This window comes from Lethenteron reissneri, chromosome 58, assembly GCF_015708825.2.
Source record: "Lethenteron reissneri isolate LAM-NWPU_2019-01 chromosome 58, ASM1570882v1, whole genome shotgun sequence".
Classification (NCBI taxonomy): Eukaryota; Metazoa; Chordata; class Hyperoartia; order Petromyzontiformes; family Petromyzontidae; genus Lethenteron; species Lethenteron reissneri.
In genome coordinates this window covers 8917994-8990082 of record NC_083836.1, presented here as the reverse complement: position 1 = coordinate 8990082, position 72089 = coordinate 8917994, and the positions used below count along the sequence as shown (strand labels likewise).

Genomic DNA, 72089 nt, shown 5'->3' with positions numbered 1-72089 from the left:
CTGGCCGATGCGCCATCTTTGTTTTATCCACCCGGCGGTCCGCTCGTTGTTGTGAGCATCATTCTTCTGCCCTCCGTTGCTGGACGGCGTCTGCCTACGAACTGTCCAGTTGTGTCCTTCACGAGCCTCCTCCACAGAGGCGATCTTGACACCAGTCGTACCAGTCATTGGTAAGTCGTCCGCTCAATTTTCTCTTGTACCACATAATTCCATCTCTTCTCTAACTGTGCCGCGCCCGTTTAGCCCCCTTTATCTGGCCAAACAATAGCTGTTTGGGCATGTAGTGGCTTGGCATGCATTCTATGTGAGCCAGCCAACACAGCCTTGCCTGTTGGAGAAGCTCACCGATGGGACTCCAGATATTTCTAGGATTTGTGCGTTCCTGACAATCCAGCCTGGTTAAACCGAGGATGGATCAAAGCAGGCCAGCCTGAATGTATACACACACACACAAGCATGGTAAATAAATCACAGTCGATTCATTCACACCTATTGGATGCAACACTCTTAGTGTTCGACTTAGAGATGAGAATCCAAGCAGAGTTGAACGGCATATACAGTGAGGGAAAAAAGTATTTGATCCCCTGCTGATTTTGTACGTTTGCCCACTGACAAAGAAATGATCAGTCTATAATTGTAATGATAGGTTTATTTGAACAGTGAGAGACAGAATAACAACAAAATCTAGAAAAACGCATGTCAAAAATATAAAATGGTTTGCATTTTAATGAGGGAAATAAGTATTTGACCCCTTATCAATCGGAAAGATTTCTGGCTCCCAGGTCTCTTTTATATAGGTAACGAGCTGAGATTAGGAGTACACTCTTAAAGGGAGTGCTCCTAATCTCAGCTTGTTACCTGTATAAAAGACACCTGTTCACAAAAGCAATCAATCAATCAGATTCCAAACTTTCCACCATGGCCAAGACCAAAAAGCTCTCCAAGGATGTCAGGGACAAGATTGTAGACCTACACAAGGCTGGAATGGGCTACAAGACCATCGCCAAGCAGCTTGGTGAGATGGTGACAACAGTTAGTGTGATTAGTCGTAAATGGAAGAAACACAAAAGAACTGTCAATCTCCATCGGCCTGGGGCTCTATGCAAGATCTCACCTCGTGGAGTTGCAATGCTCATGAAAACGGTGAGGAATTAGCCCAGAACTACACGGGAGAATCTTGTCAATGATGTCAAGGCAGCTGGGACCATAGTCACCAAGAAAACAGTTGGTAACACACTACGCCGTGAAGAACTGAAATCCTGCAGCGCCCGCAAGGTCCCCCTGCTCAAGAAAGCACATTCATGCCCGTCTGAAGTTTGCCAATGAACAGCTGAATGTTTCAGAGTAGTAGGTTCAATGAAACTTGGACGACGTCGACGGAGGCATGCTTATTTATTAAACGTTTCACTCAATACAGGTCGAAGTATACAACACTCGAAGGGGTATCGGCCCCTTCACCCGTCTAACAGGGAGATCCCACTATCTCTATCCCGGCTAGCATACTCCCAGGTCCTCCACTACAGAGCGAGGGGAGGCTAGCTGATCCAGCTCTGGCCAAGCTAGGATCACGGCACCCTTAGTCACCAGACTGGCTCTTACAAGAGCGTTGGTTCTGGGCTCTCGGGGCCACGCCACTGGCTTGCCCTGGTCGGTCCTTAGAAGGACAGCGATCCAGGGGAGTCCCAGGGCCTATCTAGCCGGTCTTCCTTCTTCACTGGCTTAAGCTAAACACTGAACCCCGAGCCCACCAGCTCACCACCTTATATAGCAACTCCCCCCCCCCCCCCCCTGAGGGGTGGGGCCGTGGGGGATCACAGCGCCGTTTCAGCCCCCCAGGCTGTGGATGTAAGCATCCTTCTGCGTGCGGGCATAACCACCCCTGGTGTGTTTGTTCGCCCTCCCGTAACACCTCTACATCACCCCCCCCCCCCCCCCCTGTACAGCCCGCAGCCGTCCCGGCTGCAACAAAATTCACAATAAAGATGCATCCCCCCCAAACCCGTGTGTGCCTCGCATAAACAACAACAAGAATAACAATAACAACACTACCGAGAGTGAAAACAATAACCCGATGCACCCCCCCAATAAATACTCCATCCCGTAAGAAACCAACATATGTACAATTTCAAGGTCCCCCACCCCGCGACCCCAGCAAGGGCTGCACGAGAAGCCGACCTCACAAAAGTCTGCGCGTTTTGGCGCGCGTTCTTGCAGCGGGACCGTCACAAGGGGCAGCCCCAGCCGGTCAAGCGGTGGGTGTCAATAGTTCGGGTGCGAGAGTGTCTGGCTTCGCCGACGAGTGACCCCTGACCCCCCCGGGAGGGGTTGGCAGTCGCGAGCACGTCATTCCTGGTGCACCTGGAAGCGGAATAGTCGGTGGCAAGTCAGGCGAATGCAGCGAAGTCGGACTCCGGAAGTCGGTGAACCCCTCACATGTTTGGCCATGTGTGTGTGGAGGAGGAACATGGGGCGCAACGAACGGTTTCAACCGCGAGGGGTGCACGAACCACCGATGCTTCCCCCACCGGATATGTACACATTGTGGCCGCAAGACCTGCACCACTTCCACAGGCCCCTGCCACGGCCGCAACAGCTTGGACGAGGTCGCCAGCGGAACTTGGGGACAGTGCAACCACGCCTTGTCACCCGGTTTCCACTGGAGCACATGTACCCGGCCCAGCTTGAGCCTTTCATTCGCCCTCTGGCGGAGGTCTGAAATTTGGATGGCTGCCTCCTGTGCCTCTATCAATGCGGCGCGGAGATCCGCAGCTGAGTCGCGACAGGCGACTTAGCCTCGCGACCATACATTAGGAAGAAGGGCGAAAATCCGGTCGCTGCATGAGGAGCCATTCTGTAGGCCGCCAAAACCCCCGGAATATGAAGGTCCCAGTCGGTCTGGGATTCAGACACCTGTTGAGACAGCATGGACGTGATAGTCCGATGCAGAGGTTCCACCATCCCGTCAGTTTGCGGATGATATGGGGAGGTACGGATTTTTTTTCGTACCCAGGAGCTCGCACACCTCGTGGAGAAGTTTACCCAAGAAATTTTTCCCCTGGTCGGTCAGCAGCCGCTCTGGAGTACCTTTGTCGAGGACGTAGTTCTGGACAAAGGCCTCCGTGATGGCTGCTGCTGACTGGTTGGTGAGGGGACAGGCCATAGGCCATCGCGTAAAATATTCCACCCCGGTCAATAGGTATTTATTTCCCCTAGGTGTAGCGGGGAATGGGCCCAAAATATCAAGCGCGACGAGTTCACCATGGGGACCTCATTTGCCAGTAAAAATATGATAATTGGTTCTTTACCCTTCTATCTGGCAACAAAACTGACACCTTTGTCAGTTTTGTTGCCAGATAGAAGGGTAAAGAACCAATTAACGCGACGAGTTCGTTAACCCGGGAAACCTTGATAGACTGCAATGGTGGGTTGGACCCCCTTGCTGGTGGCTTCCGTTGCGCACACCGAGTACAAGACCATAAAAGATCATTCACGTCCCTTGTCATGCCCGGCCAAGAAAAATCCAGCTGGAGCATGGCAAGGGTTTTGTGAGTCCCCAGGTGCAGGAGTCGCTCGTGAGCAGCCCACACCACTCTACCCCTCAGTGTGGAAGGCACCACCAGCCGGTGGCGGCGGGATCTCCCGTCCCAATGCATCAAGAGACCCTGGAACAACACCCACGAGTCGACATTTTCCACCCCCCGACCAGATCCCCCGATGCGGCGGCGCAATGTGAGGAGGGAGGTGTCCTCCATTTGGAGGCGCCCCCACTCCGCAACAGACAATCCTAGCAAGGAATCCCTCCCTTCTTGCTCAATAGGACCCGCAATTGAAGGCGCATCAGCGGCGGCCACAAGGACCGAATCAGAGATTACATTCGGAGGTCTGCAACGCCTCGAACCCAGGAGGCAAGCGCAATCAGAGGCGGGTGGAAAACGCGACAGAGCGTCTGCATTCGTGTGGCGAACGCTCTTACGATATGTAGTCTCGAAATCGAAATCTTGGAGAATCTCCAACCATCGGGAAAATTGTCCTGATGGCTGTTGAACCCGCAAGGCGTACTGCAGCGCCGCATGATCTGTGCGGACGGTGAAATGGCGACCGTACAGATATGGGGGATATTGCTGAATGAAGTAAATGATTGCCAATAGTTCCCGACGGGTGACACAGTACCTCTGCTCCGCCGGAGACAACCCCAACTGCCGTATGCCACAACATGCTCTACGCCCCCAACAACCTGGGAAAGCATGCCCCCAATGCCCGTGTTGCTTGCGTCCGTATTGAGCAAGAAGGGTTCCGAAAAGTCGGGATAACCTAATGGCGGAGCCCCCACTAGGGTGTCCTGGAGGGAGTGAAAAGCAGCCTCCTCCTCCTGGCCACAGTGAAACTTGACCCCCTTTGATGTCAAGACATGTAAGGGTTTAGCGATCGTCATGAAATCAGTGACAAACCGTCGGTAATAGGGCGCGAATCCAAAACAAACTCCTGACCTCTCCCACCGAGGTGGGAGTCGGCCAGGAGCTGACACATTGCGTTTTGGCGGGATCTGTGGAAATACCTGACCATCCGACAATGTGGCCCAAATACCACACCGATTCGCAGAGCAAATTACATTTCTGTGGCTTGGATTTCAAATTAGCAGCACGCATTTTGAGGAAAACAGCCCGCAACCTCCGGAGGTGTTCGTCGAATGTTTTACTGAAGACGATAATATCATCTAAGTAAATCAAACAAGAATCCCATTGCAACCCAGCCAGGACCAATTCCATTAATCGCTGGAAAGTTGCCGGCGCTGAGTGGAACCCCATCGGCAAGCGGTTAAATTAGAATAGGCCGTGCGGCGTACGGAAAACCGTTTTTGGTTTAGATTCATCATGCAGAGGTAGTTGCCAGAACACTGACAGTAAATCCAATGTGGAGAAGAACCGCGCCCCCGCCAGGGCGTCAAGCGATTCATCCATCCGAGGGAGCGGATATGCGTCGGCTACGGAGATCTTGTTTAGCCGACGAAAATCAACACAAAACCGCAAGGAGCCATCATGTTTTTTAACTAACACGATGGGTGCACCCCAAGGGCTGGTAGAAGGGGATATAATGTCCGCAGCTAGCATGTCGTCTACGGCCGATTTAACATGATCCTTTTCGGCGGGACTCAACCGAAAAGGAGTTTGGCGGATTGGCGCGCTGTCACCCGTGTCAATATGGTGTCGCAGCAGTTTAGTACAGCCAATATCATGGTTGTGTCGACTAAAAACATCGGAAAAATCGCGCAGAAGGGTTCGTAGTTTATCACGCAGTGAGTCGGACAGGTCCGATGATCCCGCACAAAGCGCATCCAGCCACCCCTCAACAGGGTCTGAATGCGGTTGCGATGGAGGAGCGGTGCTCACATGTCCAATGACCGGTTCCTCACAGGGTACCGGCGTTGCGTGTGCAAGCACGGTCCCTTGAGGAACCACAGCCATTCGCAACCCAACATTGAGGACCACGATGAAGGGGCCCCCGTCCCCTTTTACAATGGTCTGGGCCGCTATCAAATCAGGTCCATTGACCCCGGCCCTAGACGGTCCCAACAGAACACCCCGATCCCCAATCCCCTTAGCGAATGGTCGACGCAGCCTAAGAGGGCACGAGCATCTGAGCCCCCGGCGGTACGCGTACCGTCCTCGTAACAAGCGCTTGTACTGTCGCAAATGCCGTACGCACAGTAGCGGGGGAGGACAAGAACATCATACGTCGGCCCGACGGGAGTTTGATGCAACCTTGGTCGATCAAAATACGAATTGGCATTTTGGCCAAAACAGTCCGTCCCCAACAGGCATGGAACTGCCAGCGAGGAGGAGACCAATACCGGCCCGGATAATTGGATGTCCCCAATACAAATTTGCGCGCGGATCTGTCCGATAATGCCCAGTGAGCCCCCGTCGGCAGCATAGCATGAAACATCAACGGGGAGCAAAGAACGGCTTTGAACGGGGAGAATGTTGTAAATTTAATCGGACACAATTAACGCCGATGCTCCCGTATCAACTAAGACCCGCACCTCAACCCCATTAATATGCCCCACAACGACCGACGACCCCACTAACTTGGCAACAATGCGGTGGGCCAAGTCAGACCACTGGCTCAGTTGGAACGTCCTCCCCATCGCGGCACATTTCGACGCAACGACAGCCGATTTCCGAACCCCGTTCGTTGCAGTGCGTGAGTGTGTCACAGGTGTGTGTGTAGGCAAAACATGTGGGGTGCCACAACTTTCCGGAGTTCGCTGTGGAGCCTTGGGTAGAGGTGCGTCGTCCGGCCGAGGCGTCACACCGCGCTGTCGAGGAGCCCGGCATCCTGAAGCCACATGGCCCCGGAGGACACAGTTCTAGCACCGCGTGAGCACCCCAGTCGGCTTGGGTTGATCCTGGTGGCTCGCCCCATTCTGAGCTGGCCGGCCCCCGGATCTCCACTCCGTCGGGCGACCCACAGCGCAGACCTCTTCCGATGGGAGGGTGGTTGCAGCTACGGTATGCCTGGCCGCCGCCTTGCTGGCCTTGCGACGTTGGGACAGCAAGTTTGCATGGATGTGCCGTGCGGCCCACAGGGAACACATCTCCTTGTCGTCTTGCGCCAAGACAATGATGTCCAAATCGTTCGCCAACAGCAATATCTTCTCAGCCACCATAGCGTCCACCCCTTCCTCGTCCATCCTCAGGAAAGCTGTCTTCGCCAAGGCCAATAGAGCCGTGCGGTATGCCAGGGGTGATTCCTTGGCACCCCGCTGACGGTCGTAAAACAGCTGTCTGCAGTCGGAAGGTGGTCCGTAGACTGCAGACAGGAGTCGAAACACTGCCTGCAGCGTGGCGCGCGCCGATCTCGGCGCCGTAGTGAGGGTGGCTAGAGCGTCGCTGTCCAGCGTCGCCGGCAGCGCGCGTAGCGCCTCGTCGTCCGTCCATCGCGACATTTCTTGATGGGCGAGGAACCGTCTTTGGAAGGCTCCCCAGTCGCCGCCTTCCACCACAAACTCTTTGAGGACCGGCAATCGCTGCTGGAACGAGGCCTCCGCAGCCGTAGATCGACAACCGTCGTTCCCGCCATTCTGTACAGTATCGGCGGGAACGGTGGACGCCATCAGCGGTCGCACCGCTGGTGACACGCTGTCCGCTGATTGGCGTTTGCCGCCGTTAGCCGCTGTTGATGACATGGCGGTTTCTGGTCGGCGACTGTCGGTCACATGATATGGCCTGGCCCCGCCCTCAGCACCCACTGTACTGATGGCGGCAAATCCAACCTCCAGCCCCGTTGAAATGGCGGGAACTGGCGTTGCGTGTCGTCCGACGTCACCCCGTGCTGCACCTCCCCCCCAGGCGAGTGATTTCCTTCAGCGTGGCGGCTGCCGCGTAGAGTAGCTCCGCCAGGCAGGAGTGAGCCACCCGCAGCCCGTAAGCCGACGGTCCCCACCCGTCCGGCTGCTGCGGTATCGGTGGACTCGGCCCCGGTTGCTCGAACCCGCCCTTGGCGAGTTCAGGCTTTGAGTCGGCCGAGGTGTCCTCCTCCCCAGGTTCCTTGGTACGAGCCGTCCGTCTTGTGTCCATCTTTAGAAGACCACTTCTGACTCCAGTTGTAGTAGGTTCAATGAGACTTGGACGACGTAGTCGGAGGCACACTTATTTATTAAACGTTTCACTCAATACAGGCCAAGGTATACAACACTCGAAGGGGTATTGGCCCCTTCACCCGTCTAACAGGGAGATCCCACTATCTCTATCCCAGCTAGCCTACTCCCAGGTCCTCCACTACAGAGCTAGGGGAGGCTAGCTGATCCAGCTCTGGCCAAGCTAGGATCACGGCACACTTAGTCACCAGACTGGCTCCTATAAGAGCATCGGCTCTGGGCTCTCGGGGCCACGCCACTGGCTTGCCCTGGTCGGTCCTTAGAAGGACAGCGATCCAGGGGAGTTCCAGGGCCTATCTAGCCGGTCTTCCTTCTTCACTGGCTTAAGCTAAACACTGAACCCCGAGCCCACCGGCTCACCGCCTTATATAGCAACTCCCCCCCCCCCAAGGGGTGAGGCCGTGGGGGATCACAGCGCCGTTTCAGCCCCCCAGGCTAAACGATGCGGACGTGGATGTAAGCATCCTTCCGCGTGCGTGCATAACCACCCCTGGTGTGTTTGTTCACCCTCCCGTAACACCTCTACAAGAGGACAACTGGGTGAAAGTGTTGTGGTCAGATGAGACCAAAATGACGGCTATCTGAAACCGGTCCTGGGCCTCCCCGAGGTCGACTCAGCCTCAAATGAGTAGCTGGTGCGGTGTGTAAAACATCGCCATCGGGGAGACAAAGGCGGCCGGGCGTGGTTCATGGCCACCCACCTCCTCGTGTGCCGTGGCGGCCTTCAATTAGGTGCTACTCGCTGACAGCACTTGCCCCAACAGTCTGTTCAAGGCTATACGGGGGATATTTGCCCTTTGTCCTTTGTGCGCGTGCCTGCTGCTGCAGCAGCGATCAACACGCGCGCCTGATGGCACCGAGGCGGCTTTGAGGTTCTTCACACGAATGATCAAGTTACTCATCAGCAGCGGCTGCGACCATTTGGGGGCCATCAATTTAGTCCGTACACATGGAGGGGGGAGGGGGGTTAACCCAAATGTGTTTGGTTGCGTATTATGGGTCTACTGACAATGTACGTACGCATAGAAAAAAAGGGGGGGGGGTGAAGCTTCGATAATAATTTGTCTACATTGGCCTTCAAATGAGCCACAGTTCAGTTTCTTCAGCTGTCGTACAAGTACTACCGGGAGAGGTGGGACTGGGAGAGGTGTCACTTGTATAGTTGTATGCCACCGTACCCCTGACTGCAGCTATCACGCAGCTCAGCAGTGAGTCTGACATAGTCTGGCGGCCTGCCCCATCATGTATTACACATCCTTCAATCTCGCCTCACTTGCTGACTGCCGCTGGCTCAAGATTTTAGCTGCTGCGGTGCTTTGTTCGTGCTCCTGCTGCCCGGACTTCAGTACTAACACTGGTCTGTACATCCGTAGACTGTTACAGCAGATGTTCAGTCGACGCACTTCATAAAGAGACTAGTTCACCGAGTTTTAATTGTGTTTTAAGATCATCATCGACGTGTTCTTGAATAACCAGTCGGGGTGGATAACACGGTCAAGTATAACTGTTTGTACAAAGCTGTGTATAAAGCTAGGCCGCAAGCTAGTAAACAAGATCAACACAAATAAACTAATTGGTTTTGGGAGAAAATAATGCGGGATTAAATTACTATAATACGTTACCTGTTTGACTGGGTATCTTTAATACGTTTGCTTACACCATCGCTTTCGAACACTAACATCTACACTCAAGTGCTGATTGAAGGCGACAATTTGTACAAAACAACTAGAATGCTCTTCACTATGTCCAACACCAACATCCAACGTCCGGCTTTCTAAACGTGAAAAACTTTGAGGTCAACCACAACGACTATATCATGTTCAAAAACTCATTCTCAATAGAGTATGATAATGCTCCATCAATTTTTGGAAATCTGGATGACAAACGGACATTCTTGAGATTGACTTCAAGTTGCTGAATGGTTTTCAGTAGCTGCTCAATCATCATTGTGCTAGAATTTTGATAGCAATTTGCAAATGCTATGTAGTGTTCCAGAATGGTGACAAATTTCATTTCTGTGATTCCCATTCTTGTGGAGCAAAGGGAGTACCATCAGTGAACGAACCTGCTTTGTCTTCAAGTGTGATACCATCAATTAACTATTAAAGATTTGCAAGGGAGCAGTTGGTGGAAGCAATAATGCAGTGTACACTTTGGATTTCATTGAGGTCCAGCCCAAAAATTACATAATTCGAACCCTAATAGTTTACAGTAGACGTAATGAACAGACGAGCGCTGCCAGAACAGGATCAGCTGTTGATACTTTGCCGGTTAGAACTTCAGTTGTGTTGCCAATCAATGACCATGAGCCAAAAGAATATGCAATGCTACAAGAAGTTCCTCAAAGTGACGCAACCTTAACGAGATCAAGCACAGCACTACGGATAACATTGTCAATGAGGCACATGAGTTGAAGGCCGAAGAGTTGTCCTGGTTCTATCTCTTTACAAATGGCCAAAATGGATTGAATGAAAATCGTCTGGTAAATATCATGCCACTGAACTATTTCCAAAATCCAATACTTGGCAGAAACCACTGGTTTCAGCACAACAATTACCTCTGCTATGCTCTCTCCATGTACGAGTTCTACAGAGTCAAGTCAAATATTTCGGTATGCACCAGAAGGATTAATCAATACTTCAATATGTTAGAGGATGTTCTTTTACATGTGAAAAACTTGCGTGGATCTGGTGCTTATTGCAGCAGGGCCCTCAATGACCTGATGGCTCAAATTTGCTACTTGGGGTCATCGCACTACATCATCGCCTTGAGCTGCAATGATCCGCACTGGATAGACATGATGAAGGCACTGCTGACAGCTGATGAAAACAAAGAAAGGGATCCGATGGTCCAAAGAATACATGAGGTGCAACATTTGGTCGAGAATTATCCAACTGTCGTCAGTCACATTTCATGATCCGATTGAATGCATTCATTTCCTACATGAAAACAAATTATCACCTGTTTGGTGGAAAGATTGTTGACTACTAGTGGTGAGTTAAGTTCCAGATTCGAGGATCTCCCCATCTTCACGTGGTCATTTGGGTTGAGAATACTCCAGATTTTGACCAAACAGGGCATCGGTAGGATCGATGAACTGATTACATGTGAAATGCCAGAGGATCCAGAAATGAAGCAGTTAGTAGATACTTTACAAATTCATTGTCACATTCACAAATACAACAAGAACTCGCCAACATTTTGCAGATTCAACTTCCCACGCAAAGCTTCTGACACACCGAAAATTGAAGCTCACTCATCCGATGAATTAATCCGAAACGTCAGGAAAGATTTGCACATTGAAACGGCGCAAAGGTGGGGAATTTGTCAACAACAACAATCCTAATATTTTAAACATGGATATCCAACCTTGTGGATCCAATGAATCTATCGCTTTCTACATTGGAAAATATATCTCCAAGAACGAGCCGTCAGAAATGGATTAAAGTTTCAAGGATGCAATCAACCAAATTCGCCAAGAAGGAGATGTATCTCGAAAGCTTTTTAAAATTTGCATGTCGATGCTGAATAAAACGCCAAGTGTCTGCTTGTGAATGTGTCTATCGATTGTGCCACCTTAAAATGCGAGAGTTCTTGGAAATGTGCGTTTCTCAACAGCCGCAAACCAGAGCAGTGCTACAAATTTTGTGAGAATTGTTTTATTATGTTTTATTATTTTATTACTTCCCTTCTACGTGACTTTACCGAAAGAACCAAGAAGACAGTGCTACAAAGTTCTTACATTTAACTTTGACGAGGCATCTGGATTTTGTTCCATCATCTTCGATTGTACCAAGAAAGCGGCCACTTGAGCATCCCAACTACGACTTTAACAACATGCCCTGATGAATTTTGCCATGTTTTTGAGCCATATTATACCAAGAAGGCAGATCAAGTTGATGAGGATGACAGATATGTTGATTCCTATCAACAACTGGCTGCACAGACCAACGTTCAATTGATTGCACTGCAAGATAACAGCAAAATACGAAATAGGACTCATCCAGCTTTCATCTTGAGTTGCCTACTTCAAAGCCTCATCTGATCCAGAGAACTACTACTACAGGAATGAGCATTAACCTATTGAGGGTTTTGAAACAGCTAAGGCAGCATTTCCAAAGAAGAATCGTTGAAGACATCCAGCGCTCACATGGAAGTTCACCGACAACAGGATCGTCAGTTGGAACATGCTTTTAAGTAAGTGCATGCATTGGAAGAGCTGGAAAATAATGACCCCCCTGAAGATGATAACGTGAATGACAACATGGAGGGCATCCCGATGGACGATGCTGATTTTGACAGCTAAGCAAAATATGAACGTTGGGCAACGTGATCTATACAATTTCATCACCCGCAACATCCGTGGTAAATTGGAAGATGGATCGCAGGAGAGATTAAAATTGTTTATAACCGGAGGAGCAGACACTGGCATAACTTTTACACTCAAATTTCTTAAGGAGCAAATCCGCCGATGTTATAGTATGAAAGTAGCTGTTAAAGTTAAAGTTTGTACCTTGACTGGAGTCGCAACACGATTGATTCATGGGCACACGTTGCATTCAATTTCGAAACTTCGGATTCAAAAGGACAAGTTGGTGAACCCTCGAATGTTGACGGGCGAATATCTCAAAAGCCTGATACTACAGTGGAAGGACATCGAGTTAATGATCATCGACTAAATATCCATGGTACCGTACGAAATGCTCAGCATGATTGATCAGAGGCTGAAACAGCTTCAGCTCTTTGGAGGCCTCGACATCCTCCTGTTTGGTGATCTCATGCAGCTTCCTCTAGTGCGTGGCAGCGCAGTGTTCGAGCAGCTGGAAATGATGCCACCAGCAACCTATTTGTGGCAGAAGTTCTCTTTTTGTGAGCTCACTCAGAACATGCGCCAACAAGGAGACACGTTTATCGAATTGCTGAATGATTTGAGGATCAGCCAGATCAAAAGTGAGCATATCAACCTTTTTGTTGACAAAAATTGGGAGGACAACAGCTTGGGATAATTTACCCTTGAAAAGCCCTGCATGAAAATACATATTGAGAGGAAACCTCCCAGTTTTATTCAGCACATCAAATTTGTAAAATTCTGGGGTCAAAAGAAAATATTTTATACCGTTTGAGTACAAATAAGTGGGTGCATTGCGAAACTTGTTTTTTTACCTCATTTATTGCCGTTGTATTACTGCCTTACCAAAGCTTGGGAATTGATGATGCAATTTGAACTTGTACTTGCCTGACCCTGACGCCTGTATATTTGGAGTTTGTGTGTCTCTCCTCGTGGTCATGTAGATTTTTCTGAAGGTCCTCCGGTTTTCCCCTCCACGTCCAGAAACATGCGTTAATATTATTGAGATACTTTTGGTGCTATAATATCCAGATGGGCCACTTTGTTGAGGTATCATTTGTGGCCAGGTCGCTTTTGAAAAATAAGTTACTGCCTCAGTGGGCTTTTCCTGGTAGGGTGGGGATGGTTGAGTTATATTTGTGTGTGTGTGTGTGTGGGATATTTGTTTACCTTTCTTGTCCTTTGCACTACTTTCATGTTTTTTGTACTATTTGTTGTTGTAACGTTCTTACCCTGCTCGACTGGAAATATGTGAAAAAGAGCTTTATAGCTCATCAGATTCCTCCAGTAGAAATAAATATTCTGATTACGGCACATTGACTGATTTGCTGGTGCGTGACCAAGCACTGGAAGCGTGTCCGAGAGACGTACGGATATATTTGCGAAAGCAAAAACCCTAAAAGTGTGTAAGTCTGTGTTTAGCGACGCTTGGGAGGCTCATGATCGTACCTATGGCATAGCGAAACAGAAGACTGACCAGGTGATATATCTAGCAGAGGAATTGGACGAGGAGATGACGTTCGCAGTATATCATAATCGATGCTCACTTTTGCTTAGATTTCTCAAATATGGCAAGATCAGGCCCATTCTAGGTGACTGATATTTGAGTTGACTAACAAAGTGTGGCGAAATAATTCATTTTTTACTATTTTTATTTTACCAGGTAAGGCCCACTGAGCAATACTGTATAGATATTTTTCAGAAGCGACCTGGCTATCACAAAGTATTCCTCAACAAAATTGATTTTTTGGAAATGTAGAGCAGCCATATGCTCTAAACGCACGTACATCTTAGATGTGGACACAGAACCCGGAATAAACATTCACGTAACCACAGGGGGAACAGGCAAACTCCAAATATACAGGCTTCAGGGTCGGGATCAAACTCACAACCTCCTGTATGCCAGGCGAGGTAGTTACCATATAGCCACCGTGGATTACTGGGACGGCATGAAGACGTTTTCGTCCAGCAGTGAATATATAAAGGTATATTAATGATAACATTTTACTAAATTATGTTATTTAAAAAATATATCCTATTTTGATTTATAAAGTTTATCACAAAATTTTACCCATTTGGTCGATTTTTCATGAAAAGTGAAGTAATGTGTACCACTGAATGGGTTGGTTTTCCACATTGTAACATGTTCATATACCACAATCATCCATTTGTAAAATGTAACAGCCACTCTTGTAGATGTCATTGTTCATAGCTCTACTCATTCCGTATGCTCGCGAGACTTTTGTAAACCTTATTTAATCCTCAATCACTCACAATGTGCCTTTGACGAAATCACCCAGAATGCATCCAAGATGGTCACATCTTGGAAGCTAAGCAATGTTGATCCTGGATAGTGCTTGGATGGGTGACCACCGCACACAAAACAGGTGATTTAGGCTTATGTGGGACTACGTTGACTGCATAGCATAGTGCAGCAAAATAAACGGTTGAACAATCCTATGCTCCAACGCCTAAACTCCCTGCCTTCCCGCAACCCGTGTTGACCAGCTGGTCAATGCGGTCAAATAACTCCACATGACTTGCAAGGTGTGAGGAGGCCCTCATCCAGCGGTGGAATGACAAAAGCGGTTGAAAGTGCACCTAATATATCGTACATAATGTGGTGTTAAAAAAAATCCACTGATGTGAAATATCATCCTAATTGTCTGGGCTCCAGCTCACTGATTGCAGAGTATTCCCATGTAATTTGACGTCGCCCAGCCACATCTCTCCATGTGAGCGTTCTTAATGAGACACGTGACCACAGAACCACGAGAGCGTTATTGGACACGTGATACCCGAAACGTATAAAAGAGGGGGTTCGCACGCGGCGCACTGAGCTCTCTGCTGCGGACATCCAGTGGCACCACGGTGAGTTTATACAGGGGGGCTTGGGCGGGTGTTTAATCTGCACTCTTTCACGCCTCCTAAGCTAAAACATGTTTTAATAACGTTTGTACGTTTGCGTGGTAATAACATTCCGTGCGTGTCACGTCCGTGCGTGTCACGTCTCTAAAAAAACATGTTTAGTTTCATCCAAAATAATACGCCTGATTTTACGTGTAATTTACCAGATTACTTTAAAAATAATGTTAATGTTAATTGAAATGCAGTGCGGTCTCAGAGTACGCAGTCTGACACTTGTGACTCGGACTATTGCTACACGCACGGAGCGGGAAGCAAGGAGTCACATCACCCCCCACCATCACGCGCACGTGGATTTGAGGGCGTGTAACTATATCGCCCGCGCAATAAACGAGTAAAAAAAATGTGTTCCATCTGACCTGGATGTTACCGATGATTCGTGAATCATTTGCTGGACAGTCCTGTACATTATTAAACATTTACGTACATTTATATACATTTCTTTCCACTCTTACAATTTTTTACTACACTCGTGTAAACGAACCCCATCTTATGCGAATTCGCGCTAACATACATAGAACTTAACCCCCATCGCGTAATCTGAGACTTTACTGTATGCTAGCAAAGGTGTCAGAAATTTTCACTTTTGGAAATGCATTTTCAATACTTGACTTTCCATATCTGCACATTTGAATAAGCGCTTCATTTTGTAGTTCATGAAATTTCCCACCATAAATACTTTGTAGATACAAGACAAAACCATTTGGAATTACATAGTCGATACGTGAGACTGCGAATAAAAATGCTGACATTGAATGAATCCACTACAATACAATCAGGGTACAAACACTCTTCCTCAGCACAATCATCATCATTAGTCGTGATCAATCTAATACTTAATGGATTTCAAACTCTGTCGTCAAATCTTACATTCTGATGCTAAAACACATTTAGCTCCTGAACCTGAGCCAGTTTCATCAATCCATCTTTGCAGTGGACATACAATTGGGCGAGGCCACTCGTTGATCGACACCACTATAATATTTTATAGCAACGGGTCCTCGAGAGAGAGCCTCGAGTGCAGGGGTGGGGAACCTTTTTTCTGCCAAGGGCCATTTTGATATTTATAACCTCATTCGCGGGCCATACAAAATGATCAACTTAAAAATTAGCCTGTTATATTGTCAAACATTTAATATACTCACCCCTAATGTGATGGCTGGAACTGGTATTGATGATCTTGCTACTCGCAACTGCTTTTCCAGGTTTGCTCCTAGATTGATTGAATTTCGAGTCCCGCCTGCGGTTGCCTTGGCAGGGCCAGACCAAATGATTTCGCGGGCCTTAGACGGCCCTCGGGCCGGACGTCCCCCTCCCCTGCTCTAGAGGGTATTTGGTCTACTCTTCCACGCTGACCATACCTCTTGGAAGAGGTAGGAGTACTCACCTTTTGCCCCAACATACGCAACATTTAAGTATTATAATAAATTGATTATAAATTTCATTGAAAACTATCCCCTCCTGCTGTGCCTCTCTTCGAACACCAGTTGTTGATCAGCGTCAGCAATGGAGAACGACAGCTCGGCGTTTTATCTCTCCACGTTCGAAGCCTCGTACTCCGTGCAGATGGTCATTTTTGGCCTCTGCCTGCCGCTCTATGTGGCCACAGTTGTAGCCAACCTGCTGGTCTTCGTTGCGGTGCTCATGTGCCCCGAGCTGCACAAGCCTATGTACTTGTTCCTGGGAAACATGGCGGTGGCCGACATCGTCGGCTGTACAAGCATCGTGCCCAAGCAGCTGCAAATCCTGCTGACGGGCGACGGCGAAATCCTGCACGAGTCTTGCTTCGTGCAGATGTTTTCCATTCACGTGTTCTGTAACGTCGAGGTGCTGACGCTATCGGTCATGGCTTTTGACCGTTATGTGGCCATCTGTCACCCGCTGCGCTACCACACCATCATCACAGCCAAGAAGACGCTCGGTGTGCTGATGCTGATGTGGACGGTCACCTCGGCGGTTTTTGGGGCCCTCACATTCCTCGCCGCGCAGCTAAAATTCGGCAATAACCGGAAAATTCAAGGAATTTTGTGCGATAATATGGGAATGATTTTGTTGGCTGAATCGGACACCAATATTAGTTATATATACGGCTCGATACTTATGCTGCTCTTCTTTATCTTACCACTTGTTTTCATAAGCTACAGCTACTTAAATATATTTATTGAGTGTCGCATTAAACGATCTACTGAGATTACCAAGCACGGTTTGAACACTTTGCTGACACACTTTTTGGCGCTGTCGATCTTTTTCTTCGCGGTTTTTGTTTCCACCGTAACGCCTCGTTTCATCAAAGATTTCAACACCCCCGCTCTGCGAAACATGAGGTGCCTTTTCCAGTTCGGTGCGTTTATTGTGCCGATGACGAATGTGCTGATCTACTGTTTACGCACCAAACAGCTAAGGAAAGGAATGAGGGTGTGTTGTAAAAATGCTTTCTTTGGTACACTTTTTCCAACATTTTCAAAAGTCTCAAATGTAAGTTAAATTCAGTTTTCAAGAGAAACCGATCATAGGACTCAATACATATGAACTGGAAAACTTCCGCTGTTCGAATGTTATTTAGCAAGCTACTGTAATAATGTATTCTTAAACGTACATTTTAATGAAAAAATACAATCAGTTTAAAGTTATACGAGAGCTCATCTCTTACCCTCCATGCCCCGACCTCCACCAACTTACACTGACCAGAATGTCCAAGTCTGGTCAAAAGATCCAATCAATGATCGACAGTGTGGGAAGGCTTTCATTCACTGATTTATTGAGAATGCTTGGAATGATGTTTACACAAATATCACGCACATGTCCTTTGCAATAGAGTACTTGCATAAGGAACCACTGCTTAAGTGTAACATTGAGTGCGATGTGTAACCGTGCATTATGGTGTTGAGTTAAACAATACCCTATGAATGCTGATACTGTATATGTGTTCAATTGTAAAAAAAAAAAGTTTTTTAGTTGGTTTAGTTTTGAGCTGCATATATTGACAATTGCCGTGTTGGCAAAAATGCGTTCGACAAATAATAGGGGGAATCGAGTTGTGTTCCTTGGTTCGAAATGATCACTCCCTCTTTGTTTAACGAATGTTCCGATATTGCCTCCCTTATTGTACTAAAGGATGCTGAGTTGCTCTCCATGTCTTTTGTGTACACTTTATTTTTAAATTCGACCTCGACACAAAACCGCCGTCTGCATTCCTCTTCCTGCACCGCGGCACTCACGCCCGATGCTCGCCCCTGACACTCACTTGAACGTTCACGGTTCGCCATCTGGGCATCCATGACTCGTGTCAGCAACTGGACGGTTTGGTGCAAGCGGGGACATTTGCGTTGTGCTCTTGTGCCAGCCTGAATGCGCACACACACACAAGCATTGTAAATAAATCACAGTCAATTAATTCACACCTATAGGATGCAACACTTACGGCACTACTGTTTGACGTAGAGATGAGAATCCGAGCAGAGTCGAACGGCATATAGCTGCAACCTTCACCCTCATGTTCTGGAAAAGACCTCATTCAGTAAGCCATGTATAGTCGGAACACGTGCTCGATAAAGCTGCATTAGGCAAGGGTTTCCTGTATTTTTGCATTGCTATTGTAGAACACTGTTTGATGCTCTCCGCGAATAGCACTATATAAACGCAAATGCTCTTGTATGTCCTCTGCTTAACGCGGGGGTTTCAGTCCAGAAAATTGCCACGTGCAGTGAATTCGCGTTAAGGGGGGGTAGTTTCCCCATAAAGAAATCATTGTGAAGGTGGGGGTGCCATTACAGCCCGTAATCAGTTTTCATTTAACAGTTCAGTCCACCGTTTGATGTTTATTTTAAACATGTGTTGTGTATACTTAACACGTTCCTTCGGAGTGGGCAGGTAGGAACATGGTTGGACAGCGCATTCGTGTGATCCGTGTCATGCGGCGCAAAAGGCGTGGGGCGGCGCGTCACGTGGTGCTGAGCCCGCCCGAAGCGCTCTATGAAATACAAATCGAGGGCGTGGCTATGCACGACAGACAGACAAATAATCCCTGGTGGGCAGTGTGGAAATGTTGTTCCTACCTGTAATTAATTCTTTCTTATATATAAAAGTCTCCGCGCGCTTGCGCTTTCGGGGGATTTGGCTCTCGGACGGTGGCCTTCACGTATAAAAAAAATTGCCGGGCGGCACGCTCTAAGCCCCGCGGTGGGAATAGGCTATTCCGTTTTCCCATCCGTAAACTTTAAAGTAGTTTAATTAACACATATGTGCCGTTTCTATTATTAATTATTTACTTATTGCACGACATCGACCGTACCAAGTGACGCCAATTGCGTGGGGGGGGGGCGGACTTTACCAAGTGCTGCGCGTTACCTCCAGCTCACGGGCGACATTTCATTTTACGCGTTTTACAGGCAACACACACATCACGCTGCGGATATTTCTTCAGTGTCATGTCCTCTTTCTCCCCCCCCCCCCCCCAACACGATGCGTCCAGTTTATAGTACAGACTCCGTAGATCATATTTTTGTGTTTACATAGCATTATTCTTGCACGCCCGACGGATTCTGGGGGCGGGGGGGGTAGCGGCCCAGCCCCGAGCCTGGCAATGTGCCAACTCCGCCGCCTCGCCAATGTAGGCCAGGACGGGGGCTACGCATGGCACAAGGCCTCAACATGCCAATGGTAAGTGCAAAGTTCCTTGCTTCTTACGCTAACAACTCAAGTTCATTGTTTTCTATTGTTAAACACATTAGTTGACAAACATTACAATAATCATGTTTGTGTGCAGATAATTTATCACGTTCATTGCTTATTATTATTAAACAAATACGTTGCCAGATATTGCGTGCAAATAACAACTTACGTTCATTGTTTACCATTATGAAACAAGTTGACATGTTACAATAATTATGTTTGTGTGCACAAAACTCTTTTTGGATTTTTAGGTTGCTCAATTTTCCCTTTTTTGCTGCGCTTTTATGACGCTGCCACGCTTTACTGCCAGTCTGTGATTTCTGATTATTTCTTAAATAAATTTCTATTGTTTCCATCGCTCACGTCACGCTATTTCCTCATACGTAGTACTGCCATACTAATAGCTGTGCCATCATTGGGGATGGCTGTGCCTGTCAATGTGTGTGTCTTTGAGTCCATATGTGTGTGCATGTAGAGCCATGCGTGTCTTTAAGTCCATGTGTGTGTGTGTAACTACATATGTGTGTTTACGTCAATGTGTGTGTAAGTCCACGTAGTACTGTGTGTGAGTCGGTGTGTGTGTGTGTACATCCATATATGTGTGTGTAACGCCATGTGTGTATATCTCAAGTCGATCACTATGTGTGATAGTCCACATGTGTATGTGTGTGTACGGCAATGTGTGTTTCTATGTATGTATGTATATGTGTAAGTCCCTGTATGTGTGTACGTTGATATATGTGCAACTCCATGTGTGTGTATCTCAAGTGCATGTCTATGTGTGTGTGAGTCCATATGTGTGTGTGTGTGTGTCTGTAAGTCGATGTGTTTGTGTGTGTGAGTCCATGTGTGTGTGTCTCAGTCCATGTGCGTGTGTGTTAGTCGCTGTGTGTGCATGCCTCCATGTTAGTCAGTGTAACTCAATTTCTTTGCGTTTTTGTAGGTCCATGTGTGCATCTTAGTCCATGTGTGTGCTTTATTGACCTGCTCAAGGCCTATGATACCATCAGTAGGCCTGGCCTCTGGGTTTCTCATTGTGCTTTCCGAGTCCCTGACCCACTGATCACCATCCTTAAGGACCTTCATGATGGTGAGCGGTCCCGCGTCTAACTACGTGGCCGTGAGTCAGAGCCATTCCCTCTACACCTTGGGGTGCAACAGGGATGTCCTCTGGCTCCATTATTTTACATATGTTTGGACCATGTAGTTCGTCAAGCCTTCAATGCCTGTACCGGAAGAATTCCCATCTGCTACAGATACAATGGGAGGCTGATCGATGCCCGGGTGCGGTCAAGGGATGGCTCCCTATTGCTCAACCACGTTATGTATGCCGATGATCTGCTAATTGCTGTTCACTCAGAGGAGGAGTTCGATGTGCTGCTGCTGAATCTGGAGCTTTCCACCAAGAGGTGGGGCCTTACCATCAGCCCCACCAAAACGAAGCACCTGCCTGGGTATTTTATACCATCGAACAATCCACCCCACAACTCACAATTGGTGATGCGGCAGTTATGGAGAGATTGCCGACATGGCCAGTGTGCTCATGACCGGCTCCGGTATAACAGCAGAGGTCTCACTCCAAATCAGTCGAGCGCCATTATCTTTTCATCGGCTGCGTTACGCCATGTGGAAGCTACCTGGTCTCTCGCTCTGCATTAAACTCCAGGTCTTCTCGGCCACGGTCATTCCCTCCCTTCTCTACGCTTGCGCCCCCCTAATGGAACATCTTCGCCGGTTAGAAACATTTAGAATGGCCTGCCTACGATCCATCCTGGATTTAACCAGGCTGTATTGTGTGAGGAGCTCACAAATCCTTTAAAAATGTGGACTAAGTCCCATCGGTGAGCTCCTCCGCCAGGTAAGGCTGCGTTGCCTGAGTCATGTAGCCCGCATGGCCAGACACCGCATGCCTAAACATCTTTTGTTCGGCCAGATCGAGGGGGCTAAACTGCCCGGCACGGGCTAGAGAAGACATGGAGTGATATGGTACAGGAGGAAGTGGAGCTGAGTCAACTTGCCGATCACTGGTACCAGCCGTGTCAAGATCGGCCTCTGTGGAGGAGCTTCCTGAAGGACGCTACTGGGCAGTTGGAGGCAGTCGCCCTCCAACAACAACGGAGGGCGGAGGAGCGATGCTCACAACAATGAGCATAGTGCCGGGTGGCTAAAGCACAGCAAGTTGCCGCAGTAGGGGGCACAGGTGGTGCATCAGCCAGTCGTCTCAGTCAGTTGACCTGTGCCATCTGGGTCTGCCCCGTGACCTCCTCCCAGCGGGCGTTCGACACTTTACGTGGCCTCAAGGTGCACATAGCCTGGCACAAGCGTTGTGGTGACGTCACCGCCACTTACTGGCGAATGGCGGTTGTTGTTGTTCAGTCTATGTATGAATGTGCGAGTCCATTTGTGCGTGTAACTCTATGTGTGTGTATCAATGGATTTGCGTGTGTAACTACATGTCTGCCTTTTTCGCCCGGGCAACGCCGGGTACTCACCGCTAGTACATCTATAAATATGCTATATGTGACAGTCATGTATTTAAATATGAAGTGTGTGAGAGAGAAATATTGTGAGTGACACACAAACATGAGAGCGAGACGACTCTCCACACGCAAACATGATGGAAAAATGACCGAGGACGGCACGACGTGCATCAGAGCGCATCGCTGCAGTACCAGCAGCCAACACTGCCAACACTCACGCTGCTCAAAAGTGGTCCAACGCACGCTCGGCTCGCGTTATGTAATGCCCAATGAGTGACTTGCTCAATGTGTTTCAAGAAAAACAATGAGCACGGGATCGTTATACAGAACATGGTCTCAATTATACACACATTTGTAATGCATTGTTACCATTTAAAGGATTGGAATTCGTGTCACCAAAACACAGCACAAATCAGTTTGAATGTGCATCTGTATCATGCAAATTGATAAATGACTTGATTATAGCTGTGCATTCCGTGCAGCTAAAGTTATGGGTGTGTTGGCACTTGGCAAAATAGTTTTTACATAATTCATTCTGTTAAGTTCTATCTCACTGATAATTGGCGGTGCTACATATGGTGCAAAAGAAGTAATAAAAAAACAATGAACTTCGGAAGGTTTGGAAATAAAACCCACCAACAATTTTAGCTTCCTTCACGAGCATCCTCCACAGGGGCCAATCTTGACACTCGGCCTCGGCAAGGTAAGGTAATTTACCCTTTTTACAGGGTAAAGATGTTGACATGCCAAGCGGTAAGGTAAAGGGTAGGGTAAAGGTAGCGCGGAAGAATTGCCCGGTAAATACCTTGTTTACCGCTCCCTAAAAGCTCCGTGGCCTCCATTTAAAATTGGAATCATTGAGAGTATCTCATATTAAAAAGTGCTCTGCCTATTATTTACCTGTTATAAACCTTTATGATGTGTATAGTACCCCAGTAATTACCCTGTAATCGGGTAATTTGTAAGGGTAAAGGTAGGCTCGTTGCTTTTGACCCTTTACCTTGCCGAGGCCTACTTGACTCCTATGGTACCAGTAATTCACAAATCCACTCAACTTCATATACTTATACCACATAATTCCATCTCTCCAGCCCATGCCGCGACCATTTAGGGGCCATCCATTTAGTATGTACGCAAGGAGGGGGGAGGGGGATTTTACCAAAATGCGTTTGCTTGTGTATTACTGATAATGTACGTACGCATAGGAAACGGGGGGGGGGGGGGGGGGTGAAGCCTCGAAAATATTTTTTCTACATTGGACTTCAAATAAGCCACAGTTCAGTTTCTTCAGCTGTCAGACAAGTACTACCAGGAGAGGTGGGACTGTGGGAGAGGTGTCACTTGTATGCCACTGTACCCCTGACTGCAGTTATCACACAGCTCAGCAGTGAGTCTGATATAGTCCCATGGATTACACATCCTTCAATCTGGCCTCACTTGCTGACTGCTGCTGGCTCAAGATTTGAACTGCCACGGTGCTCTGTTCGTGCTGCTGCTGCCCGGACTTCAGTACTAATGTAAGATCACAATAGACAGTACTAATGTAAGATCTAATGTAAGATCACAATAGACGTGTTCTTGAATAACCAATCAGGGTGGATAACACGGTCAAGTATAACTGTTTGTACAAAGCTGGGTGTAAAGCTAGGCCGCAAGCTAGTAAACAAGATCAACACAAATAAACCCAGTGTTTGAACCTAGCAGACACTAGACAAACTTTTTAAAGGTGTGCAACTTAATTATTTAATGAAGCCCGTGGTGGACTGATTACTTAAACACGTTAATATTAGAATAGGGTTTTCCCCTTTTATCTGGCAACAAAACAGGTGTTAAGTGGTTAAAACGCCAAACTGAAATCTTTTTACAAGGAATCATGTCTGCATTAACCACAATACTTGTGGTCAAAATGCAAACAAAAAAAACATACTCTGATATTATTAATCCTTGGTCGTTTCTGCGTGGATTAAATATTGTCTTCTATAGGTTCGGGGGGTGCGTCAAGCATACATACGCAGGTCGGGGTTGGGTGTAACATGTACGCGTGTGTACGGTGAGGGGTCAAGTTGTGACAGATTTTTGAGTACGTACTAAATGGATGGCCCCTTAGCCCCCTCTATCCGGCCGAACAAAAGCTGTTTGGGCGTTCGGGGACTGGGCATGTGGGGTACATGACCCAGACAACGCAGGCTTGCCTGCCAGAGGAACTCACCAATGGTACTGTGTCCAGATCGTTACTGTGTCCAGTGTCGGATTAAACGATCAATGGAGATAACGAAGCGTGGTTTGAAGACTTTGCTTTCACATTTCTTGTTGCTCTCAATATTTTGCATGTCTGTTTTTATATCCATATTCGTTCCTTGCTAGGTTAAAGATATCAACACTCCCATAGTCTGAAACATTAGGTGCTTTTCCATTTTGGTATCTTTGCTGTACTAATGTCAAATGCAATTGATCTACTTTTTCTGCACTAAATGGCTAAGTAAAGGAAATATATTCCTTCAAAGAACACTTCCCAATATTTTTTAAGTTTCAACTATAAGTTGAACCCAATTTTTAATGAAAGTCCAGTCATAAGCTAAAATAATTGATCATAAAACTGGCATTGCTTTAAAATGTTAGTTAAAACTTACATTATAATTACTGTATAGCATTAAGCTTCGTTGAAAAAAGAATTCTGTCAGATAATTTTTCATCAGAAAAGTCGAGGCCTAGTTAATCTCGCATATGGTGGAGTACAATTTAGGCCTTGTTAGTGGCACGCGTGGTCGAGACTTCGCATTGGGCACAGATGATGGCGTACACGTCTAGTGACACATGACACAGTCGTCTTCAACAGTAGCAGCCTTTAGTTCTGAAGGCACGAGACACGGTCTTCTAGAATTCCCGTTTCTCCAAGCGTCCCGAGCTCTCTTTTTCCCCCTTATCTATCCCTCAAGCCCCTTTCTCGAAGGTTCCTTGACCCACTTTCCCTAACCGATCCTAACCGACCTCTGTCAATCATCCGTTCCCCCCTCTTTCCATTTGTATTCTCCACTCCATAAAATTTCCCTCCCTTTAACCAATCCGCTTTCAGGCCCGTTAAGTACCAATGAGAGGGCTTGTTTTACTTGCTGATTTTCCGTGTCACGCGGGGTCCACCAGTCAAGATGAGTATCATCAGTAGTGACATCATCTCTAGAAGTGGGCGGGCCTGCACTCCGGCCTTGTCAGTGGCGCACATAGTCAGGCCTGGGTTCGGGCCCAGTGGGTCACGCACATGGAAGAGCCTGAGCTGGGCCCTGTAATGCATGGTCTTATCACTGTTGGTTATGTTTGAATGCGTAGGTAAGACAACATTTGCTAATGCAAATTATAATTCATGTAAGCAATGGTAATAGTGTGTAAAGCTAAATGTCTAACCTCAGCGTCCCACAAAGTACAGTGGATTAAAGCAACTCGAAGTCAAATGTCCTGGGTTATAATTGACATTTAATAATTCGTGGCGAGTAGGGGCAGTCCTCGACACAACCCGTTCGTAAGTTGGAACAATATTGTACTGTATTTAAATGCCCATATGGTCAGTGTTATTGAATGTGTTATATAAAAAAATTACTGTGTCGTAAATAAAACAAATAGAAAACAATTATTTTCATTACCTTGAGTCCTAATGCTGGCTTGTCGGAAGCGGGGCAGAGTCACCACAATTGCACGCAACAAATATCCCCCGTGTAGCCTCAGCAGACTGTTGGGGCAAGTGCTGTTAGCGAGTAAGACCTATGAAGGCTGACACCGCACACAAGGGCGTGGTTGGCCGTCCGCCTTTGTCTCCCCAGTGATGTGTATTCACCACACCAGGTACTCATTTGAGGCTAAGTCGACCTAGGGGAGGTCCATGAGCGGTTCAGATAATTATCGTCACTGGTGGTGGCCGTGAGTAGGAATTGAACTCGGGTTGCCGGGTTCATAGCGCAGCGCGCGAACCGCTACGCAGTCACGAAAACTTCAAATCTAGAACCAAGCATGGAACATGAGGTGATTGGCCAGCATCACACCCCGCACCAGGTATGTACTCATTGAAAGCAGTCACACGCACAGTGACTCTACCACTCGCTAACTTGCTGTGAGCATGGAAAGGGGAGTTCTATATTGCGATTCAACTATTTATATAAGAAGGTTCAATTGCACAATAACAAAAAGTGAGGTCCGTATAACTCAGCATTAAAAAAGACCAGTGCATGAGAACACTCAAATGCAACTAACTACCTGTTCATATGAAATTTATTTCGACAATCTTGGCAGCTCCCTTGCTCACTGTTTTGGTCTCCAAAGACCGAACTCCATTCACTGCAGCGAACACCAAAGCCAACAATACCAAGCACGAATTCAGCTGCTGCTCCTCTCCCAAGCAGCCTTGCCCGTGTCTCTCCACAGTCTCAACGTCATCGTTTCTTCTTTGCCTGCTCATTCCCTCCTTTTGGGTGCCAGGGTGGCGTAATGTCAACTATCTCGCATGGTTTACAGGAGGTCGTGAGTTCGATCCCGACCTGACGCCTATTGTATATTTGGAAGTTTGCGTGTTCTCCCCGTGGTCGCGTGGAATTTTCTCCGGGTCCTCCGGTTTTTCCCTCCACATTTAGAATCATTGCGTTTAGAGTGTTTGGCTGCTGCTCTACATTTCCAACATGATAGGCCACTTCGTCGAGATATCATTTGTGGCCATGTCGCTTTTGAAAAAGAGCTCCATTGCTCAGTGGGTCTTACCTGGTAAAATGCTTATTATTTTATTTTAGTTTATATCCCTCTACAGGTCCAATCACTTTATGCTCATGGTTTTTTTTTTATTGTATTGGAGAAACAAATGCATAAAAAATTGATAGCGGATAAAACGTAAATAATAAATCAGATTTGCCGATTTATCGTAGCGTTCAAAATCAACGTAAAAACACGGAAAAAAACTGAACACAGCAACCCAGGTGCAACAGCGAATGTATGGCAACCAGACGCAGCACTCATTTAATTTTTTCATCTCGTTGCCACAAAGGAGTTATTTCCCTTGGTGTCTAATATATATAAATTGCAGCATGGAACAATCTTGCAATGCTCAAAGGGTTATGTTCCATATGGGGCCCATTAGAAGCATTTAAAGCTCTTGAAGGCCAACGGATTGCTTCTATATTCGACTCAATACAATTAAAATGACGATAATATCCTCAACTGCATTTTTTTCACTGGCTAATTATAACAAAGATAATTAAGTCTCGACGTTATACTTGCTCAACTAAAAGTTCTGCAGCTCACTTTTCCATTATTTAAGGTTCGGTTCTGTTTAAAATTCTCACATTTATCATTGCTCCTTTCGTATGTTTTGGCAGCGGTGTTTTAAGGCTGGCTGCTGACGGGCGAGAGGAAGCGAAAGATGGCAAGAAAAGGAAGAGATCAAGGGGTTGACTCAGCTCAGCATGGGAACATTAGATCACGACAGTTTGCGCCGATAGGAAACGCTGGTGTACATTGACCATTGAAACGTGCGTTTAGAGTATTTAGCTATCATAAATGTACACGTGATAATCCACTTATGTCTAGATTGAAAACTCATTTCTTTAGAACTGCTCTTTGCGCCGCGGTGGCCAGATGTTAACTATCTTGCCTGGTATACAGGAGGTCGTGGGTTCAATCCTGATCTTGACGCCTGCTGTATAATTGGTGTTTCCATGTTTTTCCCATGGTCGCGTGGATTTTTCTCCGGGTCCTCCGGTTTTTCTCTCCACATTTAGAATCAACATCACGCATTCAGAGTATTTGCCTGCTATACATGTCCACGTGACAAGCCACTTTGTTGAGATATCATATGTTGCCAGGTTGCTTCTGAAAAAGAGTGATGCGGCTCAGTGGGCCTTACCTGGTAAAATAAAAAAAGTGTTTTAGATTTTAATCGACCTCGCGTGTTTATAGCTTGTTCACTGTCTGCTTTGGGCTTCAGCCTAGTTTACTTCACACCATGTGGCACGCACAGCGCAACGTGCCAGGGCACTCGCATTGCCCAGGGGCATCGAGCCGTCTACCGGCTGAGGACAAGCCTAGATGGCGTATCGTTAACGTTCAAGTGTCCACGACGTTTTGCGTTGAGGTATATAAAACTTCAAGATTTTTACAGCTTCATTTATTGATGCGTTTTATCGTATTCTATGTTTTGTATCATGTTATCTATTTGTATTGTACAATTTAAGTAGGTTTATAGATGTTATTTGCGACTGTATGTTGAACTTCTTTTGCACCGTATGTAGCCAACCGTGCTAATCAGCGATGCGGGGGAATGGCAAACTAAACACGAAAAGCAGTTCTGAAGAAACTAGTTTTCAATCTCGACGATTTTTAAAGTGCATAGACACACCAGTAATGTGGATTTACTCTTCAACACACCGGTGGGCTGAAGTAGTAACTAATTGGCGCGTTGTTTACGTGACAAACCTTATTGGCTGTGTCGGGTGGTGGAGGGTTACAACACATTTTTTATTTTATTTATATTTTTATTATTTTATTATTTCCCTTCTACGTGACTTTACCGAAAGAACCAAGAAGATTAATCCCTGCAGTCACGAAAGCTTTAAATCGAAATTTAACACATGTATACTTAACGCCATCTAACCCAAAAACCTTTATTGAGAATTTTTTTTTTATGTATCTATAAACATCCATTAGGCTTGGGGGGGGGAGAAAAACCCAATGCTCTAAGTCAAGAAATGATGAATCTTATGAATGAGCACTCTGGCGAGATACCTTACAAGCAAACACGATCAACTGGTATTCTCAAATCATAACAATGACTGCCATTTGTCAATGCAGTGCCACGCGAAAGCCACGCCACGCGTCGGTCACGGGGGTCGTTTGTCTATAACTTCGCCACGCTGATCAATGAAGGTTGTTAAAATGGGGGGGGGGGGGGGGGGGGGCTTACCCACAATTTCTTCAGACGTCACTTGACACTGACGTTCGCTGCAGCCAAGAATCGCGAACTCCATCATGAAGTTACTGGGGTTTGTGGCACGGCGCGTTACCCACTGTGCCAATGCTCCTCCCCCAGTATTCCCCGATGGTAACGATAGTTATTAATTCACTGACAAGCTGTGACCATCACCAGAACACGCAGCCATCAAGCCTCGGTTGTTAGGAGACTCGCGTGGTGAGCAGAGGTGTATAAATACACAAGTGCTAATCGTCGGCTCGACCATTGCAGAGTGGCTGGCAATCGGGTGAGATTGGGTGTGATCAGAAAATATGTTAAGACTTATTATAATTATTTTATTCAACAACCTACAATATGGGTGAACTTGTAGCTGAGTTTCACTCTGGTTAGTGCGCAATCTGCATTTGACCATGCAGCTGACTTCGCTAAATATAGATATTTTTTAACACAGTATGAATGCTTATGATATAATGTTGGGGATAAACAAAAATATGTTAATCAATCACGATGTGTACTTATAAGTACTATTGATGTATTGTGTTGCACGTTGTGTGTGTATCGTTGGCAATGCATTGACAAATTTTTAGTTGGGGGAGCGGTGGTGTATTTATTAGCGCACCGTGCTACGGACCCACCGACCCGAGTTCGATTCCTGCTCACGGCCAACAACAGTGACAATTATCTGTACCGTTCCTGGGCGCCTCCCCTAGGTCTACTCAGCCTCAAATGAGTACCTGGTGCGGTGTGTAAAAAAAAACATCACCACTGGGGAGACAAAGGCGGCCGGGCGTGTTGTTGGCCACCCAGCCCCTCGTCTATCGTGCCGGCCTTCATAGGTGCTCGCTAGCAGTACTTGCCCCAACAGTCTGTAAAGGCTATAGAGGGGATCTTTGTTATCGTTTGCGTGCCATGTGTGTATCGATTGAACGCTTTGAACAATGCTCAGTGGCGGATGAAATGTGTCTCTGTGCTCCAGGAAAACGTTCAACGGACGCCTCGATTTATCTTTCTTTCCTATAATCCCTTTGTGGGTTGTTGAAGGAGGAGGCAATGGAAAGCAACGACTCCTTCATCATGCTTGCAACGTTCGAAGCACCCTACAGCATACAGCTGTGCGCTTTTGGCCTCTTTCTGCCGCTCTTTGTCGTCACCATCGTGGCCAACGTGGCGGTCCTCGCGACAGTGGCCGCCCGCGCGGAGCTGCACAAGCCGATGTACACGTTCCTGTGCAGCCTCGTGGTCGCCGATCTCATCAGTAGCGTGAGCACCATGCCCAAACAGCTCCAAATGCTCCTGACGGGCGACAACCGGATTCTGCGCACCGCCTGCATGGCGCAGATGTTTTGGGTCAACGTGTTCGTCATCATGCAGGTTCTCACACTTGCTGCCATGGCATTCGACCGCTATGTGGCCATCTGCTTCCCGCTTCACTACCATACCATCGTTACCGGTAAACGGGCCGTTATTATAATTTTCAGCCTATGGAGCCTTACAATAGCCGCTTTCGTGCCGGTTACAATTCTTTTTGCCCCGTTGAAGCTCAAAGCCAGCGACAGGCAAATGCAGGGCATTCTTTGCGACAACATTGGCTTCGCTCGCGTGTCCGCGGGCGACACGCGAATCCACGAAGCTTACGGGTCGGGGATCATCGTGGTGCTCATCGCATTGCCTTTGAGCGTGATCAGCTTCACCTATTTTAGAATCCTTCTGGAGTGCAAAAGGACGCATTCGAACGATTTCAAGAAAAAGGCGCTGTACACCCTGTTCACTCACTTTCTCCTGCTCATGCTTTTCTTCATTCCACTTTTCCTGTCGGTTCTCGTGCCGCGGCTCGTGAAGGATTTCTACAGCGCTCAGGTGCGAAACATCCGCTGCAGTGCCCAGTACACCAGTTTCCTCATGCCCCTGTCAAATGTAACCATTTACTTCTTCAGAACCAAGGAGCTGAGGAAGGAGGTAGTGAATTGGTTTTATAAAATCATTCCACGAGCACTGAGCAATTCAAAGCTAAAAAAAGTTTCTGTTCGAGCGGAGTGATTATTTGCTTTTAAAGAAATCGAATATTACAAATTGTAATCGGCGATGGAAAGTTAATTGGAAGAATTTTAAACAAAAGTATAATATTGTATGGACAGAACATGTTTGTGAAAGTGTAAAACAACAGTAGCCTCTCATAAAAAAACAGATCAGCTACTAATGAATTGCTAAACAGACTAAACCCGCTTCATCATTCTTCTCTGCGATTTGTACTGGATGTACCATACAGGACCCACAATTGTGACCTCCACTTAAAATAAAATCTCTCATCACTTGATGTGAGAAGAAATCTACACTGGGTCCTGTTCATTAAATCCTTATTGGCAAATCTGCACTACACTTAGCGAAGTCATTTGTCCCATTGTCAAATCCGAGAACACCAAGGTGTCCATCTAATTGCATTTTAACGATCACAAGAACACGAATTGGAATCGGTAACAGCGCCTTTGCCGTTGCAGCACCAACGTGTTGGAACAACCTTGTTACCTCTCTTAACATCGTACATATTCCCTAAAAAATATTCTGAAACAAGATTAGTGCTGAATACAGCCACTTTTGACACTGTGAGTTGTAACTTTGACCCTTATCTGTGTATCGATTGTTCAATGTTATTAATATATAATTTAATTGAGAGACTGTGTGTTTTCTTTGTGTGGTTTGGTACTGTTTGTGCTGTTTTTTACTGCCTTTCTCAAGCTTGAAAATTGATATACTTACGTTAATTGAACTTGTATAATTATTATTTTATCATTTAAGGGGCGCTACGGTGGCGTGATGTTATCTTTCTTGCCTTGTATGCAGGAAGTCGGGGGTTTGATCCTGACCCTGATACCTGTATATTTGGAGCTTGCATGTTCTTCCCGTGGCCACATGGATTTTTTTTTCTCCCGGTCCTGCTATGTCCCACTTTGTTGAGCTATCTTACGTGTGCCAGGTCGCTTCTGATAAAAAAAAAAGCTAATATCTCAATGGGCCTTACCTTGTAAAATAAAAAAAAACTGTTTTGTTTTATTCGTACATTTATTAGTGATTTGCTTACCTTTGCACTCCTATCGTGTTGTTGTAGCATTTGTTGGTGTAACGTTCTGACCCGTCCCTCCTGAACATGTGTGAAAAAGAGCTTTAAAGCTCACCGGATGTATCCAGTACAAATAAATTACTATTCTGACTGAATAAAATCTGAAATGTGCAATACTCGTTGGTCTCCTTGTGAATTCTTCCTCTCTTGTCCACTCGTATGCATGGAGCTTTGACTGTCAGAAGGTAAAGGCGCAGCCCCGCAGTGGCTTGCTAATGCTAATTCTGGTGGAAGGGCCTCCACTACAGGGAGCTCAAGAGCCTTCGAGAGGGTATTTGAACTACTCTTCTATGCTGACGAGACGTCGTGTTAGAGATGGGAGTACCCACACAAAGTGAACCTGCCAATTCACTGTGTCTACCGGTTATTAATCTATAGATCTCTTGAGTGTATTTTTACTCATTAAAATTTTAAGTGTGTTATGTGCATGCTGGTTGCTGTTCATGAATGTTTTTCGTCACCGTATTGAAAACACAACAAGCTACATCCAATGAAAGCTTTATGGGGGTGTTATAAGTAATTTCCTTTGGTTTTTAGCCCTGTTGCATGTTGGAAATTGATTTTGAAGAATATTGGCCCAATACCACTGGTCGCTATTCCAAAGTGGCTGTTTCCACTGCTGTGGGACTGCATTCCGCTGTGCATATCTGCCACATTCATTTCGGGTCACCAACTCTGAAGTACAAAAATCCGGGACATGATGAGACCAATAATATTTTACAATACCAGAAGATGGGAAAACTTCTACATGGAAATGCAAGTCTTGAATGGCGTATTCATATTACAAAAACTGGGACTTAATTTAAGTAAAAAACATGTCCTAAACTTTTATTTCTATTTTTCCAGATAAGGCTCACTGAGCTTTTCAGAAGCGACCTGGCCACAAGTGACAGCTCAACTTAGTGGCTTATCCGTGCAAACACGCAAACTCCAAATATAAGAGACATCAGGATAGGGATCGAACCCACAACCTCCTGCATAACAGGCGAGGGAGATAACATCTCGTCACTTTGGCACATTTTTCCTGGGAGACTTACACATTTCCTAGGACAGGTGGTAACCATATTTCCAATATTCCGATCCAGCTGCTTAAGCAGTTCATTTTGTGAAAATCAGCCCTGGCACTGGTTTTCTGGAACTTTCCCATCCCTGGCAGATGCATACCATCATACGGATGGGTCGCACACAGTCCACACAAATGAATATCTATACACGACATGCATATAGTGCAACAAATACAAATATCCCCCGTATAGCCTTTACAGACTGTTGGGGAAAGTGCTGTTAGCGAGCACCTATCAAGGCCAGAACGGCACACGAGGAAGTGTGTAACCAGCACCACGCCCAGCAGCCTTTGTATCCCTAGTGGCGATATGTTTACGCACCGCACCAGGTACTCATTTGAAGCTAAGTCGACCTAGGGAAGGCCCAGGACCGGTTAAGATAATTGTCACTGATGTTCGCCGTGAGCGTGAATCAAACTCGGGTCCCCAGGTTCGTAGTGCAGCATGCTAACCACTACACTACCTCTCCCCCACATGCAAGCACACGTACAAAAACACGGCCAAGATAAATCCATTGCTCACCAGATATTTCCACGATAAGTAAATATTCTGATTCTGAAATGGATTATTTTGGCCCTTACCACTACTCCAAGTGGCCCCGTTCATTTGTAAACGTGCGCTTGGCCGCTATAAATTTCCACACGATAAGAAACTTTCGTTGAGCTATCATTCGTGGTCAGGTCGCTTCTGAGAACGAGCGATATAGCTCAGTCGGCCTTACCTGGCACAATAAAAAAAATAATGTAGCGTTTACTTTATACCCCACACCCTCCTCTCTGTCACCAGAGCCACTTTAAAGTCTATATTTAATCAACGCCAATGGACTGACTCAACGCCCCCATCTCCCCAGCCCCACCCACAGCACCCCCTCTCTCCAGGCTGCAAAGAGCACAATGCACATATACAGTGAGGGAAAAAAGTATTTGATCCCCTTCTTATTTTGTACGTTATCCCACTGACAAAGAAATGATCAGTCTATAATTTTAATGGTCGGTTTATTTGAACAGTGAGAGACAGAATAACAACAACAAAATCCAGAAAAACGCATGTCAAAAATGTTATAAATTGATTGGCATTTTAATGAGGGAAATAAGTATTTGACCCCTCTGCAAAACATGACTTAATACTTGGTGGCAAAACCCTTGTTGGCAATCACAGAGGTCAGACGTTTCTTGTAGTTGGCCACCAGGTTTGCACACATCCCAGGAGGGATTTTGTCCCACTCCTCTTTGCAGATCTTCTCCAAGTCATTAAGGTTTCGAGGCTGACGTTTGGCAACTCGAACCTTCAGCTCCCTCCACATATTTTCTATGGGATTAAGGTCTGGAGACTGGCTAGGCCACTCCAGGACCTTAATGTGCTTCTTCTTGAGCCACTCCTTTGTTGCCTTGGCCGTGTGTTTTGGGTCATTGTCATGCTGGAATACCCATCCACGACCCATTTTCAATGCCCTGGCTGAGGGAAGGTTCTCACCCAAGATTTGACGGTACATGGCCCCGTCCATCGTCCCTTTGATGCGGTGAAGTTGTCCTGTCACCTTAGCAGAAAAAACACCCCCAAAGCATAATGTTTCCACCTCCATGTTTGACGGTGGGGATGGTGTTCTTGGGGTCATAGGCAGCATTCCTCCTCCTCCAAACACGGCGAGTTGAGTTGATGCCAAAGAGCTCCATTTTGGTCTCATCTGGCCACAACACTTTTACCCAGTTGTCCTCTGAATCATTCAGATGTTCATTGGCAAACTTCAGACGGGCATGTATATGTGCTTTCTTGAGCAGGGGGGGCGCTGCAGGATTTCAGTCCTTCACGCGACTCCAAGTGGCATGCAATAGACGAAACAGTAAGACGTCTCCACAAATCTGGCTGTTGCCCGATGAAGCTAGTTGTAATTACTGGTGAAACGTCGTACTCAGATTGTAAATGTTGTGGCTTGGCTCTCCAACACACCGGTGTGCTGTACTAGTGACGAATTGGCCACGTTCTGTTTACGTGACAACCCTTACTAGTTGGCTGTGTCGGGTGGTGGCGGGTTTGAACGACACAACATTTATATATTTACGCGATCTCATCCAAAAACCCTCTTTTATGGATGATATTAGTCGCGGAAGTCTCCATATGCCCCATGCACTGTTGTCAACTAAGCTACAGATAACACTTTCCATGAGAAAACCTGCCGTACAGTGCTGGGTCGATTACAGTTGGGGGCGCGAACTTTGCTACAGACCAGCTTATGTGTATCTACCGTAATACAGTCCAACCCAATACTGGTGCCAGATCTCAGTACAAATCAAACCCTGCCACCCAAATACAATTCGCAATTCCCGGACTGTAGAGATCAAACGCGAACAGCTGGCAACCCGAACCGCAGTACACACAGAGCAACGTGTACCATTACATCCACCGACCACTTCTCCCTGGTGCAAACACAAGATTGACAAAATCACCAGATAGTTAGTTTCCCTTACACTTCCGAAATACAAAGCCGCGGTGTGCAGTGGTTAACGCATACTCTCCTCTGAACCATGACTGCCTGAGTATGATTCCCACCCACAGCTAATATAAGCGACGAGTGATTACTGAACTTATCCAGCCGCTCCCAGCGAGGCATGCACCTTCCGTAACTCGCACTCACCAACATGGTGAAGTATGGTCAAACAAACCCCATGACCGGGTAGGGGGGGGGGGCATCCATCCGGCTGTGGATTGACAAAGGGTGCTGTGGAACATGAATCGCATATCTTACTGACGCTACTGCATGGGTTTTCGCTGTTGTTCTGTATGGCTTCTCTGGCGTGTGTGTGTCTGAGTGTGTGTCTGTGTGTGTGTCTGTGTGTTTCTCTGTGTGTGTCTGTGTGTGTTTCTGTGTGTGTGTCTGTGTGTGTGTCTGTGTGTGTTTCTGTGTGTGTGTCTGAGTGTGTGTCGGTGTGTGTGTCTGTGTGTGTTTCTGTGTGTTTCTGTGTGTGTGTCTGAGTGTGTGTCTGTGTGTGTTTCTGTGTGTTTCTGTGTGTGTGTGTCTGTGTGTGTTTCTGTGTGTGTGTCTGTGTGTGTTTTTGTGTGTGTGTAGCGTAGCGGTAAGCGCGCTATGCTACGAACCTGGCGACCCGGGTTCGATTCCAACTCACGGCCAACACCGGTGACGATTATCTGAACCGGTCTTGGGCCTCTCCTAGGTTGACTCAGACTCAAATGAGTACCTGGCGCGGTGTGCAAACATCGCCACTGGGGAGACAAACGCGGCCGGGCGTGGTGTTGGTCACCCACCCCCTCGTGTGCCGTGCTGGCCTTTACAGGTGCTCGATAACATCACTTGCGCCTACAGTCTGTTAAGGCTACACGGGGGATCTTTGTGTTTCGGGTTGTGCCACTGATTACTAATGCAGACTTCAGCTTTGGGACGAGCTTAGCCGGCAGAGCGCTGCCCACTAACCCGGCCACCTCGAGAATAACCCCAATTAAATCGCATTTCACGAAGAAGCGCTTTGTTTTTGCTGTACACAGGGGGCGTTGTTAAAGGAATTACATTCCTTTACTTGGAAGGGTTCATTAACCGGCAAGCCATTAGATGCGGTGACCCACGTGATGCTCAGAGGTGTATAAATAAGCTGCCCGTTAACTCGCAGAGCATATTACCGCGGAAGAAAGCAGGCTCCAAGGTAAGAAGATCGTCATACTATCACGAGCGGGGCACATTTTACTTTAGCCGGTGTGAGTTTATTGAGATGTTACTGTCTACAGAATATGGAGCATAACACACATTCACATAAATTGCATTTCGCTGTATTATTTGAAACGTGTAAGCACGTATTTTAGCAGAGTATTCAAAATGTAACAATGCATTGTTTTGTTCTAAATAGCGAATAAAGAATACACTAACATATAGTGTGTAAAAAATAAACAGTTACCATGCACATGCATTGTTGTAAATTCTGCACTCAGTGAAGGATTATTCCAAGTAAACGGCTGATATGTTTGTGTTGAGAGTGGAACAGAATTGCCACACTCTCTGCGTCGTAGCTCATTGTTGCGTGGTTCACAGCTTTTGCGAAGGCTGCGGGTGTTTTAAACGTGTTGTTTTGGTGTCACATTTCGTCGAAATAGATTTTGTATTTAAATTGTATTTAATCTCTATTTGTCCAAGATGTGTTTTACTCATTTATTCCCACTGCTGCCTTTCAGCTGTATGATTAAATGTGAATAAAAATACGATTCACTGTAACTGCACAATGCTTTCATAAAATATCAGTATGTGACACAAGTCAATGATAAAGTATTATCATCATCATGTTTAAGGAAGCACTTAGGCTGCGCTCATCTGCTGACAGCTCTGAGCGGGGATGAGTATCCATAGGAGAACCACAAAGCGCTACTCATACGAAACAGGCATTGTATAATATAAGTAAAGCATAGCCTATTTTAATTTTAAACATGAAGTGTGCAAGGTGAAATAACACATTTGACGTGCAGTTTCCTTCAATTCAGAGGCATGGGAAACCCAGAGACAAGCTCCGTGGTCCTAAATTTGAACGTTTGGCCAACTCCAGCAATGACAATGATGTGATGGGTTGTGTTTTTTGTTGAAGCGCTGGAGGGATCGAGGCTGCAATGGAGAGCAACGACTCACAAGTGATATTGCTTGGAACGTTCGAAGCTGCGTACAGCTGGCGGGCGCTCGCATTCAGCGTCCTCCTGCTGATCTTCGTTATCACCATCCTATCCAGCCTGCTGGTGCTTGGCACAGTGACCGTCTCCAAGGAGTTGCACAGGCCCATGTACGCGTTCATGTGCAACCTGATACTGGTTGACATCATCGGCTGCACGGCCAGCTTGCCCCAACAGCTGGGCATTTTCCTAACGGGCGACAACCGAATATCGCGCGCGTCCTGCATCACGCAGATGTTTTGGATCAACGTCTTCGGCATTGTGGAGTCTCTCACTTTGACTGCAATGGCATTGGACCGTTACGTGGCCGTCTGCTACCCGTTGCACTATCACACCGTCGTGACCGCGAAACGAACGATGATCGTCGTAGCTACCGTTTGGGTCATCGCGATAGCGGAACTGTTACCGTTGACGATTCTTGTCATGCAATTGACGTTGAAAGACGCCAACAGGGATATGCCGGGCATTTTTTGCGATTACTTAGGATTCGCTCGCCTATCCATCAATGACACACGAGTTCAAGAAACGTACAGCTCGGTGATGATGGTGGTGCTCTTTGGGCTACCTCTGTGTTTAATTGCCTACACCTACGTGATGATCCTCTATGAGTTCAAACGTACACAGCTGAGCGATTCCAAGATGAAAGCCCTGCACACCTTTCTGACTCATGTCTTCTTGCTTGCCGCTTTTTTCATCGCAGTCTTCATAACTATACTCGTGCCGCGTATAGTCAAGGATTTTCAAACCGTTCAAGCAAGAAATATCCGTTGTCTTTCTCAAATCATAACGTTCTTCGTCCCAATAGCGAACATCAGCATCTACTTCGTCAGAACCAAGGAGTTGAGAAAGGAGGCAAATATGTGTTTTAAGAAAGTTGTTATGACAATTTCCAGAAGTTCAAGACATCACAAGGTGTGTGCTTCAGGGAGTAAACGTTCATATGCAAACCAAAAAAATGTACCAATGTGATGTAAAACTAAACTATAAGCTATTTTTATTTTACCAGGTAAGGCTCACTGAACTATGTAGCTCGTTGTCAGAAGCAGCCTAGCCACAAATTATTACTCAGCGAAGTGGCTTATCAACGTGTGGAAATTAATAGCAGCAAAATGCTCTAAACACTTCTTGATTCTAAATGTGGAGGGAAAAACTGGAGGACTCGGAGAAAAATCCACGGGACTACGGGGAAAACATGGAAACTAAACATATACAGGCGCCGGGTCTGGATCGAACCCACAATCTCCGGCATACCAGGAGCCCAATGTTGCTTGGAAGCTTTTAAATAAAAATAAAGTCCACTCAAACATACACTCACTGCTTTCTCGTGGGACATTGAGGACAAACAACAGTTTCGTACTGTGTGGAGTTTCTCGTTTGCGCTGTATAACTCTCCGCGGTATTCTCGGGTTCCTGAAGTGCTCTTTGCATATTGAGCAAAACGTCGGGACATCATGCCGAAAATACTCTGCGCATTCTGAAAACACATCCGAGAGCTAAGCAAACATACTCTATGATCAAAGAAGACTGTAGCCCACTCATCTCAAGAATACATATCTAAAATACGTGATGACATGTCAATTATTGGTCGCCTTGTGAAGGCCTACATTTAACCCCTGCAGTTTCTGTAGCCTTCTCTACCGCTTATCTTCAGTCATTTCCCCCAGTCCAAGCTTCTGAGAATAATATATTTGGTCTGCCATTATATTCAGTGCGCGCACCTCAAACTGGAATCACTTAGGCCTCTCAATAGCATTCAAAATTGGTTCCAACAATAGCTGAGTTTAAATAAATTACTATGAATAGGCTTGAGAAAGGCCCCTGTAAATGTATATGATTAGATGGTGTTTATTTTAATGGTTTATGGCTGCCTATAACCAATTTGTTTACATTAATATTTTGTGCAATTGCCTCCAGTCTCTTTCCTTTCCAAAAATCAAAGTTGTTTTTAATGCAAAGCGCAATTATCTTTTTTTCACTTAGCCTTATTCATTGTTTGTATTCAACTATTGTTACATTTCGTCTAAATTTGTTAGATTACAATTTTTTTAGAATGTTGTGCAGTTAAAATTACTGGATATTAAGCTGTTCAGGTTTGGGATGCAGATTCCAAAGAACACAGGATGAGATGTTACTATCCTTTGTGCAAGCACTTCCAAGAGTTCATGAACAGTGAGCCTGGTGAAATTTGGGGAGCGCATCGTCAGTAGTGACCCTTTGGTTCCTAGGGTGTTTCGGCCTTTCATACTATACACCCTCCCCAAAGGCGGCCAGCGACAGGGTGATCAATCCTACGCTTGCGTCCCATTCCCAATTAGTCATAGCAGTTGCCTTGTTGTTGGTAGCCAACATCCCATGGGACTATGCATGGCAGGGGCGTCCTCCTCCCTGAGTCAAGCATTGTTGACTGCATACCTCCTGGCCCTCTCACTTTGGGGCCCAGCTGGGGTCTTTCCTCTTCATCCAGAGCCACTGACTGCTGCCTTCTGCCGCCTCCGATACAGCTTTGATTGCCGAACGCTGGCTCTGGCCCTTAATTCCCAGGTCTCTAAGCAGTCTGGTTGTAGATGTTGCCACAAAACCTCTGCAGCCCACCTCCACTGGTCGGACTTCTGTGTTCCAGCCATGATGCCGTGCTAATTGACTCGTACTGAACATTTGAACAGTACACTACACTGTTTTGATAGGCCTAGGCTGACTGAGAAACAGGTCTGGGTTTTGGTGTGTGGCGGCCGTGATGTAAACACATGCCGCCCTTGTAAATGAGACAATGTTGTTGCGTGTGTCTCAATAGGTAATATTTAATCTTTTTGTTAAATAAAGGATATGAACTGACTGACTGAAAATGCAGGACTATTCCTAAATATGCGTATTTAAATTTCGATTTAAAGCTTTCGTGACTGCAGGGATTCATCTTCTTGGTTCTTTCGGTAAAGTCACGTAGAAGGGAAGTAATAAAATAATAAAAATAAAACATAATAAAAATAATAAAATAAAATAATATAAAATAATATTTTATTTTATTATGTTTTATTTTTATTATTTTATTACTTCCCTTCTACGTGACTTTACCGAAAGAACCAAGAAGATGAATATGCGTATTCCCTTGGGTATATTTCAATTAACTCATTGGGCAGAGTTTCCTTTGGAACCATGACTTACATACTCACACTTCAACATACCCACAATGCGATTTATGAACTTGGCATAGATCACAGAATTGGGAAATTATGACATTGGAAAACTAGCTACCAATTATTTTTTTCTTCTATTTATTGAGTAAAGCAGAGTGCTATCCTAGCTTGCCGAATGAATAGGATTGCCACTTTCCACAAATCAAACACGGACATATTACTCAGTCAGCCTATGTCTATAAAATAGTGTGTAGTATACTGTGATAAAGTTCAACAAAATATCAGTACCAGAATCTGGGGACAAATCAATCACAGCCAACGAAACAGGTGAAAATTCTCGACCGTCCGCATCAAACCTGGACAGGTGGCAACCCTACAAATAGGTGAGGTACACATTTGCTCTGCTTGCAATAACCAATCAGAGTCTGGTGGTGCGGTGAGCTGAACCGAGCACAACATTATTATGCAATCCCTGGCCACGGCCAGAATCTACCAGTTAGGTGCCGGTTCACCACTCTTCTCTCCAATCCTTCACACAGCAGCAATAGTAGAACTTTTATTTGCCACTTTGTAAAATACAAAAGTGAAGGCATAGCTCTGCTATTGCTTTATCACACCACTGTTGGGTTAAGGGCTTCCACTCAAGGGTATGTTTGCCTACTGTTCCACACTGGCCAGACATTGCCATGTTATTCTATTCTAGAGTTACGGAAATATGTTCAGAAGCCAAATGACAATGTTGAGGTTTGCTACCTACGAGAGGGTTTCAGCAGAGAGTTGGTGTAGTTTTGCTGTTCCTCCATTGAAGGAGTGCAGACCACAGTGATTTCCTGTGTGGTCCATAGTTAGGCTTGCATTGCCACAGCTGCACCATGGCTTGTGTCTTTAATGTTAAACTTACGAACACGTGCGCATTGACCCACTGATGTTCCAATGCGGTCGATCGTGCACCAGTGTCTTTGAGGGAAGTCGAAGCCACAAGGTGCGATGTTTGGGTCTCGAATTAGGTGTGTATTCTGGATGTCCAAATGGTTTCACTTTGTTCAACAGCATTCTTCCGGATTTGAGTGGGATTCTAGGATGTTGACAGAGCGATCACAGAACGGGTTTCAGGACTTGAGTCGGCATCAAGGAACATTTCTGGGATCTTGGTTGATGATGGATAGGTGGTTGCCTATTGGCAAAACATTGTGCAAACTCCCTTGCAGTTTGCATGTGTCTGCGGATATTTGGTGGAATAATAGTTACCTGAACAGGAAGCCAGGGTATTGGTGTCAGTTTCAGTGTTCCGGTTATCGATGCGCACTGCGTTATTTAATTGTGCATCTAACAGCTTGTGCATAAACTTCCAGATCAGATTCAAGGATGATACTCTGCTACTGAGTAGATCAGTGATAGTGTGGCAGAAAGCAGCACATCCACTGAGATGCCCTCAAGGCTATACCTGCAAGTTTCTGTTGCAGGGCGATTCTTCATTTGGTCTTTTTACATATCCAGATGTCTTGGAGTGGGGTCATAGCACACTGAGCTACCACAGGATACATCAGGGGTGATATCTTCTGCAAAATTGTTCAAGTGGAAAGCACTTGTGGTGGTTTTGAAATAATTTTGCCAGTCTCCAGCGACTGAAACATGTCTCCAATAACGTTAGATCGGCTGTTAAGTGTATGTACAACATTACCCGAGGTTTGTACCCTGTGCAGCAAGGAAAACATCATCTGTGTGTATGAACTTTTGAGATTATGTACATGGCAGATCACTTATATACTTGCTACATATTATTGGTGCTAGTACCGAGCCTTGAGGGAGGCGATTGCTCAGAATTCCCTTGTGGATGTTTATTAGTGAGGTGTAACCTGAAAGTATTGTTTGCTGAGCATTGCGTCGATTAGGTGTACAGTAGAATAGATTCTGATGATTTTGGACAACTTCGATAGCAGCCTATGTTGCGAAACAGTGCCATCAGCAGCAGCAGGGAGGTCAGTCGTTGCTGCGCCAGTCTTCTGTTGACGCTAGACACCAGATTCTATGAGGGTGGGGAAGACAACGATCTGTTCACAGCAGCTACGGCCGTTCGGGTGGAAGTTGGGGGTCGATAATGGTAGAAAGTCTGGAAAGCACAGCAGAATCCATCAGCTTGGAGGTGGGTGACTAGAGGAATATTGGCCCAGTATCTGGAGAGCAAGTTGACTTTCCAGGTTTCAGAATGGCAATGATTTCGGCTTGCTTACATCTTTTTTGGATGTTGCCTGTCCTGTGTATTGATGCTCAAGAGTTTAACACATAGGCTTTCGCGACCAGTATTATTCATAATAAAGGTTTTTGGGTTAGATCGCGTTATTTATAAATGTGTCACAACCCTCCACCACCCGACATGGCCAATCAATAAAAAATGTGTCACGTTGACAAAAGACAGATATTTCACTACTATTTCACTGATCTATTATTTTTTCTACCTACGTGACTTTACCCAAAGAACCAAAGAGTATACACTTATGTGGCTCAGCGTTGGTCGGCCTGGATCTGTCAGTCGCCTTTGGCACCATCGACCATGAGATACTCATCGGGAGGTTAATGACAAGGTTTGTCATTTCCGCCACAGCAGTGGGATGTATTGAGTCATACCTGCATGGTCAATCACAGTTCATTTAGCTGGCTGAAGATCAGTTGTTGCCTGTTTCGTGCCTGGTCAGCCTTCCACAGGGAACCATCCTGGGCCTTTGCTATTTCCAACCTACGCCTCTCCGATCGCCGATGTCATCTGTTCGCACGACATCAAGTTCCATTTGTATGCTGATAACCAGAGGTGGGACAAAGTCATTGTTATGCTAGTCCAAGTCGAGTCTCAAGTCATCAAATTCATGACTCGAGTCTGACTCGAGTCCAAGTCACATGACTCGAGTCCACACCTCAGAGGTGGGACAAAGTCATTGTTATGCAAGTCCAAGTCGAGTCTCAAGTCATCAAATTCATGACTCGAGTCTGACTCGAGTCCAAGTCACATGACTCGAGTCCACACCTCTGCTGATAACACGCAGTTGTACATGGCAGTGAAGTCAGAGTTGGACACACAGCGCCTCTGTAGCCTCGACGATTGCATGCAAGTGGTACTCGTGTGGTTTGCACCAAACGATATGCTGCTTAACCCAGAGAAATGGGAGGTTCTGCTGGTTGGTAGCTGGGATCAGGCGGAAATATTGGTGGGAGTTGTGGACTCCAAGATTCTACTCATCTAAAGAGCCTCGGCACCACCTTCCACCAGATGATGTCGTTGAATTTATCACGTGCAAAATATGGTCAGGTCCTGCAATTTCCACATTCGGACTCGACTACACATTCGCCCACTGTTGAGTTGTGACATAGCCAACACGGTGGCGTGTAGAATAGTATCGACGATACTGGACTCTTGCAACTCGTTAATCTACTGGACGTCAAACAAAAACATACGCTACAGCATATAATACATTAGTTAGCGTGACAGATACCACAAGATCCGACCATATCCGTCCAATGGTGGCTACAAACTGCTCGCGACAAACGAACCACAAAAGCTTGCTGAGCTTGTCAAGGAGCATATTAAATCACATCCTGAAATCCGTGGGTGTTCAACGTTCAACGTCTACAGTACCGCCGAGTACGGAGGCCATGAGTCTCCCAAGCATTCACTCTGCTGCACCTAGTGACATGCGTGTCTTCACTGCATCAGAGCCCAGGAGTCTGAGGCTGCAAGCTGCTCCTGAGTCAAGCTCAGAGGTCGGAGGCTGCACGCTGCTTCTACATCAGAGCCCAGGAGTCTGAGACTGCAAGCTGCTCCTGAGTCAAGCTCAGAGGTCGGAGGCTGCACGCTGCTTCTACATCAGAGCCCAGGGGTCTGAGGCTGCAGCCGCTCCTAAGTCGAGTTCATGGGTCTGAAGCAACCAGCTGCTCCCGCATCAGACCCCGGGAGTCTGAGGCTACAGCTGCTCCTGAGTCCAGCTCAGGGGTCGGAGGCTGCACGCTGCTCCTACATCAGAGCCCAGGGGTCTGAGGCTGCAGCCGCTCCTAAGTCGAGTTCATGGGTCTGAAGCAACCAGCTGCTCCCGCATCAGACCCCGGGAGTCTGAGGCTACAGCTGCTCCTGAGTCCAGCTCAGGGGTCTGAGGCTGTGAGCTGCTCCAGCACGAGGCCCAGAGGAGTTTCCAGAGTCAAGACCTCAACGTGCGGTTGGATGACTTTTCGGTGTAGACGCGAGCAGGTTGGTCAATGTGATGGTTTTGTGATTATTTAGTTGTCTTGTGACTGTTTTTTTTAAAAGTTGTATTGGTAAGAGTCCGGTGCTTCTTCATTTCGTTCGAGCTGCGTTGAGGAGCGGCTGTGTGCCAGGAGCTCTGGTGGGCAGGACTGCTTTACGAGGGTTTAGGAGAGAGGTCCTGTCACATCCAAACCACACAATCTCCTCATAAAAATCCTGGATGAAAGGTGTTCAAGCTAAATTATAGAAAGTGTCAAGTCCATTTTCACTGCATACAGCGTGCCATGGCCAGAATGAGACGACAATCTACACAGGCTATTTGGGCAAGTGCTGTTAATGAGCACCTATTCAGGTCAGCACACCACGAGCCTTGTGGTCGCATTCTTCTACTCTCTGCGGATGTCTACACACCACACCAAGCACTCACTTAAGGTCGAGTCTACCGAGATGAGGCCTAGGATCAGTTAATATGATCACAACTGATGTTATAGCCATGACCGATAATTAAACTCAGTTTAGGCCTTCAGTGGGACAAATTCAACTCGGAATGGTCTTAGTGCTGGTTACAACCACATTTGCCAATGTGATTTGTAATTTTAATCTTCATTCATGGATCGATAGTTCTATTTGCATGTGCCATTTTATAGAGGGAATGTGTTTTTAAATCCTTTATATTAAGTTCGCTTGCTTGCTTGCTTACGACCGTGCAAATCTTTCGGTCGTTTTTTAACCCACTTCCCGTGATCCAATCGAGCTGACATTTTCCACACAGACTCGTTGTGCGTGACAATTAATATTCGTGAAAAATGTTTTCCAAAATTTTACACTGTTTAGGGAATTTTTTAAAATATTTAATTACCAATTGCTTAATGCTGGCAGACAATCATCTGACCCATAGGTGGCAGCCATCTCAAGCCAGAGGACGAGAGGACTCTAGCCGCCACGCATATAAAGGATTTATAGTGAAAAACTTTGTTTTTACGGGTTAATTTTTTGTTGGTGTGGTCTAGGACCGTTTTAGTTTTTATGTTGTTGCCTTGCCCAAGATTGCACTCCTATCGGTTTGTGTATCGTTTTTGCTATACCTTTTTGACCCGCCCCTACTGGACATTGGTGAAAAAGAGCTGCAGAGTTCATCAGATTCTTACCGATCTAAATAAAGATTCTGATTTGTGAACCTGAGCCAGTGGAAACCACAGCTTGCTGTTGAAAATCCCAGAGAACGGTGGGATGCCTGAGAAGGACGATGAGGAATATGACAGTAAGCTTAAGTGGTGAGATGTTAACTCCCTCGCCTGGTATACAGGTCGTGGGTTCGATGCCGATCCCTAACGCGTGCTGTATATTTCAGGCACCGCTCGTCCACTAGGGGCGTTGAGAGGCCGCCCCACCAAGCAGCTGGAGATGAGAAATATTTTTTCTCATAAAAATACTTTGCAATATATTGCTTTGTTATTTAAATTTGTTTAAATATGATTCTTTCAACGTGATTTGGCTAATGAAGATGACATTTTAAGTTGTTCATATTAGAAACTGCTGCAATACATTCTGATTTGTGCCTTGGGCAGGTCTCGGGGCGGCTGTCAAGGAGTCCGAGTGAGAGAGATCTCTCTCTTCGTTCACCGCGATTAGCAGCTTCGAATTTTAGCAACGCGATTGAGACCCATTCAGGGCGGTGAAAAAGGCGTCCATGGCTGTAATGAGACGATGTCACAACGCGAGGTGGCACTGTGCAAATATTGCAGGTCACGGCCTACACCCTCGAGGCTTTTGGCAGTGTCAAAGCAGTTGTGTAGTGTGGACTTGAGGGTCATGGGGACAGCATTTGAGTGCTTTGTTGATTTGTTTCGTATTGTTTGTAAATGCCTACCGTTGGTAGCTAAGATAGTTATATCACTTTCATGGGAAGGCCAATAACATGACGAGGGTTTTCTTAATGAGAACATTAATTCAGTGGTCACTCATAACAGACCCACCTCGTGGGAATGTCAGGAGCCGCCACTGGTATATTGGGAGTCTGCGTGCTTCTGTCCCCATGGTGACATGGATTTTTATCCAGGTCCTCTAGTTTTCTCCTCCACATTTAAAATCAACATCACGCGTTTCGAGTATTTGTCAGCTATAATAAGAATAATGCTAATTTGTAACGTGAACAATGGCCACTTGCCCAAAGGCAGCGACCCTGAGGCGCGGAGGCCAGTTCAAAAATTCGTTCAGTCACCCGCTTCGTTGAGCTATCGTTTGTGGTAAACAGGTCGCTTCTGAAAACAGGACTTTCCTGGTAAAATACAATTAAAAAGTGAAATAGTTTAATTAAAATAGTTACCTGAGTATGGTGGGGTTGTGTTCTGACGTCTCTCGCTTCTCCCGCCGTGGTGACGTCATGTACCGATACATTTTTTTCCTGCCTTTTGCTCCCGAGCCAATCGGGGGCTCGGAATTCAAGGCCACGTGACCTCTAAACTCACAGCCCGTCCCCCAGGACAGGTACGTTTGGAATCTATTTGGTATTCCTAATTATAAAGCAGAAAATACATTGGTTTGTTTGTGTGAAGCAGCAAAAACTATCGAACGCAGAGCTCTGGCGTCATTAAATTTGCACAGCTTGTACTGTCTGGAATTTCTAAGTCAACGCGACTATTTTCAGCTCGCTACGTCATTCCCTTCCCGAGTTGGCAAAATGACCGTAGGTATAAGTGAGATAAGGTTGAATTTCCTTGAGTGAAAAACATCCGCTCCAGCAGGTGAGAATTCAACAAGGCACCTCACGGGCAAGAAAATGGATATATTTGAAGGACGAAGCATTCAATTATGATCCTGAATTGAATTATTCAAACTTTCCTCCGATTGTCATTGGCAGCATGATTTTGAAGTGCACTTTTTGCGATGCACTGAAGTTTGAAGGCGAGACACCAGGATTGTGCTGTTCCAGTCGAAAGATTTGGTTGCCAGAGCTTCCGGAATTGCCAGAGCCATTGAAGAGCCTTATGAATGGTGATCATCCAATGTCGAAAATATCTAAGCCTGATCCGCAAAAACAATTGCAGTTTTCAAATGACTTCGTTTGGAACATCTGTGCCTATGCCTCAGTCAACTGGATTCATGCCAACGTTTAAAATTCAAGGAAGAGTGTACCACAAAGCTGGCTCTCTCCTATAGCTGCCCAACGAAGAGTCAAAGTTCCTACAAATTTACTTTCTTGAGGACGAAGAAACTGAAGCGCAACATCTTTGTGCTGTGATTCCTGGCACAAACAAAAGTTTGATCGCTTCCTTGCAAAAGTTGCTGCACGAAAACAATCACTACGTTCAGCAATTCAAAATGGCACTTGACGATAATCCAAGTGAAGACCTAAAGATCATCATTAAGGCAAACAAGAAATCAGCACAAGGCCATGCACGTGTTTTTAATGCACCGGTAGTTAATGAAGTCGCCATCATCATTGCTGGAAATTATTTTGAAAAGCGTGATACTGTTTTGACTATGTGACCTTAAGAGTATTTTCGAGACGCACATTTCATATGACGCCTTGCAATATCCACTGATGTTTCCACGTGGCGAGGATGGATATACCATCAACATCAATCAAGTTCAGCCAGGAACGCCAAATAAAGCCAAAAAAATTGTTTCAGGCAATGGCATACTACGCCTATCGATCGATAGTGTGATCGAATGAGAACCGATTGCTAAATTACCGACAGTTACTAAATTTATGCCACAATTTGTATATCAAGATTTACCTGATTTTACATTTCCATGCAAATTTCATCTCTATCCCCGCCCACTGACCCTTGGGCTACACCCATCTCAAATTTGTATAACTCCCTGCCTTAGCAGCGCTCCCGACATATATTCTTTCCTGCCTCAGCAGCCCTCCCACTATATTTTTCACCTCATGACAATTTATTGTGTTGCGATTGAAAGGTCGTGATATTATTATTTTTATTTTATTAATTCTAGTATTTTTCTATCTACGTGGCTTTACCGAAAGACCCAAAGAACATGTATACCAAGATTGAGACTGAAAGATTGCTCTTCATCCGATTGAACCAAAATAAGCTTCGTGTCGATGATTACATTCACTTGAAAGATGCGATTGTGAACGATGGCAATGCAGAAAATGACGGCAAGTTAGTGATTCTGCCATCAACATATACCAGAGGGCCACGACACATGCATGAATATGCACAAGACGCCATCACCTACGTTCGTCATGGAGGCAAGTCGTCATTATTCATCATGTACACGTTCAATCCGAATTGCAAGGAGATGGAAGAGAATTTGATTAACGGACAATCAAAAACGAACCGACATGATTTGGTGGCAATAATTTTGCAGCAGAAGCTCATCAAATTCATGAATTTTCTCATCAAAGGCGAAGTTTTTGGCTCGGTTAAATATTGGCTTTATTCTGTCGAGTGGCAAAAAAGAGGTCTTCCACATGCACACATTTCGATTTGGTTGACGATTGTACTCAAAACAAATCAAATCGACATCATCTTTACTCTTTGGTTCTTTCGGTAAAGTCACGTAGGTAGAAAACAATAATAGATCACGAAACGTCGTGATCTATTATGTATGGATTCCTGCAGTCACGAAAGCTTCAAATCAAGCCATCATCTCTGCTGAAATTCCCGATCCGGACACCGATAAGAATCTTCACGACATCGTCTTTAAAAACATGGTCCTTGCGGCGCTTTGAATTGGCAGTCTCAATGCATGAAGGATAAGATGTGCAGCAAGATATTTCCACATCAATTCATCAAGGAAACGAAACATTAACAGATGGCTACCCATTGTATCATCGTCCGTAAACCTGAAGATGATGGAAAAACGACAACCATCAAAATGAAGTCGGAGGATGTGGAAATTGATAATCGCTGGATCATTCCATTGTTGCGCCCAACTTGCTTCAAGGATCTCCGAACAGTCGATTGAGTTGAACACGACACGTATCATGCAGCTTGCTTGGCATTGGGACTACTAGAGAACGACAATCAATGGGACGATCCATTGAAGGAAGTGAAGGAATCGGATTCACCATCAAAAATCTGAACTCTCTTCACAGTCATCCTGTTGTTTTGTGAACCATCAAATTCTAAAGCACTTTTGGAGAGCTACAAAGATTGCATGTCTGAAGACATTTTGAATAGACTTCGACGAGATAATCCTCAAATGACTTTGGAAGTCACTGATGACATCTATAATGAGGCACTTATCATGATTGAAGATACTCTTTGGAGATGATTGGAAAGTCTTTGTCGGAGATCGGCATGAAAAGTCCTTCATGACAGCAAGCAGTGAACATGACTCGAGAAATGCGTCGAGAGTTGTCATATGACTGTGACAAAATGCTTGGTTATGTGGCGCAGAACCGAGTCACTGTTGAATACAGAGCAACAAACTCTTTATCAAAGGTTCTACGACGATATTACAGCAACAAAGGCGGAGTAATTTTCATTGACGCGCCTGGAGGAACCGGAGAGCCTTGTTGATCAATTTGTTGCTGGCCCGCATCAGAGGAGAAAAGAAGATTGCACTTGCTGTTACATCTTCTGGCATCGCTGCAACGTTGATGACTGGTGGACGAACAGCGCATTCAATGCTTCAAATCCAGATGGACTTGGTCCATAATGAAGTGCCCGTTTGCAACATCAAGAAAGGAAGTGGAAAGGCCAAAGTACTGCTGGAAGCTAAAGCGTCATTCTGGGATGACATCTCGATGATGCATAAGCACGTCAACAGAATACTGCAAGACATTCGTGGCGGTTTGATTGTTGTCCTTCCTGGTGATTTTCGCCAAGCGTTACCAGTGATTCCAAGAGGCACGATGGTTGATGAGATCAAAGGGTAAAACTAATCTTATGCTGTCATACTTTCATAATGGCAAAAAGGTATCCCATGGTATAGCTGCTCACTCCGCGCTATAATTGCTCTGATACGTGCATTGTCTTTGTGCTGTTTGCCTTAGCATTCTCTGGTCTAACACTGGTGAGAGAGGCCCTGTCTCTGGTGTAGGCCAATCAGTTTCAAAGACATTGCAAAAATTATCAGAGCATGTTTGTTTGCATGTTCACCACAAGTACGTGTGGGGTAATGCAGACTTGATTCCACGGTGTTTGAACATCTCAACACCTGCTGTTTAATTGCCAAAAAGGGTTAAACCTATTCTTATTTTTCAGTACGCACACGGTGGTGTACAATGTAATAATTAGGTTAGAATAAATATTATTGTAACTTGTACAAATTGTTAGTGTGAATATTGCAAGTTGTAGAAACTATGCGATGCCTTACCGAACATAATTGACAAAATAATCTAATCTAATTGTACAGTTATATCGAGCGCCTTCGCTCAAGGCACTGAGCAACAACTTACACAACGGTGACAGAATTTAACAGTGCCGTTGGCAGGAGCGTGCGACAAGGATTGCTGAACGAGTGACAACAACGATAGAGGGGTAGGAAAAGACAGGGGAGGGACGGCAAGGAGTGGAGGGCAAGGGGAGGGAAGAGGTGAGGCGAGGCTTTGAGAGGGGAACGGGAGGAGGTTAAAAAAGGGGGGGACTGCTCAATGTACAGGGGACGTTGTAAAACACGTTGAAAAGTTTCTAGTTAAAGCTTTCGTGACTGCAGGAATTCATGTTCTTGGTTCTTTCGGTAAAGTCACGTAGAAGGGAAATAATAAGAAAATAAAAATAAAACAATAACATTCTCCCGACGTTTCAATTGTAACACAAGCAATCATCATCAGGTGTGAAAACCACAGCAAGAAAATTTGAAAAAAAAATTCTTGCTGTGGTTTTCACACCTGATGATGATTGATTGTGTTGCAATCGAAACGTCGTAATAATTTGATAGTTTTATTGTTATTATTTTAATATTTCCCTTCTACGTGACTTTACCGAAAGAACCAAGAATACGTTGAAAAGTGTTTTCCTCTGCCAGCGCATGTGCGATCAGGTAGCGTAGCTCACAAGCCAGCTCCCAGGTTCAACACGAGCTATGGATGCGGTCATTATTTTTTTACTGCAATGCGATAGGTCGCGGACGTCACACAACACGTTTTTGTGCACATTTATATGAATCTCTATTTATCCCGTGTTGGGTAGACTAACTCAATTTTATTGCATTATCATTGGGACGCTTGAAGGCTAGGATGATACACCTGAAGGCTAGCATGTAAACTATAAAATCACACTTACTATACGCCCCGTAGTCTCATCAAACAACACGACACGATGCACAATATATGGGCAGATAATAAGCCTCCACTTATCTGTCCCTCCATGTGAAGCGTTAGTTGGCTCAGTGGCAGTGCGCGTAGTCCACTCTGCCAGGCCACCTCAAGGAGACGCTTGGGACGCGTTTGTACGAGAACCAAATTAAACTGCAGTTCATCGAGAAGCGTTTTACACAGGGGCGTTGTTAAGGAAATTACATTCCTTTGCATTGAAGGATTAATGAATAAGCACATGACCCGCAAGTCGTTAGACGCAGTGACCACGTGATGCTCACAGGTGTATAAATACGCAGCCGGTGAACGCACTGAGCACATTACTGTGAAGGGCCCGCCTCCGAGGTAAGATTCCAGAGCAGTGCATCGGTCAGCCGCACCCTTACCTGATCAGCTTGGAGCGCATCGCAATTACGGTGCCTCCAGCTACTTAACCTTAATATGAAATACAGCACCTATTTATCTCACGTTAAAATATGGCAAATCAAACCAAGGGCACAGACGCCCTGATGTTTAGCCATGTTTACTCTTTGGTTCTTTCGGTAAAGTCACGTAGGTATAAGAATAAAACAAAAAATAAAATATCACGACGTTTCGATCGCAACACAAGCGATCGTCCTCAGGCGGAAAAAAATAATCCAGCAGTGGAACCGCTGATTTAGCGGACGACCGCTTGTGTTGCGATAGAAACGTCGTGATATATTATTTTTTGTTCTATTTTTATACCGACGTGACTTGTTTTGAAAGAACCAAAGAGTATGGATTCCTGCAGTGACGAAGGCTTCAAATCAAGATTTAGCCATGTTGTTAAACTGACTGAGAGCAGTGTTTTGAACACCGAATGATGGTGTGACGTATAATTTTAAATATTGCACGGCAATATTTTTCATTGGTAAAACAGCCGTGTAGAAATAACTAAAATTATTCAGCCAATATTGCAAATATAGATAACACAGCTCAGCTGCCTATCATTGTGGTCAATGCAACCTCGTGTGATGGTTTGCATTGATAGGTAGTGGGTGTTGTGAACCATATGTTTTGTCCATGTGGGTGACGTTCAATCAATATTTGTTTCCTCCCATAATTTATTGACTTGTGACGTTGCCTTGAAGGTGGAAAATGTTCTTGTAGGTCCTCACCTATCTTCACGAACCTGCACCGTCATGGCAAAAGTATCATTGTTTAACCCATCCTGCATGGGGATGATCTCATTCCTGCAGTGCGGTGCTAAAGAGCTGCACATGGACGAGTTTAACACGCCACACACGGCAATTCGCGCAATATTGGTTGGCATTGTGGACAAATGGACCCGTTCCTGGGATATTAAAGGTGGAATTTTTTTTTAAGTCAGAGTCGATATGCATTTAAATTTGTCAGTAGTGGAGAGTGTAATGTTTAGTGAGTTGTTATTTTGATGAACAGCATAATATGTCTGTTAAGTTGGGGGTGTTTTTTTTTCTCGGAACTTACAGGATTTGAGAGATTATTGAATTTTACAAAAATCCTTAATATCGCACATTACATTTGACGGAGGCAATGGAAAATAGCAACAACACTTTCATTTTACTCGGAACATTCGAAACCTCCTACGGCGTACGGGCGCTCGCTGTCAGCCTGCTGCTGCTGATGTTCGTCGTCACCGTCACCGCCAACCTGCTGGTGCTGGTGGTTGTGGCAGTCTCCACAGACCTGCACAAGCCCATGTACGCCTTCATGTGTAACCTGGTGCTGGCTGACCTCATTGGCTGCTCGGTGAGTTTGCCCCAACAGCTTCACATCCTCCTGACGGGCGACAACCGGATTCCGCGCTCGTCCTGCACCGCGCAGATGTTTTGGATCAACGTGTTCATTTGCATGGAGTGTCTCACTCTGGCCGTCATGTCCTTCGATCGCTACGTGGCGATTTGCCACCCGCTGCACTACCACGCCATCGTGACTGGTAAACGGACGCTGCTCGCGATTTTGACCGCGTGGGGCCTCGTGACGGCCGCCCTCGCGCCGCTCACGATCCTCGTCACGTCGCTGACGCTGAAAGGCGACGGCAGGCAGATGCCGGGCATTTTCTGCGATTACTCGGGGTTTGTTCGTCTGTCCATCGGTGACACGCGCGTCTACGAGACGTACATCTTGGCCTTCGTGGTGACCCTCTACGCGTTACCGCTGTGCGTAATAGGACACACGTACGCTAGGATTATCATCGAGTGCAAGAGGACACGGTCGCGTGACTTCAAGCGCAAGGCCGTGCATACCTTGCTCACCCACTTCTTTTTGCTCTCGGTTTTCTTCGGCTCGCTGTTCATCGCTGTGCTGGTGCCGCGACTCGTCAGGGATTCGCAAAGCGTTCAGGCGAGAAACATTCGCTGCGTTGCCGAGTTTGTCAGCTTCATACTGCCGATCGCGAATGTCAGCATCTACTTCTTCAGAACCAAAGAGCTGAGGAAAGTGGCCAAGAGCCGCTTGAAGAAGATGATTCCCAAAGCGTTTAGCAATCTGCGGCTTCGCAAGGTGTGGGCGACAGTGAACTAGACATCTTTACGTGTTGTTATAAGGCACATAATAATAAACATGAACGTGGGTGGATATACTGTGTCATGCACATATTAGGAGGTTTTGTAGGGAACCCTAAAAAAACACAATTAACAACAAGAAATCGGACTCCCGAAGCTTTAATTTTAAACAGCGTACAGCGCAATGCTGCTGTTCGCTGCTGCGTCTGCACGCTGCGCAGAGACATCAATGGGATGTGCAGCGTCCAGTTGAGCCCTGCACTGCATAACGACTCCTGCAGTGTTGGATTGTTTGTGCGCTTGTTCATCAATCCGCTTTTCCTGGTCAGGGTCGCGGCGGCAGCGTGTTGAGTAGTGGCGGTCCAGACGTCCCTTTGCCTGGCGACAGACTCCAACACTACTACACTATACACTACTATACACGACACTACTAAACACTATACACTATAAATTTTGATTTAAAGCTTTCGTGACTGCAGTGATTCATATTCTTGGTTCTTTCGGTAAAGTCACGTAGAAGGGAAATAATAAAATAATAAAATATATATTCTTGTTTTTTCTTTATTTTATTATTTCCCTTCTACGTGACTTTACCGAAAGAACCAAGAATACTATACACTACTACACTACCATACACTACTACACTACCATGCACTGCACTATATACTACTATACACTACTACACTATACACGACAACACTACACTACCATTCACTATACACTACCATTCACTACACACACTACTATACACTACACTATACACTACACTACTATTCACTAATATACACTATAAACTACTATACACTACACTACACACTACACTACTATTCACTACTACACTACTATACACAGACTATGGGAACCTCATTTGCCAGTAAAAATATGATAATTGGTTTTTTACCCTTCTATCTGGCAACAAAACTGACACCTTTTTACAAGGAGTCATGTTTGCATAGACCGCACATTATCAGAGTTATGTTCTTTTGTTTGTATTATGACTGCAGGTATTGCGGTCTATGCAAACATGACTCCTTGTAAAAAGGTGTCAGTTTTGTTGCCAGATAGAAGGGTAAAAAACCAATTATCATACTATACACAGACTTTAGCTCTTCCTGGGGAATCTCCAGCCGTTCCCAGGCCAGCCAAGCCACATAATCACCCCACAGCGTGTCCTGGACCAGCCGCGGGGTCTTCGCCCAGTGTGTTGGATTGTGTGTTACAGAATCGCCGTGTAATTCCTTCCCGTGGTTCCAGTGTGTATTTAGCCTTTTTGCTATATATTTTTTAAACTAAATGTATATGTTCTTATTAAAAGCTATATAAATAATATGACAAACTGTCACTGGGCTAAAGTTCATGTCCTTAGAAATAATGGGGTATTGGTTAACACAATTGATATACCTGGGCACCTTTCCAAGAACTTACCTCGTATCAGAATTTGTATTTATACTGGAGGAATCCGATGAGCTATGAAGCTCTTTATTACAGATGTCAAATAGGGTGGGGTCAGCAAGTTACAACAACAACAAACAAACAAAAAACCGATAGGAGTGCAAAGTAGAGAAAAGGAAAGCAAGTCAATAAATACATAAGCATTCAATATATAGGTACAAATTGCATAAGGACATTAATTAATGGCAGTTTTTGAACACTAAAGGCAAGCTTGGACAAGGCAGCAAAATAACAACAACAGCCCCAAACCACAGCAAGATAATACAGCAGTCGGCCTTCCATAAAATTGCACATCAATATTCAACCATCGATATACGGGAAAAGATCAAAGTTACAAATCACTTTGGCAAATGTGTTTGTAACCAGCACTAATCATCTGCTTCAAGGAAGATTTACGATGTTCAGGGAGGAAACAAAGTTGTTCCATTACGTTGGTGCTACAGAAGCAAAGACTTGGTCACCTATTCCAATTCTGGTTCTAGGGATAGTTAAAGGGCGATTATATTGACGTTTTAGGTATATCGAGGACGCGCTGAAATGTTGTTTTTGTTGTCTAAAACGAGTGGCAGCCCCATTTAAAAACTGTGTCGTTTACTCAGCCTCAGTAAGAAGATACTCGAATGATGTGACGCGTTTTCAGTCGAGCATTCGTCTCGTAAATCTTCCACCATAATCTGCTTTGTATCTTATTCTGGCAGTCTACCCGCATTGGTTGAAAATAAACGTCTTTGTCGCATTACCAGATCTTGACCGTTCACTCATGACCATCCTTTTATCTTGTTCAGTTGATTAAATCAACGAATGCATATTGAAACCGTGAGCTAAACGAATGTATGTGTTAACATGAAAGTTCTTGTAGCAAGAATTTTTTTTTTGCCGTATGAACTGTTGGTATTCTTCAGTTTTCCATGCGTACCCTTTGTCCTGTTCAACAAGCGGAGTTCCTTATGAAAGACCCAACTCAGAATATCTTTGGTTTAGATCTTCTGCGAAGCTCACAGTCCACCTTCAACCGCATCTGCACAAACCATGGCAGATGCGGATACCTGATGCACAAATAGAACATTCAAACTCTCCAGCGTTCGACTGTGGTCATACAGAACAGACTGTACAACATATAACGATGCAATTCCCGATCCACAAATGCAAAGGAGACATCACAGCGATACACTCCGCTGCTCCTGACGCGATTGTCTGGCTTGACCACCTAAATGTGAAATGGTAGTGGTTGGCTCTGCAACTACATCAGCCGTACAACAACAACAAGAAGCGGAGTTTAAGTCGGCTCCAAAACACACAACCTGACCCTAAGCTGGGAGCAAGACAAGGGGATTTTGTTGCAGCGTCATGACATCATGACACATTCCTTGCCCATACTACTATCTCTTTCCTACTCACATGGGTTATGGAAATTATGCTGTTCCATGTGGCAGAACTACAACAACAGCCGTAATTCACCACTAAGTGTTGGTGACCTCACTGTGATGCCAAGGCTGGGAACACATTCCAAACACTATACACACACACACACAATCCCTTCGACAACTAACTTGGATTGATAAACAAACATCTTATATGCAGGGGAATTATACCGGCCAGCTCCTATGATGAAAGGGGGGTAGAATCAGGACGGGACCAGGGCCTGTGGAGCTGAGCCGCTTTGAAGGTCATTGTGCAACGAGGGATGAATGCAATGTCTCTTAGCAGGGTAATTCGAGCGTGGTAAGGCCTCGGGTTGAATGGAAAGCAGTTTCCGCTAACAGAGTAATTGGGGGGTGGGGTGAACACCGGTTGAATGTGAGTCACTCACGTTGATCAAGGCACGGGCCATCAGGGGGCTTGGGAGAGGAACGGACAAAGCGGGGCGGAGAGAAACTGGCTGATTCAAAAGGGCTTCACGAGAGGGGAAACTCAGGCACTTTGTGTTGCCGGGCCATGAACGCAACCGGACCCGTGAGCGTGCGTCTCTGGGCTGCCGGCCGGTCTGAGTCGTCCGAGCGACGCATTCTTTGCGGCAAACGGTCGATGTGCGGACACCGCGTCGAGGCACGAGCGAGCGTCCCTTATCACGGCAGTCAATCTAGGAAAAGGTGAGTACTGTGTGACGCCCAAATGAACTCATAAATGTATTATTCGTACTAAAGTTTTTTTTGTTGGGTTGTATCAGGTAATTATAAATGTGTCGTTAACCCGCCACCACCCGACACGGCCAATGAGGAAGGTTTGTCACGTAAACAAAACGTCCCAATTAGTTGCTACTTCAGCCCACCGGTGTGTTGAAGAGTAAATCCACGTTCATACTTACGTGATCTAGCCCCTCCTAAAAACCTTTATTGTGAATAATATTGGTCGCGAAAGCCTACATTTCAGTTCAGTTCATTTATTAGGTATAGCCCTGTGAGCCATGCGGCTCTTGCATCGGGTGCAACCGCAACAAACAAAAACATGAACAAGAAACAAAGTACGCGCAACAGAAAAATCCAGGCGCGGAGGCAGTGCCGGATGAAGCTAGTGCGGGGCGTGCTATATAGCCAGATAATACGACAAATCGCTAACCTTAAACACCCAGTCGTTCATAAAATGTGAAGGACGTAGAGTACTATAGTAATAGAGCAATTGCAGAATCACTGAACCGGAATTGATAGCTTGAAAGCATTAAGCTCGAAGCCCTTGAAAGTGCGGGGCCCGTAGCATATGTAGCTACTTTTGCTACTAAGATAATCCGGCACTGCGGGGAGGGCCTACTCGTAGCGCAGCGGGGTCAGTTACACCCCCCGTTTTGTGAACTCCTGCCGTCTTTTTGCCGAATGCTCATAGCGTCGATGGTGTTCGTTACGCGAGGTCCACCTGAATGAAAGTTGTGCCCAGTTAGGGCCCGGCGTTTCAAAGACAGTTCTGGTGGTGGCCCCATTTCAGCCCCGAAGATTATAACGAAGTGGCCCCGGCGGGTCATACCGCAGCGGGTTAGCAGGGCGCACGTGGCAGGTAAAGTGTGGGTCCATCCACCTCTTGGAAGATGTCAGGCGCAGTGTGGAAGTGCAAGGCTGAATGCCACCCACAGCGGTTCTCTTTAGTAGAGGCCTTTCCACCGGTAGTGACGTGAGCAAAACATTTCAGGGCCGCACCCTTTACCTGTACTTGTAAGCACACAGCAGAGCAGTGGCGGAGTGAGCCCCTTCATTTGAATTCATCGATCGCAGTTTGAAGGTGTGCCATGAGGAAAATAAAGGGGCTACGTGTGTGCTGCAGCAGGGACCCCACTCCCGACTTGTGGTGCAGCCACCTCTGCATATCCTGCACGTGCAGCAGGGTTTCTCTCATATAGATTTGAAGCTTTCGTGACTGCAAGGATTCATACTCTTAGTTCTTTCGGTAAAGTCACGTAGGTAAAAAAATGAAATGAAAATTAATGAAAATAAAATAATAAAAAATCACGATGACAAGTCTCCTCATGAAATTGTTTTTTTCCGAGACTAAGGTGCTCTGCAAACCCTCTGGCTACCACCATCAAAGGTTTGTACACGAAGCCATTCAGATATACAAACACAGACATAATTTCAACCGTGATGATGGGTACAAACTTAGTAATCATTGGAAAGATGTTATCAACCATGCAAAAAAGATTAACTACACATTTTTGGACCATCTTATCTGACAGGCACTATTTTACTTTACCAAGAATTAACATCCCCAGCGTTTAACAGTACTCTCTTTATTGTCAGCCAACACTGGTATAAACATGGGCATTGTCGTTTATTTTCTATCATGTGCATCACCAGTGACTTGCGCACAAACACGTCCACCTCGACGACGCCCACGAGCATCTCGTGCCCTCTTTTAGCCCCGCCCCCCCCTTCCCGATACGTTCCATTCATTGGCTACCACATTCTGATAAGCTCCTCCCCCTCTCTCCTCCCCCTTAACTTGTATTTAAGAGCTTGCATCTTGAATCCCTGCCTCACTTGATGCAGCAAATCTAGCTGTGACGGTCCCACCTGATGACGGAGACTTGTGTTGCCTCCGAAACGTCGTGATTTTTTATTATTTTATTTTTATTAATTTTAATTTTATTTTTTTACCTACATGACTTTACCGAAAGAACTAACAATATTTCTCTCATCTGTGCTCCTCGTTATCGTTGCTGTTTAATTTAACACATGCTGTTAAACTAAAACTATTTCTATTTTATTTTACAGTGTAAGCCCCACTGAGCTGTATAACTCTTCTACAGAAACGACCTGACCACAAATGATAGCTCAATGAAGTGGCTTATCGTGTGGAACTTTAGAGAAACATAATCAAAACGCACGTTTCTAAATGCGGAGGGACACACTGGAGGACCCGGATAACAACATCCACGCAAACACAGGAAGAGAGAGACATAAAGAGAGACATGCAAACTCCAAATATACAGGCGACAGGGTCTGGATCGAAGCCACGACCTCCTGTATACCAGGCGAAGGAGGTAACATCTCGCCACCGCGGGCGCCCCATTTGCAAAGCTGCACCTGGACCACCTTACAGCAAAGTAAAGTGACAGACCAGGTGCTTAGAATTCAGAGCTCGGCTTCCACAGTAGCCCAGTCGCAATTACAGTGTCCCCCCCACTACCCCCTCCCCCCACACACCATCCCCCCTACCAACTCCGGGGAATCACAGAAAATTGGGGAACCAATTAAACTGTGCATGGCTTTCAAGACGCGTTTCACACGAGGGAGTTAAGTAATACAATTCTTGACGTAAGAGCGTTAATTAGAAATTGCATGACTTAGCTAGCCACTGGATGAGTTGGCCACGTGATGCTCAGACGGTGTATAAATATGCAGCCGGTTAAAAACAGAAAACATTGCTGTGCAGAAACCAGGTTGCAAGGTAAGATTCCGACATGTCAATCACCATCGTGCAACCAAGGTATGATCCCGTTCAGATTAGAGCGTCTACACCTGCAATGCAAGGTAACAGTATCGTACATAATGTAAGACTATAAATGGCCAACACAGAAATAAAGCAGGTGTAAATAACGAACGTTTGTATATTGATTTTTTTTTCACACCGTACCTTGCCAAACACACAAATTACACAAAACGCAGATTTAAACACAAAAAGCAGCTTTAAAGAAATGAGTTTTCAATCTTGATTTAAACGTGCATAGCTTTAATGGTTTCCCAATATATGAAGGAAGAGCATTCCAGACGGCCGCAGAAGTGCTGAATGCACGCGATGCGGTGACCGTCTTTGATCATGATGGTTTATGCTCATTGAAGAGATCACCGAGGTAAAACACGTAAAAGTGTGCTGACAAGCGTATATTTAGTTTGCAGCCTGCATGCGCCTCCATAGTTTTACGGTGTTTTCTAAATAATAATTTACGGATAGTGTTAAATTCAAATAACCAAACACGTACTATTTACACACACGCATATATAAACCACGTTCACGATCTACAATGTGTACGGAATGGAACACGTTGACATCGTGAGTTTTATGTGAAAAATAAAGCATATTGCCTATTGTAACATGCAGTGTGCACGTATATGTCATTGCTGCTGTGAGCACTCGCGACCCTAGCAAAGCATCTCCAGTGGAACGGGGTTTTTGTGATGGGCTATTCTTAGACAGAGCTGAAAAACTTGAAAAAACGCTGCATTGAGCGTGTGTGATGGAGTCCCAACGCTCACAGGGCTATCGTTGTTTTTTATACGTGGGCTGTGACTATTTTAGTAGAAAGTAATATGAGTCGGGTTTTTAGTGCCAATTCTATTTATCTGTGTTTAAATTACTCCATGTTCATTGTCTATTTTCTTGACATGTTTGTCATGATTTTTCTCCACGCGGAAAGGCAAAACATGAAATGACAAAACTTCAATAAATTATAAACGTGCATTTCACACATGAAATCAAGCTGAAGGTCTTCTGAGGGGTGCGTATTATCAGCAGTGTTGGTTCATTTCCAGCAAACGCCGCACCGGTTTCGACATTCAGTGCCTCATCAGCTTGGATCAATGCTGGTGAGATGCCCAATGTTGTTTTAATAAAAATACCATTCATGTAAGAAATGGGTCCCAATTCGACACGATAATACGTCGCGCATATAAGTAATAGTCATAATTATTAACCATCGTTGTGGAAAATGTTAGTTAAACATTTTTTTATCTGTGCACATAAATTATTAAAAAAAAATGCACAGCTCACTGACCAATCCTGCTCTGATGCACTCCCAGCCGCTTGCTCGTAACAAAGCGATGCCTTCTAGATTACAAATCCCTCCATGGTTCTGCCCCGCCCTATCTCGCGTCTCTTATTTCTTATTATACCCCATTTCGCCCCCTGCATTCACAATCTCTAATATATCCCTCACTACGCCCCTCCCCAACCCTCCCTGTGCTCAGTCACTTTCCGCTCTTTTTTCCCTCCTGGCTCCCCTCCTTTGGAATAAACTGCCGCTCCACATCAAAAAGGCAACTTCACTCACCAGTTTTCGAAAAGCGTATCCCTGTACTACGTCGTGTTCTCGTCCTTGAAACCCTAAACCATCCTCTACCTTCCCTCTCCTAACCTCGCCAGCCCTCCCTTTCCCTATCATCACCCTTCCTTGTCATCCCTTCCCCTCCCCAACACTCAAATCCTATCCCTTTTCCCCATCAGGCAATAACTAATGCACCGTTTTTAATTCTTGTGAAGCGCTTTGACGAAAGCTTTGACGAAAGCGCTTCATAAGATCCTAGATAAGATCGGTTTTAACGTGAAGAGACAAATGTGGGAATAATGCGTTCTGAAAATACAATTGTATTAATTGTGCACAGTCAAAACAGCTCAGACCCAGAATTCATGGTAATCCGGAATTCATGGTAAGCCAGAATGTTTCACGGAATAAAGGAACTGAACTTTCTAATATCATATCTAAGCCCCATCCCACTGCCTCTCTCCTTGATTCCATTGCTTCTTCCCGTTTACCCTGACTCTTTCCCTTAATTCTCCCCTACCCAGTGTCCCTATTCAATTCTTCCCTCTCCTCTGGTGTATTTCCTGCCATCTATTTCCCTAATTATTGTACCACTCCTCAATAAATCCTCTCTTGATACCTCTTCTCCTGCCAACTACCGCCCCATTTACCTTCTCCCCTATTTATCCAAACTCTTCGAATGCCTGGTACACTCTCGTCTTAACCACTACGGATCTTCGAACTCTCTCTAACCCCAATTCCAATCTGGGTTTCGTCCCTCTCATTCAACCGAAACGGTTCTTCTTTCGGTTCAGAATCATCCGGCTAACTCTGCTCGTGCTGGTCTCTCTTCCATTCCGATACTCCGCGATCTGTCCTCAGCTTCTGACACGGTTGACCATCCTCCTCTTCTCTCTTTTCTCTTGGCATTTCCGACGCGCCACTTTCCTGGCTAAAGTTGTATCTCTCTTTGCGCACCTCTGCGGTCTAATTCAATCATTGCCACTCCCCACTGTTGGTGTTCCACAAGGGTCAGTCTCCATATTTATCTCTTTATTGCTCACCGCTTGCGTCTCTCTTTCCGTCGCTGAACTTTCCCCATAATGTATTCGCAAATGACATCGACATTTTCTTCCCCTTTCCTTTCTTTCCCGCGATCTCGTATCCGTGTCTCATCCTGCCTGGTCTCCATCCAATCTTGGATGTCACGTCACTTTCTGTCTATTAACCCTTCCAAAACCCAAATTATATTTTTACCTGCCTCCCGTTCCCCTCCTCCCTGTCCCACCATCTATTTCCCTCCTTTTTCTATTTCCAAATTTCCTCAACCCGCAACCTTGGTGTTTGCTTTGACTCTTCCCTCTCCCTCACCGATCACATTGGCGGTTTCATTTGTTCAACATTCGCAACAGCCGACCCCTTATTTCCACCTCTGCTTCAAAACTCCTCATCCATTCAATTATCCACACCCGTATGGACTACTGCAACTTTCCTACGCTCGGTCTCCTCATTCACTCTCATGGCCCCCTTCAACAAATCTGAAACAACTCTGCTCCGCTCATATTCAACCTTCCTTACATTTCCCATACATCGACCCTCCTCGTGCAACCACACCGGCTCCCTGTCGACTACCGTTGTCCATTCAAATCAATCACGCTGGTCTACAAATCCTTTCATGGTTTTGCCTCACCGTATCTTGCCACTCGTGTATTTTTCTACGTGTCGCCTTTTCGCTCTTTGCGTTCTCAATCTCTGCTGTCTCTCTCTCTTTTTAACGATCAGAGGAAACAAGAAGATGCTCAGTGTAGTCGGCACTTTGCTTCGTTCATCATTTCGTCTTTCTGTTCCTCAGCGCCACAGCGCGTGGATTTATAGCGATTATTTGTTTGCTGGTGACTGTATTTCATATCGGAATGGCCTCCAGTGCTGTTGCTGCTGGCTGCAATAAAAGTTGTTTCAAAGTCAAAGTCTGTTCCTACTTCTCCTCCTTGTGCTCAATCAACGCTGTTGCTCTCTCTCTCCTCATCTGTCTTCGCCGGAACAAACTTCCCCCTCCACATTAAGCGGTCATCTTCGCTCACTAAGTTTCTGCTCTGCACTCAAATCTCACATTGTTCCCGAGGTGAGCTCACGATCCCCCCCACGCCCTTAATCTCCACCACCGTTACTTTCCCTCTTCATATTCTCATTGTGTGGCTTTCACTCATCCCCCATTCATTCAATCAAATCAACGTTTACTGTCATCAATTTCGCTCTCACCGATTTCGCACATCACAGATGTGTCCCCATTGCTTCCCTTACCTATTTCATTCACCTCATCTCCACCATGACAGTCACATGCACTATTGTTAATTACGTGTCAAGCGCCTTGGCTAAGTCTCTATATAAATGCTTTCAAGATAAGATGTTCAACAAATAAACCACAACACTGTTGGTGTACTTGTTCTTGGGTGCTTCGCGACCATTGTGCCATGGTATTTTACAATTGGTGGACACGCCATGATCTACAATAATGCATAAAAATGCAGGTAACTGGGTATGACAATTCTCTCGTTGGTGGTTACAACCAGCATCATCAGGCAGAACATCAAATTTCTGTCAACTGGCCTATGATGCTGGCAGTAACTACCATCAGCAAGTCGTACCCAGCTGTTGAATGCGTGTCGAAGCAGGCAATTAACTGGCACGTGTGTTCATCACGTGACCACATGACTAACTGGCTGTGCCGGGTGGTGGAGGGTTTACGACATGTAGTTTTAGTTACGCGATCTGACCCGAGGAGAAAAAAAAATCAACCAATAATGAGTGCTACTCTCTTTATTTTTCATTTATTTATAGCGCTTCACGTTCGAAGACGGCGATGGAACTCGACGACTCGTTCATAATGCTCGGAACATTCGAGGCTTCCGATGGCGTGCGGATGTTTCGCGTTCAGCCTCACCCTGCTGCTGCTCGTCGTGACCGTGACGGCGAACCTGCTGGTGCTCGCGATCGTGGCGGCGCGCACGCAGCTCCACGTGCCCATGTACGTGTTCATGTGCAACCTGTTGGCGGCCGACATCGTGGGCGGCGCGGTGAGTTTCCCCCAGCAGCTGTACGTCTTTCTGACGGGCGACCTGCGGATCTCGCGCGCGTCCTGCATCGCGCAGATGTTTTGGATCAACGTGTTCGTCGATTTGGAGAGCCTCACGCTGGCCGCCATGTCCTTGGACCGCTACATGGCCATCTGTCACCCGCTGCGCTACCACGCCGTCGTGACGGGCAGACGGGCATTGCTCGCGGTGGTGACGACTTGGTTCATCACGGTGGCCGTCCTCGTACCGCAAACCCTCCTTGTCTCTCGGTTGAAACTGCGAGCCACCGATAGGGAGATACAGGGCAGTTTATGCGATTTTTCAGGATACATTCGCCTGTCCGTCAGCGACACAAAGGTTCAGGAAATTTTCGCATCGAGCGCATTGTTTGTGTTCATCGCTTTGCCGCTGTGTGTTATCGCCTACACGTATTTTAGAATCATTCGTGCGTGCAAGCGGACAGGGCAGAGCGAGTTCAAGAGAAAGGCCGTGCACACGCTGCTCACCCACTTCCTGATGCTCGCGATGTTTTTCGTCGCGTGTTTCGTATCGACCATGGTGCCACGTCTGGTCAAGGACTATCAATACTCGCAGATCAAAAACCTGCGCTGCGGTGTTCAGTTGGTTACCTTCATCATCCCCATCGCTAACGTCAGCATTTACTTCGTCAGGAACAAGAAGCTAAGGAGAGAGATGGTGAAATGCTTTAAGCAGATTAATCCCAGAGGAGTCGGTCGTTCGAGGTCGCACAAGGTGTGCAACATATCGCCCGGTAAACAATCTCCTCACGGGGAGATTGTTCCATAAAGCGAGGCGGTCTACAGCACCAACGCATACACAGCACAATCTGGCACGGATAGCAGCTGTGGCTTTGCCTATATTAAAATTAGATTATAGTAGACCCTTAACTGAGAAGTATATAAGCTACATGGTATCCACAATAGTGTCCCATTACCCCCAGGTTATACTATACTTAAGGATTAGTTAACTTTCATTGTCATCAGCCTTCGTCAATTCATTGCTGGATGATTGGTCTCCCGAGGCCACCCCGCCACCTCTAGATATCTCTGCGATGTAATAATCTAAATAGCGCCTGAACGCAATCTGAATCCATGGCTCCATCTCCCTTCGTTGGCCATGCCCCTCGGAATCGTCCCATTCCGTGGATGCCACTCCCTTACCATTAACAATAATGCTCAATTTGCAACGCGAACAATGCTCACTTGCCCAAAGGCGGCGACCCTGAGGCGCGGAGATCAGCTCAGAGATCCGCTCAGTAAAAAGTAAAAGATAAAAAAAATTGAGAGGGCGCTTAAATATAGGTGAAGGGTTCCGACCATCGTGCATCATTATCTCTTCTAGGCATGACGGCGTCCTGCCCCCCCCCCCCCCTCCCTTTGTTTAGTCTGCCTGTCCGTTCATTCTGTATGACTGTTACAGGCACGGACAGGTATGCGTGAGATGCAGGTACCTTGGAGAGCGGCATCGTAGCAAAAGCTACGATGTCGAGGGGAACAAAGTTCCCACTCCACATCAAGCGGTCACCTTCGCTCGCTCGTTTCCGTTTCTCATTCCAAACTCACTTATTGTTCTCCCGCTCACCACACGACCCCTCCCCCTTAATCTCCCCCCCCCCCACACCCCGCATGACCACCACCACCATTGCTGTTTCCTCTTCATATTCTCATTATATGGCTATAACTCATTCCCCATTCGTTCATTCAATTCCTCGTCATTTGCTGTCATAAATTTCGCTTTCACAGAATGCACGCATCATCAAAGATTCGCCCCCATTGCTTCCTCTCTCATCTACAGGGTGTTTAAAAAGATGGACCCGATTTGAAATCACTATATCTCTGCAACCACGAACCGCCCATGAATGAAACTCTTACCACTTGAAAGGGCGTGGTGTAGAGTTTCAAATGATTACCGCTCGATGCCTCTCCCAGTTCACAAACAGCCCCTAGCCTCAGTCATTCGCAAGACACACTGCCTCAACGTTGAATAGGTCGCACGGGACCCCAAGACTTGGCGCTACACTCTTGGCCCCCAAGATCCCCAGACATCACACTCTGAGACTTTTTCTTGTGGGGATACGTTAAAGGCCGTGTTTTTGTGAATTGAATGAATGAATGGGGAATGAGTTATCTATATATATAAAATCGCGAATCTCTGTCTGTCTGTCTGTCTGTGTGTGTGTGTGTGTCCCGGACCATACGCACATTCATTGGACACCGGTTGCCCCTGGCAACGGCTAGCGATGCCTTCGCCGCTTTCATCGGACAGCGGTTGCCCCTGCCAACGGGTAGCGACGCCTTCGCCGCGGGCTGCAGTTTCATTGGACAGCGGTTGCCCCTGCCAATGGGTAGCCACGCCTTCGCCGCTTTCATTGGACGGCGGTTGCCCCTGCCAACAGGGTAGCCACGCCTTCCCAGCAGCTGGGTGGACGCCATATTTTTTATTCCCGTTAAAAATAGGCGCACGCATTAACACGCGACTCTGACGTAAATTCAGCAAAGTTTCACGTCCTCTTCACTCCCCCCCCACCACAATGTGTGCAATTACTATTATAGGCTCGGTTGATTATAAAATTATAGCGATTACACAGTATTATTGTAGCGCGGGGGGGGGGGGGGAACGCCACCCGTACCCAACGTCAGCCGGCTGGGAAAATCAGGCGAGGCCGGAGGCTCTGCACGGTGCTAGGCCTCGACACCCACCACGCAACTCTGAGGTAAATTCATCAAAGTTTCACGTCCGCTTCACTCCCCCCCCCCCCCACCACAATGTGTGCAATTACTATTATAGGGTCGGTACATAATACAATTATAGCGATTAGACAGTTGGATTAGCCATGTTTGTTTGTTGTAGTACAGACTTAGCCTCATCACTTTCATCTAAATTGTCTTATGGTTGTTATTCTTTGACTTGCATCCCACTGGGATTTTTGCACACAGCGTTGAAATACGCTGTTTTTTTCTGGAAGACTGCCGTTTTTTCCTCCAATTTTCTCTTGCGTGTAATCACTTTAAGATGTTTCGTGTTCTTTTTTTATTAGTTGCGGTTGTACCACAGTCAAGAGCCGCATGACTCTCAGGGTTATCTATATAGATAAAAAGGAAATTTGTGAATGTGTGTCTGTTAAAAATGTTTAACGTACTTCCCCACATGCAACACACTTCAAATTTGCCATGTGGATACCTTAATAAGTGTACACCATGCTAAAATTCTAAAAAGAGACTTTTTATTTTTATTTCGGGTGGGGGGAGCGCAATAATGCATATATTTTGCACGGCAAGTGAGCTGTCACGTCACATCTCTGTCATGTCAGCCGCGCATGTGGAAGCGTAACGCAGTGTGCCTGCTCATCTCACCACCCCCCACCAACCCTCCGCGGCGTGGCTACAGTGCCATAAAAATGTCTTCCAGGTCTAAGGCGTTGTTCGCAAAGCATTGCTTTATTATTTCAGTCGTTTACTGCCGTACGCACCCTGAAAGTTGTGTGTGTCTGCTGCAAGCGCGTGTATGTGTACCTATGGACGCGTGCGCGTATGTGTGTGTGGGGGGGGGAGCGGAACCCGGCGACCCAAATTCGATTCCCGCTCATGGCCACCACCGGTGAGCATTATTTTTACCGCTCCTGGGCCTCCCCTAGGGCGACTCAGCCTGAAACGAGTAACTGGTGTGGTGTGTGAACATCGCCACTGGGAAGACAAAGGCGGCCGGGCGTGCTGAATCCAAGACCCGGGCGAAGCCGGGTAGTAAAGCTAGTAGCCATATAATGAGAATATGAAGAGGAAACAGCAATGGTGGTGGTGGTCATGCGGGGTGTGGGGGGGGGGGGTCGTGTGGTGAGCGGGAGAACAATAAGTGAGTTTGGAATGAGAAACGGAAACGAGCGAGCGAAGGTGACCGCTTGATGTGGAGTGGGAACTTTGTTCCCCTCGACATCGTAGCTTTTGCTACGATGCCGCTCTCCAAGGTACCTGCATCTCACGCATACCTGTCCGTGCCTGTAACAGTCATACAGAATGAACGGACAGGCAGACTAAACAAAGGGAGGGGGGGGGGGCAGGACGCCGTCATGCCTAGAAGAGATAATGATGCGCGATGGTCGGAACCCTTCACCTATATTTAAGCGCCCTCTCAATTTTTTTAGTCACTAATCTGGAAGACCTCAAAAACAGAATAACGGCAGCGGTTACTTCAGTGGAAGAAGACACTTTGAGAGGCGTTTGGGACGAATTCAACTATCGTCTCGATGTTGTCCGTACAGCAGGTGGAGGGCACATAGAACATAAAATGGTTAGTGAAACTTGATAACTCATTAAACCGTTTGTAACTTTTCGTGTAATTGTAACATGTTGCCATCGTGAAATATACTGCTTTGAAATTGGGTTCATCTCTTTAGAACACCCTGTATTTAATTCACCTCATCTCCACCATTACATTCACACACGCGTTGTTGTGCCGTTGTCAATTATTTGCAAAGCGCCTTCTTCAAGGCGCTTTATAAATTAAGTTTAGATAAGAGCAAGAGACGCTGTCTCACACACATGCGAGATGACTGAGCAATTATTTTGAAAACGGACGCCCAACACCACAACCAACAGCCCCACCAACGCCCCCACCAATACTCCCACCAACACCCGCACCAACAGCCCCACCAACACCCCCACCAACAGCCCCACCTACATCCCCATGAACAGACGTCCAACACACCCACCAAAGACAAAGATTCCCCGTATAGCCAGTAACAGAATGTTGGGGCAAGTGATGTTAGCGTGCAACTTTGAATTCCGGAACGGCACACGAGGGGGTGGGTGGCCAGCACCACGCCCGGCCGCCTTTGTCTCCCCAGTGGCGATGTTTGCGCATCGCACCAGGTACTAATTTTAGGCTGAGTCGATCTAGGGGAGGCTCAGGACCGGTTCAGATAATCGTCACTGGCGTTGGCCGTGAGCGGGAATCGAACTGTGGTGGCCAGGTTCGTACCGCTACACCACCACTACCCCCACCATGTCTACAATTCAATAGAGGATCTATGGCAAAAGGTGAGGACCCCCGTGACATGATATGACACATGCTGTGCGACTGTTGCTTGTACGGAAACCTGGCGTGTGTGCCCACGGTTGATGAGATTGACGTAAGCGCTGTGACCTCAACTTGAAATCCAATCTCGCATCACTTGACGCAAGAAGACACCTACAGCGGGCCATGTTCATCCATTAAATCCGTTTCGGCAAATCTGCCCTCCGCTTAGCTCATTCATTATCGCCATCGTCACGCCCAAGAAACCTAAGGCGTCCATATAATTGACTTTGAAATATCGCCCGGAGCAAGAATTGGAATCGGTGCCGAAGCATTTGCCGTTGCAGCACCAACGTTTCTGGAACAACCCTCTTTCCTCCCTTAACATCGTAAATCTTCCTTCAAAAATATTCTGAAGCTCATGATTAGTGCTGGATGTCGCCACATTTGCAAATGTCAATTGTAACTTTGGCCCTTACCTTGTGTATCGATAGTTCAATGTTAATTTGCAATTGTATTGAGAGACTACGACTGCATATTATTTGGGTCTTTCGGTAAAGTCACGTAGATAGTAATTATAGGTTTTTTTACCCTTTTTTTCTGGCAACAACACTGAAACCTTTTTTACAAGGAATCATGTTTGCATTAACTACAATACCTGCAATCAAAATGCAAACAAAAAACACACTCTGATAATGTATGCATTGTTCTTGAAATTGATTGGTCCACACCAGAGACAGCTTTCCTTAGAGCCTAGTCTCATATGGTGTTCAACCAGAAGACGTCAAAAGGCGCACAACTCAAAGACAACGCACTATCAGAGTAATGAAGGCTCGGGGTAAGCATTTACAAGGAATCATGTTTACATTTGTTTGCATTCTGAAAAATATAGTAATAGGTTTTTATCCTTTCAACTGGTACAAAACTGACACCTTTATACAAGGGATCATGTTTGCAATAACCACAACACAAGCAGTCAAAATGAAAAAAAAAGAAACAACTCTGATAATGATAATGAATGCACTGTCCTTGAAGTTGATTGGTCCACACCCGAGACAGCTTTTCTTAGAGCCTAGTCTCCATTGGTGTTGGACCAGATGACGCCAAAAGGCGTACAACTAAAAA

The 72089-nt window shown here is 46.0% G+C and overlaps 5 protein-coding genes across 5 annotated transcripts; all 5 read left to right on the top strand.

The window, feature by feature from the left end:
* Positions 1-16436: 16436 nt before the first annotated feature.
* LOC133357473 (olfactory receptor-like protein OLF4) lies at positions 16437-17533 on the top strand. The gene has a single exon (XM_061575417.1). The coding sequence runs from the start codon at positions 16437-16439 to the stop codon at positions 17412-17414; it is 978 nt and encodes a 325-aa protein (XP_061431401.1). The 3' UTR covers positions 17415-17533.
* Positions 17534-29237: 11704 nt separating this feature from the next.
* Positions 29238-31551, top strand: LOC133357476 (olfactory receptor 52P1-like). The gene is made up of 2 exons (XM_061575420.1): positions 29238-29310; positions 30001-31551. Exon 2 carries the CDS (start codon positions 30075-30077, stop codon positions 31059-31061), a length of 987 nt encoding a protein of 328 aa, XP_061431404.1. The 5' UTR covers positions 29238-29310; positions 30001-30074; the 3' UTR covers positions 31062-31551.
* Positions 31552-37805: 6254 nt separating this feature from the next.
* On the top strand, positions 37806-38831 carry LOC133357466 (olfactory receptor 1M1-like). Its single transcript, XM_061575411.1, has one exon. It carries the CDS (start codon positions 37806-37808, stop codon positions 38829-38831), a length of 1026 nt encoding a protein of 341 aa, XP_061431395.1.
* A 15163-nt stretch (positions 38832-53994) lies between these two features.
* LOC133357542 (olfactory receptor 1M1-like) lies at positions 53995-54984 on the top strand. The gene has a single exon (XM_061575516.1). The coding sequence runs from the start codon at positions 53995-53997 to the stop codon at positions 54982-54984; it is 990 nt and encodes a 329-aa protein (XP_061431500.1).
* Positions 54985-65719: 10735 nt separating this feature from the next.
* On the top strand, positions 65720-66740 carry LOC133357465 (olfactory receptor 1P1-like). The gene is given in 2 exon segments (XM_061575410.1): positions 65720-65764; positions 65766-66740. Coding segments are annotated over 2 exon segments (1020 nt in total).
* Positions 66741-72089: the final 5349 nt, after the last annotated feature.

Coding starts and splice junctions, on each gene's coding strand:
- LOC133357473 (XM_061575417.1), top strand. CDS start 16,437: ATGGAGAACGACAGCTCGGCGTTTTATCTCTCCACGTTCGAAGCCTCG.
- LOC133357476 (XM_061575420.1), top strand. CDS start 30,075: ATGGAAAGCAACGACTCCTTCATCATGCTTGCAACGTTCGAAGCACCC.
- LOC133357466 (XM_061575411.1), top strand. CDS start 37,806: ATGGAGAGCAACGACTCACAAGTGATATTGCTTGGAACGTTCGAAGCT.
- LOC133357542 (XM_061575516.1), top strand. CDS start 53,995: ATGGAAAATAGCAACAACACTTTCATTTTACTCGGAACATTCGAAACC.